The sequence below is a fragment of the Rhipicephalus sanguineus genome, chromosome 7, assembly GCF_013339695.2.
Source record: "Rhipicephalus sanguineus isolate Rsan-2018 chromosome 7, BIME_Rsan_1.4, whole genome shotgun sequence".
Lineage (NCBI taxonomy): Eukaryota > Metazoa > Arthropoda > Arachnida > Ixodida > Ixodidae > Rhipicephalus > Rhipicephalus sanguineus.
This window is the reverse complement of record NC_051182.1, coordinates 101244429-101316517: the sequence shown is the minus strand read 5'-3', so window position 1 is coordinate 101316517 and position 72089 is coordinate 101244429. Positions and strand designations below refer to the sequence as shown.

Below are 72089 nucleotides of genomic sequence, written 5' to 3'. Positions count from 1 at the left end.
TGTGCTTGGTCGCGCATTCATGTTTTTCTGTCCGCTCGTGGTGCGCAGTGCGTTTTGAATGCACGCAGCCTGCATGATCCAGAGCATAAGGGATGACTTCCACCCACAACATATCTGTGACTTCGTTTTATTGCTCCGTTTCCAAAACTCAAGGTTCGCACATAATGGGGCACGATACAAGTTCCGGAGAAGGAGAGAAGGATAGAATGCACAGTGTGTCCATGATTAAACAGCACCAAAGATCATTGTAAAGTTCAGAAACTGGAAATTAAAAATCGAACACACTGAAAATGTAGGCCCTTTGACGTATACACATATAAGAAACACGATGTTTGTTTAGTACAATACTGATCAAAGTGCACAAAAGCTTCTGATGTGACAGTCATGAAATTTAAAGAAATGTAGGCGAAATGTCAGTGCATGGAAAAAACAATAAAGATGCACAAAATACCTAAATGTGGAATAATAATGCAATGAACTACTTATTAACCACTGTACTAATACGAAACACAAAAGAACTATATATATATATATATATATATATATATATATATATATATATATATATATATATATATATAATATATATATATATATATATATATATAGTTCTGATGAAGGCCGGACCCGCGGCCGAAACGTCAATAAATCGCTTCGTACGCGCGTCTGTTTCACTGCGTATATATATATATATATATATGTATATATATATATATATATATATATATATATATATATATATATATATATATATATATATATATATATATATATATATATATATATATATATATATATGCTCAGATGGTGCACTAATATACATAGATTGCTCGATACCTTCACTACTGATAAACAAGATGAAAAAGCAGATTTCGCAGAGTAAGCAGTACATCGCGCTAAAAAGGGAAATACACATTATTTGGCACTTGCCCACTACTTGACAGTTAGAAGGCGGAAACGGCATGACGGCGATGGTCCGTTTATGCAGCAGCACATATAACATTCGAAGAAACGCGTATTACCCAATGGCCAGGTGAAATAAGTCTACTACACAGCTTTTTCTTTCACCGCGAATACAATGCATAGCTGTAAGATAACGTCACTGAAGTGTAAATGACATGCCGTGTACACTGAGCACTTCATTGAGATAAACGCAAACAATAAAATTCTGCATATAGGACACTTGCAATACTCAAGGTTCACCAGAAAAAAAAACAACTCTCATGTCTACACATGAAGGTTCTTCGAACGGTTTTTCTATAGGTAATTACAGAGGTAATACATAAACACAAAGAGTACTTTTCAGCTGTAAGTACATATAATGAGCATTCACGTACCGAAAGAAAGCACTGGGGGCAGAGTAGAAAGCTGGTGCACTTGATGTTGCGGATCGAGACTTCGCAGAGGGCAGATTCTATAGTTATTAACCTTTCCTTGGGCAAACGCGTCACTTGTGGCCTTCTCCATAATTCAGAAAACGTTTACGTCCTGCAGAAAAGCAGTTGCAAACTGAATTCCAACGAGAAAAATTACGCAGTCGCATCACGTTGTGATGCGACTGCGTAATGCAAGTTGCATAGTGCAAGTTGAGATACACAGAGACTCAGAAACGCGTATTTAAACGAAGGCGAGTGATAAACAGGCCAAAAAATGCAAAAAGCACTTCCAAGGACGCAGTCATGTCAGCGACGCAAAAGTTAAACTATGAGTCTAAAGTGCTTTATTTTCGTTGCTTCTTGGTACAACGATGCAAAATCGTGCTCTTCACAATTCAGCCACGTTTAAAAACAACTGTTGTCCAACTACAATGAAGCTCTATATGTGTGGCTGCGAACGCAAACCGCATACTCACCTATAGTTTTTTGGATCATGGAAGAATCTTGCGGAACTCGGTCTTTAAGTATCCGTGCACCGCTGCATGATGTACGAATGGTGTGTGCCGTTAACCATCACGGCGGCAAGAGAGCACAGCACGCAAACATCGCAAAAACTGCACACGCCGGCCAACGGTCGCTTCATGTAACGGAACATCACGAAACTTCACATCAAGGCCGGCGATAGGAGGGGCTCCGATGTGGCGGCGGCGGAGCACGGCTGACCATATCGACCACTCCAATAAGTCTCAAAAGCGAACAATGATCCGCCAACCTCAACGGGAGACTTGCAGGTGTCCCCAAGCATAGCCTGCCTGCACGGACAGCCTGGTGCCCGCGCTCAACGCTCGCTTCATGCTACAATCCTACAACGGAAATTTCGAGGAATTCAAAACTAGCGTTGCGGCGCGCGCGCGGCAGCCGCGGGGCGCACGGCTTTGCCAGTGGAGTGACATACCCATAGGGCCAATGGGGACGTTTTTCCGCTTCCGGCGACGGTGGCGGTTCCTGGGAGCGGCGGGGATTGACTGGATTTTGGATTTCTGCTGGAGGCGAGCCAATCCGAAAGGAAAAAATCCAATATGGCCGCGCCCGTTCGCGGTCGCTTCCTCGCTCGTGGTGCCGCCGGCCCCGCGGCCGCGACGTCGGTTCGAGCGTTTGCGCACTAATTGCTACTGCACTGTCTTCTCTCTTTATTGCCGATGTACGTACGTAATGTGTGTAGTTGTTTTTCTGCTTCGTTGTAGCCCCTGTGGTAGCATGGCGAATGGTGGCGAGCGGCGCCGTCGCAGCTGCATAGCAGCCGCTTTCGGCGCTCGCTCGAGAAGCAAAAAGCGCATATAACTTTCTTCACATGACATTTTATTGAAGGAAACGTAAATTGCTGCACGTTTAGGCAATATTTGGGCTATAATATCGGTAACAATAACAAAAGAAAACGAAAAAGATTCGAAATACTGCTGTGGTAAAACCTGAATACAGGAATGCGTACATCGAGCACGCGTACAATATAAATAGGATACGAAAACGCATAATACAGCATAATACAATCACATAAGCAGGGTAAGCATATAAAGTGCTACATCAGCGTAAATAAGTGTACACATACGAGTTGTACAGATTATGACTAGCAGCATGAAGCGAAACAATCCCGCGCATTGAAATATATCATAACAAAACAAGTTTTTCGAATGGTTGGTGCATACTGTGCAAAAGATAATGACGCAACGCAAGCCGAAGAAAACAAGGGGTATAGGAAAAACACCCTTTCCTGTACTTTTTTTTTATTGCCCTGCGTTGTGTCACTCCCTTTTGCACATACACACACACACATACTTTTGCATATATGTACACAGAAAGTGCACCTAAGTCATAGCCTTTGGCTCATGTAGACGAACCCATGGAGCATAAGTAGATCAATGTCATAATATGCTGCAGTGCTACAGCATATTATTTTGTAAAAGCAGTGAGACAAATCTACCGTTTGGCTCAGCTATCCCTGATCATGTTTTCCTCCAGGTAAATGTGTTGCAGGCAAGCTCACGTGATGTGAACAAGACACGCGATGCTTTAATTTTCAAGTAATAAAGGGAGAAAAACGCAACGAAGAATGGTCTAGACTCAGTTGCAGAGGTGACCTTTGAAATTTGTGGAAACATTGTGGTTGCGACTGGTGAACAACAGGAATGATCACAGGTCATTAGTCAAGTTGGAAGTGGTGCGAAATACTCAAGGTAACATGAAATATACACGAAGATAAGCATCTTATCAAAGAAATAAGTAGAGTAAAGTGCAAAGTTGAACGCAGCTTCCCTATTATTTTTCTACCAGGTATCATGTTGGATCCATCACAATGTCAGAAGATTTTCTGAGCAGTACTTAAATTGCAGATGGGGAACGCTGCACAGTTTCATCATAATGTGTCATTAACTAGAACTGCATCGCTTGTCATTCGTTGGTTCAGGAAGTGGAATTCGGAGTTTGCAGAGTTTAGTTAAACAAGAAACACAGTTGCTCTACACAAACAGTACGTTGTGAATAGTTTCAGTGAGTATGGATGCATGCTTCTATTTCAAACTAACATGCATGTCAACCGAGTCGCAGCTTCTGCACAAACCCCTCTGGAATCCTCACAGAGCTGAGCACTTCATCAATGTATCTTTTATGCCTGTGAATAGCTGACACCATCAGTTCTTTGCAGTGGCACAACAGTCATGACCAGAGGTTTGTAATTGAAAAGTGACAGAGCCCCTGGGTGCTGAAAATCTTTTGGACTTGGCGAGCACCTGAATTCATGCATGCTTCAACCTTCGTGGCCCGTCACAGTGGTCTAGTGGTTACGGTGCTCAACTGCTGGCCCGAACGTAGTGGGATTGAATCCCGGCTGCATATCAATGGATGCAATACGCTTGAGGCCCATCTGCCTAGATTTAGGTGCACGTTAAAAAAACGCCAGGTGCTCAAAATATCTGAAGTGCTCCACTACTGCATGCCTCATATTCGTATCATGGTTTTTGGACATAAAACCTCCACATTTTTTATTAATCAACCTATTTTTGCAACGTTCATTGTGAATTAATCACACTGTTACTGTTTGTAAAGACTGCTTCAGTGTAAAACGAGTCGTCAGTATTATATAAATTTTGGCATTTTTCGGGAGGCTGGATGTTTGATTGCCTTCCAAACCATGTCAAGCAAACAGAAAGAAAGCAGAACGAGCAGGGTTTTCCAGTGCATTTTGGGAAGTGTTGGCATTTCCCAATACTAAAGCAATCCAGAACCTCTGGTTGTAATACTCATGCTGATAGGGGCACACAAGGCTTCAAAAAAAAAAGTTAGTCGGTTAAACTTGTATAATACAAAAGTAACGCAGCAGGAGCAAAAGTAGTCAACGCATTACATACAACCACAGCAGAATTATAAATACACATATATAAATATATACCTACATAAAATATACATATATACATAAAAATACGTACATATACACATAAAAAAAGAAATAGTGCAACACATCTAAAAAATGGATAGGAAATGGGTGCAGAAGGCTGCACTGGAAATCCAATTTACATAATCATGTTCTAGAAAGGCACAGGATAAATTTAGCCTGCTACTTTACGTTATTGCTGGCAGAAGCACTGTGCCTTGACTTTGTTTCTCGTGTGTTTTTGTTTACAAATGTAATGTGCCAATGTAGCCTTGTGCGGCAGAATATTAAGAAATTTCTCAGTGCAGCCAACTGAACAGAAAATAGCTTGCCGGATTGGCATCCTTTCCACCAGATTTTTGCACACATTGGAAAAATGTGCACAATAGTTGATTTCATGTCTGAAGGCCGAATCTAATTCCTTTATGTAATTCAGACATGATTCAGAGGTTACTGCAATGGAACCGAGGAGTTTCTCGGGTACACCACTTTCCTTGAGTAGTGCAAAGAATTGGTGTCGTCCATGGAGAGAGCCTCCATCCACTTCAAGGAGTGTTCTCTCACATATGCACTCACTAGTCCTCAGTTCAAGAAAGCTGTTCACAAGAGTACCAGCGACATGGTACACAACATTTTCATACACCATGTCGGTCGCATCTTGTGAAGATGCCTGCACATCAGATGAATCAGAGGCCTGCTGCGTGCTGTGGCTTGTGGTTGGTGTGCTGCTATAGTTGACAACAATGCAGATGCACTCTCCAAGTTGTTGAGGAAAGCAATTGTTGTCACCTCACAGTTTCCTTGAGAAAGCTTGAAGAGCTTGCCAATCCAAATATGTTTTAGAGCCGCCACGAATTGGTACACATTTGGTGTCTCATTGCAGCCATGTTTTTGACAAATGATTCCAAAAAAGTTTTCTAGGGGATCTTGCTGCAATCAACGTGTGAAAAGATGAGTGAAATCAAAGTCCTCTTTTAAACCAGTCCACAGCAACAACAAGGCTTTGATTCTAATCTGCCAACCTTTAACAGTGCGCGGCTGCTTGTCCCGAGGACTACCAAAGTGCCATTGGGCAATCCAACTGATGCATGACTCAAGAGAAGCACGGTGTTCCGACCCATCAATCATTGCATACCGCAACTTATCATCCTGATTTTTTGGGGTCGAACTGTTCTGGCTGCCAAAAATCTTATCCATTCTTTCTGTGAACAGAGCTGTAAATTTAGCATCAAGAGGAAGCTCTTGAATGGCAATGAGAGTGCGGAGTGCCACAGAGACAGATTCACTGAATACTTGTGTGGCATACTTCACTCTTATGTCAGCCACGGCCGCTGGATGAAAAAGCGCACTTTTTATCCAGCGGCCGTGTGTCAGCAAAGGGCATCTTGTAGATATGTTGCTCTTTGAGCTTCCTTAGCAATCTTTCTTTTTTAGATGTTCAGTTGGTGTGTTAGAGGCGTGATTTGCGAGTATTTTTGTAAAAGGTTTCAATGTATGCCCAGTCAACAACCTCGGAGCCAATCGTGAGCTTGTGTTTTCTCAAATTATTCCGCGTGCATTTTATCAGGGTGGGATGTCAAACATGAAGTATAGTTTGCAGTTGTTGACAGTAAAACATGGTTCATGAAGAGAATGGATCAGCATTCTTGACAGGCTGACATTGTTTGACCCTTGATCATAGATGACCACTTTTACCAAAAGACCTTTTTTTTTCAAGCTGCATAATTACATCTAATAGCAGCTTGTGCATTGCAAGAGCTGACGTTGCATTGCGGGACACTGCAAAGGCTACTGGCTGCATCCAAATTCTCGATATGCCAGACACAGCCATTAGAATGGCTGCATTTGCCACACGAGAAGTCCTTGTGTTTCCATCATATGTGTAGCCAATCACTATATCTTTTGATTGATCGTACATCAAATGTCTTTTCAAGGCTATTTAATCGAATAAAAGACAGCATGCTTTGTCTTGCAGAGGCCAAGCTTTAATGATTGATTCTATTGCATCCATGGCACCTGGAATGACACCAGGTGTCATTGGGATGTCTGCCAGCCAGCACCTGGGTGTCCGCACATGTGGCAAGTGAAGCATTTCTCTGAGGAAGCGTGAATTGAGAGTGAATTGTTTCATCCATTTGGACCAATGTTTTTTTTTTTTTTGGGAATGTACCAAGCCTGATTCGTGCTTTAAGCAGTTCAAAAAAGGGCCTTTGACAAATCCGGTTCAAGCTTGTTTAAAACCTCCTGCTGCGTTACTCGCCTCGCCTCGTCCCTTTTTTCATCTGACCGACTGCCTTGCGGTACCTTTCACTTCGTGAGTGAAGTGTTAGCAGCTTCTTTTTGGTGCGAAGGGTGTGCACAGAGCTGCGTTTTCTTCGCCCACTTTCTTGGCGTTTCTTGCATCTGCTCCGCGCTGCTGCCGTCCTTGGAAAATTGGAGGCCGCTCGGACTAGGCTCAGCTGAAAAAAAAAAGACATGGAAGAATGCGAAGGTATAGGCTTTCATCAGTCTTGTAGAGAAAAAAAATCACGATTAAGCTATCAGGGCGCAATCGCAGGGCTACTAATATACGGACCACTATGTGCTGCCATGCCATTTTTCATTGGAAGCAATGTGTATTCTGCGACTGAGACAGGAATCATAATTGATTTATACATTCCAAGCATTTTATCTTCAAAGAATCATCCATGATTAAGGAAATATCACAAAGCATTGCAAAAATGAACATTTCATGAAATGCTGAACAGAGGCAATGACATTTACAAAGTGGAGGATTTTGAATTATTCATCTCATAAATAGCTATCTGGGCTGCATAAGCCACATTTACATGAATGCACACCTTGATTGTGCATCATATTCCGCTGGCCTATCTCGCAGAGCTACGCTCATCACAACAAATCGGACAGCACAATTTTCAGTGTGGACTATGTAGGTCCAACTGCACCCACCTTATATTTGAAATATAAATAATTGCGTGAACTAAATCACGGGTTGCAGGCCCTGAACTATATGTATGGTTTTGTCAACATTATAGGTTGTGACAATATTACACAGGCTTAGGTGTCCATATCTACTAGGAAACATCAAGACTACTGGTCCATGCTTCCTTATGCAGATGCAGGATGTGTACTTTGCAATAATTCTCTCTCTCACTTTTTGCACTTACCATCACTTGGTGAAACCTGTGACGGTGGTGTGGGCCTTCTTGTGGTTGTGCTTGGCGAAGCGGCTGTTGAAAAAGAAATAAATATGCTATAAAAGGCTGGCAAGCAGGTATTTTAATACCCTCACTTTGCATTGCACATGTGAATACTGAGCAACAGACTTATGGAGCAATTTTCACATGTGCCTGAGGAAAACTACTCAGTGTTTTCATCTCTATGGAATGAGCTCAACAAAGAAAGCACTGAGTCTATGCACTGATGTAGAAAAAGAAAAGATATCTATACCACGCAACAAAGTTTTCTTGCAGGGAGGTTGGTTTGTTGTGAACTCATACCGAGCTCCACAAACACTAGAGGAGTAAGGACGGAAACAGGACAGAGTACAAACTATTCATACTGTGAGATGCCAAAAGCCATTTTCGCTGCTCTATCTCCCTGTTTCTTCATTTTGTGTTTGTGCAGCATGCTATCAGTTCATCCATACCATGCAAACAGTGCACTCAGACATTCTTACTGGAAAGCATGCAAAATGATACTCTATGAGTGCAAGCAAACAACATTTTTTTTTCCCTAGAGTACATTTCCTGCATTTAAGGTTTACGTACAGCAATTGTTCTCATAGCACTGGTAATTGAAAAACAGCTGTGGCATTTCTACCTACTGTTCTAATTTCAGAGAACAATCTGCTCGAGTGTGCAGGTGTAGAATACAAAATAGTACCGCTCTTTGTTTTTATTTTTTGCAAGCTATTCGTGCAGTATTACAGTGGCACCACCAACCAAATATTCTGTACCCTTTCATTCCAAGCAGAAAGGTGAAACAGATCCTTGTTCGGTACACCTACCTTCCACACTAGGGGGGGCAGTCTCAGCAGGAGGGACAGCAGCTCGCTTGCAGTAAACTGGTTGTCTGCAATTAAAGTACTCGAACTTAGTCACGCTACGGTGAAAAAACAGCTGGTAGAGTAAATACACTTGCAAGCTTTTAAAGGCATGGCACTAAGCTTAATAAATGTGCTTGCTTTTAATCTCCACTAAATTATAATTACAGATAATTACATATATCCCGACAATATTCTCTGAATTAAAACTTGATATATGAAACACAACTCGATCGAGTTCTTGTTTTTCCACTGCTTTTGCGAGTCGAAACGATATTGAAAGCTTATAAGGAATTATGGTGTGTAAACGCTAAGCGCAAACAGCGCATTGAAAAAAAAATACAGAAAAGTGAAAGGGTGGCGGTGGGGATGGGTCCAGATTAGAGAGGGAAAAAAAAAGTGGCCCCGCGCGATAAGCGCGGCCTGTTTCATGAACATCCAAAACCGAGCTTGGCCATGCCTTCGCCCGTTGGAAGCATCACGAGGGAGTAATGAAGAGATAAGCGAAACTGCTTCCGGTAGCTTCCCGAGAGCGAAAAGGGGCAGGTGGGTATCACGCTTGGTTCAAGGTCCCCCGTCGAGCAGCGCGGCAAGGTACGCCGAAGGGAAGGAATGCGGACAATTTACGGCGACAAAAATCCGAGCAGGCGGTCGGTGTGTAAACAGACACACAGATGAGGAACGCGGTGGTTTTCACTTGTGCAACACCGCAGCACACATTCGAATCTGAGGGCAGTGTCCCGAGTTCGCTACTGGGGCCTCCGCAATAACTTTGCGAGCGATACTTTCGTCGGCTGCGAGCACCACCCATAAACTACACGGACATGATGTATACGCACGCATTAAAGCGCTTAAAAAACAGCTGCAGCGAGCACAACAACTATCCCACTCCGTTAATGTTACTAGCACGCATAAGTTAAAGTAACACGTAACAAAACACCCTGAAGACACGGTTGCATGACACGGTAATCCGAATTGGTTAGATTTCATGAGATAGTAGAGGTAACGTCAGGCAGTGAGGCACGCACATATATACTAACGTGAGCAACCATAACTAGCGAACAGCTCCGCTTTTGAGAGGTGACACGCGTCGAGCCACAAACTGCAGCCCGCCCACTAATTTTAACTTATTATCGTAACCATTTCTCAAACAGATAGCTGCAGCAACGAATGGCAGCAAGAAAACTCGCTGTTCATTCAGCAGTTTCAAATCATAACGGTCAACGACAGTCAAATCAAAACTTTGCGAACATCTTGGGAAATATATAATAGTGAAAGTATAAATACCTGTGGTCAGCAGGGATTCTGAAGAAGTGTTCGCCTTCATTCCCCGAGGAATCGCACCACTTCACGCCGCAATAAAGGTGCGACATCGCTGCTCCTCGCTGCGGTGGTAAAGTTTGCGTTTCTATGCGCTCTCGTGCTTGCTTGCGCGACGTCTGCTTGTGCGCTGCGCAGGCGTGATGGCGGCGGTACCTAGCGGAGCCACGCACAGTCATGTTTACAAAACTTCTTTAAAACTTTGCCTTGTAATACTCGTGGCTGGTTATAGTTTAATGCAGAAGCACGTTTTTATTTACTACTGTGTACTACCGTGGCCGCGTTATTTTATTTTAATTAGGCTTACTGAGGCCTTCAATCCCCGCCCGTACCAGGTTCGCTGCAATCGTTTCGACGGTAGCGACGCCCCATGGCTCGGACGCCAAACTGCCATCATGCCTCGGGCCTGGCTTTGCCGGCACGGCGGCAGGCTGCCATTGGCTGCTTTCACTTTGACTCGCCATCGACTCGAGCGCCAATTTCGCCTTCGGTTATCGCACTTCTGGTTGGAGGCTCAGTTAGGCTCAGATTCAAGATGGTGGCGATGACGTAACGATGACGTATTTCTTTGGGACGCCTGAGCGGCAGTGTTTCCGACCGTTGTGCTAACGGCGAGCCATTTATATACACCTTTTAGCGTTGGTGGCCCGCACATCTCGAAGGTTCTTCAGCGGTTTGATTATCGGCCGCGAGATGGCGCAAAGGGCCCCCGTACGCTAGGGTGCCTTGATGCGCGTTTTGTCCGCAGCCATCGAGGCACACTACCGTACGCGCTTATAAACACCATCGCCCCGTCGTGTGGCAGTGTTTCATCGCGCCGCACAATATGGATATAAGACCCGGAAAGCATCCGCACTTTCACTTTCCTTTGCGGCACGGTTTAGGTGCCCACGGTGAAGCAAAGCCAGGCTAACGAATGGGAAGGCGATACGAACACGGTCCAATTACGCTATCGCGTTCCCACATGCACCAACGGTGTTCCTCCGCCGATGACTGCTTCCAGTACGATAGCACCAACTGATAAAACTGCTCCAATAAGCGCCGCAGAAAGGCAACGATGTCGACGGCGAATGTCATGCCTTGGTAGAGCGATAGAGGCCAGCGGGACGTGGAACGCCTGCGCGCGTTCGCGGCTCGTGCTTGTGCTACGAACCTCTGCCTCCCATGTTGCTGAAGCGCAGTGTGGTAGCGTATGCATGAGCACAGGCGTAGGTTACCCTATTACTCAGGAGCGCACACCGTGCTGTTTCTCTCCTTAATTGACGACGCTTTGAAAAAGTGCGTATCGAGTACCAGTGTTTATTACGTGCTCGTTGATGTCATCTTTTCGTGGGATTGACGATACGCTGTGTCCAGGTACATATTGAAAACTTCCGCTACCACAACGGTTGTATTGCGATCATGAACGTTAGTAGTCGCGATAGAGTTGTTTCACCAGACGTCAACGTAGGTGCTTTTACGTCAAACGATGTTATGGTGGCCAAACACCAATAGACATTGTACAAGCTCTCATATATGACTACACATTACGCACTACGCCTGTGAAGACACGTTGCACTTTCGCGTTCTACCGTTTCCTATAACGGAGGGATGAGCCATGTTTTTTTTAGCTTCGTCTCTCCCGCTTTTGCGTGGTCAACTGCGTACTTCCGCTTCACATTTCAACCGCCTTTCCTGTGCATACATTTCTCACGTGTTCTGTTGTCATGGTGGCTTTTCCTGTCTGCCTCTGTTTTTTGTTGCTGGTCAGGTTGTGTGCTCATGCGCACATTGTCTAGCTATGGCGATGCTTTCCAACAAATGTTCACCGTAGTTATGGGCGCTTCGCCCATCTGTCTCGCTTTTCTGTCCCGTGTATTGCGCTTCGCTTTACGAAGTACGCATCCCCAACTGGCCCAACCTCCTACTCTTCTAAATTAGACAATCATGTTTGCTTACTGCGCGCGCTTTCGGGGATCAAAATAACGTTGCTGCTTTTTGTACTTTTTGTACCATTCTTTAATGCGGAAGCCTATACCACCACGTGCCTGAAGTAGTTTTTACCAGTCATCTGACAAAGCACGACGTCGGCAAGCAGCACGAGATTGTTGCTACCCGACAGCCACGTCCATCAGGCAGTGAAATCCTGCGCTTAATTAAATCGCGCTCTCTTTAAGCGTGTCCTCTATCACATGTAAGTACTGAGCAATGTATACATTTAAACAGATCCAGATAGACTGGAATATTTTTGTATAAGTATGGCGCATCGCTTTCTGGCATCTCGACAGTGTCAGACGTAAAGGTTAGAACAGAAGGTTTTAGCACGGTCAAACAAGCACCGCAGTTCAAATACAAGAAAAACTTATTGCTGCTTATCCCTGCTATATAACATAATCGCAAACATTTTCTTATCGTGGTCTAAAACGAAATGCGGTTCACTGTAAGGCTACTGCAGATAGTCTAACAGAGTTGATGCGAAGAAACGTGGAGACAGAGAAGCCGTGATCGCTGAATGTAAAGGATGTTTTATGTTGATTCGTTTCGATAGGTTTCGGAGAACATGTTAGTCAAGTATTGACGCGCCGCCTATGCCAAGACGAGATCATGCGTGCGGGCCTGAGATAGCGGACGCATACAAGGGCATTCCATAGATGAGGTGGGCTGCAGAACCGAAGAGATCTTCCTTGACAGGTGTGCGTGACAGAACGAGCGCTATCACGAATAGAGTACGATATTTACCAGGAACGCTGCGAGCTATGGCGCTGGACGCGCTCTACCAAGCGCCTAATTTGTAGTTGGTACGCCGCGGTAATGACATGGTTAATTCCGAAATGCCTGGTGAGGTGCCGAAATAGATCAGACTCAGTGACAACCCCAACTCGGTCACTACTACGGCGGGAATGTCTGACGCTATGAAGAGGATAGCATGCACGAACGCTTATTCACTGCATTCAAAACTGCCGCAGCAGCTATAGGTGAAACGATGCCGGTGATTTCCTAAAAAGAACTTGCATGTTACGCAGAAGTTGCATAGGCAGACACTCCCTCAGTTCTTCCGTTGGAATGAGCTGTGGCAGGCACTCACGTATGAACAGCATGGCGTGCAAGTGGACCTTTGTCTTGAGAGTTTCGGCTTCCTTTGTCGCGTGTTGATTGAGAGAAGGTTGTACCCTTACAGCGCGACGTTACAAGGAAGGGAGCACTAATGGGCAACGCGTGCATATTGAGAGGTGACACGGTGTTGGTGGAACCATCCTTCCTCTTCCTTGTCATTCGGGTTGTGCAAGCAGACTGCGGGACTTCGTGTCCAGAAAGAGATGACGCATGCCCATGTCCTGAGCGCGAGGTGCAGTTGAAGCGACGGACATGGGTTCTTCATTGGAAGCATTGTATTTGACCGATGCAGTTAACCACTGCAGACTTGAGGTCCATAAAGCGTAAGGTCCATAAGGTCCTTGTCGTCGCTGATCCTCTTGGGAGCGAAGTATCTGGCTGGTCAGGGTAGTAGTTGTAGATGCCGTTTTTTTTGCTAACAAGGGGCTCACCTCCAGTTTGGGGGTTATGCGCAAAGTTGGTTAGATAAAGGTGAATAACCACACAAATTAAGTTTCTCTTATACATTTTCGAGAGGCCGCGGATTGTGGTGTATCATGTGCACACAGAATGGTTCCATTACATCAAGCTGACGTGTTTACAATAAAAGTAGCATTGCTACAGGCACAGTAGCTTTAGCTTGTCAACCGCTTTGAATGGATATGAGATTATATAACAGCAGTACAGTTATTTCCGCGGCAATATCCATGGGTCACAGTGTAAGCGACAGTAGAACAGCGTCACTACATGTGCTGGGCGTGATGGCAGATTTGTTTTGCAAAGCATCACTTGTATCCGTATTTGTAACATGCGTGCACTTCCTTAATTTCGGTAACGTAACAGTGGATTGCAAGTTCAAATTTTAGAACACGTTCCCATTCATTCCGACACAATGTTTCGGTGAGAAACTCGGCGCACTATTCAAAGCACCTTCCATTGAAAAGTTTAAATGAAAGAGGACACTGTAATTATTTACAAGCATGCAGAAAATGTACGCTGAACACAGCCGTGCGGGGGTGACAGACTTCCGGTTATGTGTAAGCGACGTCTGCCAGTTACACCACGTGAAGACTTAGTGAAATTTATAAGGTGTGCAAGTAATTGATTTCCCATCGTGTGAGCTCAAGCTCGCCCATTCATCTCATGGATTCGGGCAACCACGGCTCGCACGTCTGACATGTGAGCAATGTTCTGACTACAGTGGCAATTCGGTCGGTTCAGTGTACCCTGTGAAACACGATACAGGGTGCGACTGAAGAGTGCATCTAAAAGCAGCTGTAACGCGACTGCAGAGACACGAGATTGACGCAAACGCTTTGCTCCCTGATACAAACTTCATTCCGATACGACAACAATTTTTGCTTAACTCGCTCTCTCCCACAACAGGGTCCCTCACATTCGCAGAGTGGACACAGACCCCGTAGCGACCGCTTGATGGACAGTTCCATATTTCGAGTCCACTTCAGTCTGCAGCAATGACCCGCGCGAGCGCTTGCATGTACGATTTATTTTTTACTTAACGAGAGCTCCACCGCGCCGCAATATAAGGTAGCGTGCCTCCTCGCAACAACTCCGAGCGAGTTCGCGCAGCCGTCGCTACTAGAAACACGAACGCTGGTTTTTTTACTTTGGTGGAGACATTCGTTCGTGCAACTGGTCTCCTTTTGTCAGTGACAGCCGACATCCGGTGTGGAACTTAGCTGCATCGGCGCAATTGGCAAAACACGACTGGGCATTATCGTACCATGGCGACGGTCACCTGTTATAAACGGTGAGTGGCGTGGCAAGAAAGACGAGCAGTATGAGATAGCAGCTGTTAAAGTACGTCGGAAGTGAACTGACGTATTTATGTCTTCCTCAGTCCCTTTCATCGTTTTGCATGTGGATTTTGAATCAATTTCGCCATTTATCTCGGAATTTATTGTAGCAAATACTAATTGTAAATGTGTAGGCCGGTGCTTGAAGATTTGTCCGGCATGAGCCCGACGCAGTTTCGCGACCAATATATCCGAAAGAAAGCTTCTGTTCAAATCTCGCGCGCCGCAATTGCCTATAGAGCGACGAAAAAGGGGTTGTCTCATGGGAAACCAAGCCTTGTGGTGTCAGTGTACGGGTCAACTTATGTGAACCTCTTCAGTTGCTACAAGGTAAACTTTAAAATGAAATTTTTCATTTTGCTCACCTATCGATCCATATTCATTTTCTTAACTCAGTTGCACCCATACTGAATAAAAAATCCGGCAGATACCACGCGTTGCGGGAATCGGTTTCGTGCGAAGCCGTCGGCGAGTCTTCAATGTTGCATTTTATGGTTTTGAGTCAAGCATTACGAGGTGGATCGACGTGGTTTGTAAGTGCAATAGCTGTGTGCACATCATGCGATTACCGGGCACGTCGAGAACACTGGCGTTTAAAGGGTAACTTATGGTGCGACGTAACGTCAGCCCTCACGTTAGAGTGCATACGTCAGTATTATCGAAACTCTATTAGGTTATCGAAAACTAAGTGCACTTTGTGATGCATTCAGTGAATATCATACGTAACTATCGTTAATCCTCCGGGGTTGAGCAATGCTTCAATATAGCTTGCTCAATCATCATCATCAGCCTGTCTACGCTCACTGCAGGGCAAAGGCCTCTTCCATGTTCCGCCAATCAACCCGGTACTGCGCTTTCTGCTGCCACGTTATACTTACAAACTTCTTAATCTCATCTAGCCACCTAATTTTTTGTCTCCCCCTCACGCGGCACGCATAATTGGGTAGGACAAGTAACCGAAGTTAAGTGAGGGCGACGGAGCGGACCTCAAAGGATTGGAAATACAGCCGAGGGCGGCAGAGAGTCAAGTATAATTAATACCAATTGTTTGCGGTTTATCGTCCCAAAACCACGATATGATTATTATGGATGTCGTAGCAGAGGGCTCCCGAAATTTCTACCACCTGGGGTTCTTTCACGTGCACCTAAATCTAAGTACACGGGCCTCAGGCATTTCCGCCTCGACCGAAATTGCGGCCGCCGCGGCTGGGATTGGATCCAGCGACGTTCGGGTCAGCAGTCGAACACCATAACCACTAGACCGCCGCGGCGGGTTAGAGGGTCAAGTAATGTGCTGAAATTAAGACATTGACAGGCATAAAATGGTGCGCGCTCGCACAGGACAGGGTAAACTGTAGATCATTTGCAGAGGTAGCCTCCTGCTGTTGACCTAAATAGAGCAATAAAGATGATGATGATAGCTGTGTGAAGCTGAAGCCTTTGCGCGAGCTGCTTCACTTCATCTACGGCTGCTGACAGTCCCTTGATCATAAACGTTACTGCGCGTCTTCTCAAAATAGTGCCAATGGTTGTTTTAACCAACGAGCAACGAGACACGGTATTAATACCGTGTTTATTCGAATCTAAGCCGATGTATTTTTTTTTCGAAAAAACGATGTGCGATAGTGGAGGGGTCGGCTTAGGTTCGAGTACAATGATTAAGTATTTTTTTCTTTTTTCTAGCCTTGCCAATTTCGGGGGTTGGCTTAGAATCGGGGCCGGCCTAGATTCGAGTAAATACGGTAAATGTTGTCGCTAATTGAAAGAGATAATTAAAGGAATACTTAGTTGTTGCCAACGGCGCGCTGTACATGACATGTTTATTGTTGTTTGCCATCCCTATTCCACGGGAGGCCTTTCAAACGTAATTGCACACACACGCTCGCTCCTCTTTATCACACAAACCCAAATTCTTTATGTTCAAACAAGTGACAGCCTTACAATTGGGTGCATGGGCCTTCAAATCCTTGGGTTTTTTGCGAGCGCGCTGCAGATGTCTTAAAAATAATATCGCAGCTTGGCACTTAAAACTCCATATAATATTGTTATTGAACTAAGATTTGTTCTCCTTAAACGGAAGCACAAGTGAAACGTGCTCGGGACTTCACGAGATCAACTAAAAGGAATTTTAAGGACGGCTTCCGTACGCATGCATGATAGCTTCGGAAAAAAAAAGGTGAAATTGGCGCCGGAATGCTAACTCAAAGAGTAGTTAGTTTGTGACGAACGCGCAGTTGCCACAACACAAGGCGACTGCGTACGCGAAGCTTTGGATAGCCTACTCTGAAACTGTTTAATTTTATTTTCAAATTAGCCTAACACCGCGCAGAACACGTACCAAACGTCGCAAAGCAACAGGTGTCACTGCACCGCGCGACATCGATGATGAAATTACTTCAATTCCGCTGGCAGAAAAGAAATAACTTGGTGTATGGTTGTTACGAGATGAAATGGGCTTAAAAAGAAAAGGAGCCTCAAGCGTTGTAGCATATGCATGCGTCGTTCTCAGTTTATTGTTAATTGTTTCGTAGAAAAGTGCACTGCACCGACAGGCACGTCGATCACTTTATATCAAATGTTCCTCTACAATATGAGAGAAAAAAAAAGAACTCAAAAGTTATTAACCTAAATTTCAGTTTGCAGAGTAACCACCTGCCATCCGACTGCTGCTGAAACGCTTACTGAATGAAGGTAGTGCTAGTTAAAACGTAAAAAAGCAAAGTTGGCCCATACGCAAATTGAAAATAGCGTAATTAACTAGAACGACGCCTGTTCTCGGAAGTTCATTTTATTTGACGTATGGAGTTTAATAAGACCTCATTTCGTATGCCTGCTGGCTCACAAAGAGGGTTCAACATAAATTCATGACAACACAGCGACCAATGGAGAGGAAAATGATAGGCTTAACCTTACGGGACAAGAAGAGAGCGGAGTAGGTCAGGGAACAAATGGGTGTGTCCAAATAAACAATTGAACATGAGCAGGGCGTGTAGCACGTAGGCCAGATAAACCGCTGGTCATTAAGGGTATCCGACTGGATTCTAAGAGAAGGCAAACGCGCGAGGGGGAGACAGAAAGTTAGCGGGGCAGATGAGGTTAAGAAGCATGCGGGTATACCGTGGCCGCAGCAAGCACAAGGACCGGGCTGATTGGAGGAACATGGAAAAGGCCTTTGCCCTGCAGTGGGCGTAGTCAGGTTGACGATGATGATGACTGCAATGGCAATGATGAAGGCCTAAAAATACGCTTACACAACGACCACGTCGGCTTTGAACTCAGTGCACTGAAACTGAAGAAGCGAGAGAAAGCAAGTTGGCAAGTGCCGGTGAAATAAAAAATTACACCATCTCCCGCTAAAGGGGACCATGAGGCGATGCGAAGCCGGAGCACTTGCACGATCGCGTTCCGTTGGCGTTCGCTGGGCATGCTACCGATCTCGCGTCGTGGAACGCGAAGAGGAACACTACGCGCGTCGTTTCTTCCCTCTAGCCCGGCCGTTAATTCTCACAGGGCGTGCGAGAGGCAGCGTATGAGAGGAGAGGGAGCGGGAGGGGACGCGCATGCGCTGGCCCTCATCGCGGCGCTGCGCAGGAGAGAATTTCGGCATATCGAGCCCGCATTTCAGAGGAGCCAACCGAGGCAAGCGCTGGACTGAACGCGCGCAGCGCTCTACCACTTGAAGGAGAGGAGACTAGAGGAGGAGAGTAGCGTATGTGCCGTGAGATCCAGAAGCACACGCTGTTGGGCTAGTCGGTTCATGTTCTTTCAGAAGCCACGGAAGTGGCTATTTCGCGCAAAGAAAACACAAGGGGAGGCGCTCCCCTTATCCCTCCCCTTGTGTTTTCTTTGCGCGAAATGGCCACTTCCGTGGCTTCTGAAAGAACATGTGCCGTGAGAGCCGAAGCGAGAACGCAGGAGAAGCACAAGCAGGTGGTAGCAGAGAAGTGCAGAGTGTGACGCGCAGCTGTTGGAGAGAGGGAAGGAGGAGAGTTGCGCATGCGTAGTGTGAGCGCGGACTACTGCGCTGAATGCGGATTACCACGCCGCGTTACATACCCCGAGCAAGAGATACTTCGCATCTAAAGTTCGGCAAATCCCACGCGTTGTGAGAATCGGTTTCATGCGAAGCAGTCAGCGAGTACTTTTATGGTCTAATTTATGGCTTTGAGCCAAGCGTTACGAGGTGCATCGACGTTTTTTTTTGTAAGTGCAGTAGCTGTGTGCCCATCGTGGGCTTACCAGCCACGTCGACAACACTGGCGTTTAAACGGTAACTTATGGTGCGACGTAATGTCACCCTCAGTTTAGAGTACATATGTCAGTATTGTCGAAACTAAGTGAACTTTATGGTGCGATTACGTTAATACTATTGTAACTTTCGTTAATGTATTCCTCCGGGGTCGAGCAATGCTTCAATATAGTGCCACGCCCAATTCTTGTCTTCTTTTGATGTATTCGGGTTTGACCGGCAGGGACGGTTATCAACGCTCGACGCTGTCCACGAAGCTGTGTTCGAGAAGCTTCGCGATTGTAGTAGATCTTTGTTTTAAAATTGCGCCCCGCACGCGAACATTCCAGCTTTGTCTAGAGATAACGCCGCCACCAGCGATATTGCTGGAATGTTCCCTAGCGCCTGTATAAAAGCCGACGCGCTTGACCGCTTGTCAGTTGCTCGACGGTCGACGCTCCTTTAGCCGCTATCAGTTCATTGCTGTAGTTTGACTTTCGGTTTCTCGGACACAGGTGCGGCCAAATAAACAGTTTCATCTCGGACGTGCTGACTGTTGTCTTCGTCGCCGCCGCGACCACGTGACAACAGCTTGCTGAAACATAGCAACACAAATGTAATGTTTATTAGACTGCTATAAAAGCGGAGCGAACGCTGCAACCACAGACGTTACCATGACATGACATCTGTATCGTAAGAGTACACATCTATTGTTTATTGTTTTGTTATCAAATCAGATAGCCAACACTGCACCTACAAGTGAGGTTGCACCGACATTACGCCTACATATATAGGGTGTTTTTCCAAAGCAGTGTCTAGACTTGGCATGGCTCTGTAATAGAATACCTGATTGCCACGCAGAATGCTTGGGTTCGATTCCTGCCTGGATCCTGATATTCACTCTTTCCATTATTCGGGTCAACGCTGCCGATGTAGATTTTTCTCACCCCTCTCGCATTTAAATTACCAATGTCTGTTCTTGCCGCTCCTGGGTAGGTATAAACTGTCAATCACCTGTGGCGCATAACCGTATGGGTAGCCAGCGCTGCCCAGGTGGCGCGCCTGAAATTTACAAGATGCGCCGCCCTGGCGAGCTCGCTGAGAAACATCTAGTAATACAGAGCCGCCGCGAGGCGTACGACGGCACGTTTAAACGTGCTCTCACGTACCTCGTGGCACGTTCAAACGTATGCTGAACGTCATTCGACACTATCGCGGCTTTTGCTCCATGGGCGTCGTTTTGTAGGTACTTTGGAACGCGCAAGACTAGCGAAGATCGGGACACTTCGCTGCACTGTGGCGCAACGAGCGAGCAGCGATGCCACCGATTGTTCTCCGCTGCGGTTTCAGTGATGTGATATGTGCGGACGAGTACCTTCGCGATAGTGTGCTGTTGAAAGTACGGAAGCTGTCCAATGCGAATTATGTCTATGTGTCTATGACGTGGAAGAAGCTGTTTTTCGCAGAGAGCGATTGTGACCTTTCGGCGAAGTGTCAAGCACCGTACGACGTAAACTTACAGGTAAGTGCGTTCAAATTGCGCTAGCGAAGCTCGACGGCAGGGGCGTAGCCAGAAATTTTTTTCGGGGGGAGGTTCAACCATACATTATGTATGTTCGTGCGTGTGCTTGTATGTGTGCATGTATATATATGCAAGCAAAATTGAAAAATTTCGGGGGGGGGTTTGAACCCCCCCAACCCCCCCCCCTTGGCTACGCCCCTGCTCGACGGTGTATGCAGTATGCTCGTTGTGCGCCCGCTTTCAAATAAAATTAGTGCCTCAGTCAGCACAGAGAACATCCAGCCCAGTGAGTGACAGCTGTTTTGAGCGAGCATATATATCACATTTACGTAATCTGTAGTTACACCTCTCGTACTATATTACAGAAGCTGTTTCGCTACACGCTTTCCTTTGCGGTGTTTTTAACGGCTTGCATGTTGCCACTAAATGCTCGTATCGCAGTCTTTAAAAATAAAACGTTTTCGAAGCTGACGGTGAAGCGTGAAATAAATGTAAAAAAGCCGGTGTAAAGTAGAGATCAGTGGTGTTAGCGGAAATACAAACATGTCGCAGGTCTCGTGCTTTAAGGACGTCGACTCGCCATCGTCTGCAGACCGTTTGCAAACTTGCGATCAGCCGTCGTCTAAGCCTGATACTTAAAAAAATGTCTTTGAGAAACCTAGTAGTAATTAGCTTCGTGGTGGTTCCGAGTTTGACATGCAGTGTGTGATCAGCAATGGAACATGCGTAGACGACACGGTTTTTCTAGCGGTCATGGATTTGTAACCGGTCTAGAGCTGTGCACGTGACAGTGAGGTAAATACCGTTTTACTCGAATGTAACGCGAGTTTTTTTTTCTAGATTTTTGCGACCTAAATTCCACCCTCACGTTACAATCGAATACCGAAATTCAATTTCTTCTTCCTGGACGTAATGAAATCTCACCCCTGGCGTTACAATCGTGGTCATGTTACGATCGAGTAAATACGGTATGTGTAATGTACGGCGCGATGCTTACGCAACCTAAGCCGTCATGTGTTTTCTTTAACTTTTTCAAGGCCAGTTTCAAATAAAAGATTTGTGATGTTTTCCAGAGCGCCAACCCATGTGCATCGGTGGAAAGCAAGGCCCAAGGGAGTCAACTATGCTCTGGACTATTTTTTTTTTCAGTTATTAAAGACAATTTTTGGTTGTGGCATTTGTGAATACAACAATACCGCCGGTCTCGACGCTTCTTTTTCCTTGTTTGATGATCGCGCACGGCGGCATGGTTCATGTTAGCACTCACTCGTATTTGTTTGTATGCCCGAGTGTTTCCGGCCGTGCCCGGCAGGGCGGCGCACCCTGTCCGCGGAAACTCCAGCGCTGGTTCCCCATACCGCGGCCCGTGGTAAACGGGGGTATGTGCCACACGTGTCTGGTGGAAAGGATTTGACGACGTACGCGACAGGATTTTCACGTTATTAATGTCATGACCCGACATTCACATTCGTCAAATTCTCTTACCCTCCCATGCCACTTTTGTTCTACACCGAGTTAAGGAGGTGATCATGACAGCACCTAGACGTAGGCGGCTAGATAGATAGATAGATAGATAGATAGATAGATAGATAGATAGATAGATAGATAGATAGATAGATAGATAGATAGATAGATAGATAGATAGATAGATAGATAGATAGATAGATAGATAGATAGATAGATAGATAGATAGAAACTCTTAAAGTGCCAAAGGTTCGCTAAGAAATGCTTCGCATTTAAAATGAGCTTACAACCTTATTTGTCAGGTGCAACGCTGCTTCGCCATTTCTGAAAAAAGGCGTTTTCTTACTAACACTATTCAGCCAGAACGTCGATATAGGGTCACGTGTCGTCTCTGTAACAGGGTGAAACGCCCTTCGTTTTCTGCTAAAACCTCAGTTCGCGCGATATTAAATGTAGCCCTCACCGAAGTATCTCTCTCACGGTCGTCGTCAAAAGTTACTTAAAGAAAAAAAAACTGCTTACTTCCTTTGTGGGGGATTTCCAGCTCGTGACATTATTTTCATGCATTAGGTGCTCTCTGGAATAAATTTTGCATAAACAAGGCTCGTGTAAATCAGAGAAGTTCGCCCACGTTTCTATAGGTATGGCTATCTTCGTCAAAATCGGACAAATTCGCTTTTGACAAAGATGGCAACGCATTGATTCCTCTGAAACGACAATATAGCGCGAGCAGCCTTTTGAAGCTTTGCACACATTTACCGGGGAGAAAATAGGACGCCACGTGGCCAGTGCTTCGCGAATGACAAGAGCGCAAATTCGACGCTTGAGGCAGTTCCGTGGTCGAGAAAATAGCGATGAATACTGTGGCTCTGCACGTGCGAGATGTAACGCAGGGTGAACGCACGAACTGTACACTCTAAGCCAAAATCGAGTATTTTGGGAGTGTTTCTGCCACACAACAACAATCGTCATCCACCTCCCGTGCTTTCCTCGCGTTATCACCGCGGTCGCGGCACTTTCCGGTCACTAACGGCGCGCGCGTTATCAGCGTGACATAGCATTCTTGACAGGAAAGTGACGAGAGCCGGGTTTTCAAGAAAGGAAACGCGAGCAAGCCAGATGACAATTATTGTTGTGTGGCAGAAATACTCCCCAGATGCTCGATTTTGGCTTAGAGTGTAGCTAACAATAACCATTGCTGCTGCGTTGCACTCGTTCCCGAGATTTCCGATTATGACGATGATGATGCGTTCCCCAGCTCTAATGGGGGCCCTCCCACTAGAAATGGGAGGAAACAAGCAGTGTTCTGGCCTTCAGAAATAAAATTAAAGGCAGCTTTAAAAAAATCTAGCCCGGTTATACCCGAAGCGAAAGCTGCATAACTACTGAGCATTGGTTCGCCTGTGTTTCCCTTGTGTTTATATTGTGTTTATCATCTCTTTTTTGTTCTTTCGTGTTCTTTTCTTGGGTTTATAAGCCATCTTGTGTTTTTTTCTGTTCTTTTCGAGTCATTATGCGATACTTTCTACCCTTTTCTGTTATTTCCTAGCCGCTATACGCTTTGTTTTGCGAGTATCTATTTGGTGTTCAATGTCCCCTTTCTATACTGTTTTTCTACTGTCTGCTGCTCCTAGCGCGGTGCGTCTGACTCCCAATGCTGGCGTTTCGCCTCCGCTTCCCTCTTCCTCGTGCATCTTCCCTAGATCTGTGTCTAACTCCCGACGCTGGCGTTTCGCCTCCGCTTCCCTCTTCCCCGTGCATCTTCCCTAGATCTGCGTCTAACTCCCGACGCTGGCGTTTCGCCTCCGCTTCCCTCTTACCCGTGCATCTTTCCTAGATCTGTGTCTAGCTCCCGACGCTGGCGTTTCGCCTCCGCTTCCCTCTTCCCCGTGCATCATCCCTAGATCTGTGTCTAACTCCCGACGCTGGCGTTTCGCCTCCGCTTCCCTCTTCCCCATGCATCTTCCCTAGATCTGTGTCTAACTCCCGACGCTGGCGTTTCGCCTCCGTTTCCCTCTTCACCGTGCATCTTCCCTAGATCTGTGTCTAGCTCCCGACGCTGGCGTTTCGCCTCCGCTTCCCTCTTCCCCGTGCATCTTCCCTAGATCTGCGTCTAACTCCCGACGCTGGCGTTTCGCCTCCGCTTCCCTCTTACCCGTGCATCTTTCCTAGATCTGTGTCTAGCTCCCGACGCTGGCGTTTCGCCTCCGCTTCCCTCTTCCTCGTGCATCTTTCCTAGATCTGTGTCTAGCTCCCGACGCTGGCGTTTCGCCTCCGCTTCCCTCTTCCTCGTGCATCTTTCCTAGATCTGTGTCTAGCTCCCGACGCTGGCGTTTCGCCTCCGCTTCCCTCTTCCTCGTGCATCTTCCCTACATCTGTGTCTAACTCCCGACGCTGGCGTTTCGCCTCCGCTTCCCTCTTACCCGTGCATCTTTCCTAGATCTGTGTCTAGCTCCCGACGCTGGCGTTTCGCCTCCGCTTCCCTCTTCCCCATGCATCTTCCCTAGATCTGTGTCTAACTCCCGACGCTGGCGTTTCGCCTCCGTTTCCCTCTTCACCGTGCATCTTCCCTAGATCTGTGTCTAGCTCCCGACGCTGGCGTTTCGCCTCCGCTTCCCTCTTCCCCGTGCATCTTCCCTAGATCTGCGTCTAACTCCCGACGCTGGCGTTTCGCCTCCGCTTCCCTCTTCCCCGTGCATCTTTCCTAGATCTGTGTCTAGCTCCCGACGCTGGCGTTTCGCCTCCGCTTCCCTCTTCCTCGTGCATCTTTCCTAGATCTGTGTCTAGCTCCCGACGCTGGCGTTTCGCCTCCGCTTCCCTCTTCCTCGTGCATCTTTCCTAGATCTGTGTCTAGCTCCCGACGCTGGCGTTTCGCCTCCGCTTCCCTCTTCCTCGTGCATCTTCCCTACATCTGTGTCTAACTCCCGACGCTGGCGTTTCGCCTCCGCTTCCCTCTTACCCGTGCATCTTTCCTAGATCTGTGTCTAGCTCCCGACGCTGGCGTTTCGCCTCCGCTTCCCTCTTACCCGTGCATCTTTCCTAGATCTGTGTCTAGCTCCCGACGCTGGCGTTTCGCCTCCGCTTCCCTCTTCCTCGTGCATCTTTCCTAGATCTGTGTCTAGCTCCCGACGCTGGCGTTTCGCCTCCGCTTCCCTCTTCCTCGTGCATCTTTCCTAGATCTGTGTCTAGCTCCCGACGCTGGCGTTTCGCCTCCGCTTCCCTCTTCCTCGTGCATCTTCCCTAGATCTGTGTCTAACTCCCGACGCTGGCGTTTCGCCTCCGCTTCCCTCTTACCCGTGCATCTTTCCTAGATCTGTGTCTAACTCCCGACGCTGGCGTTTCGCCTCCGCTTCCCTCTTACCCGTGCATCTTTCCTAGATCTGTGTCTAGCTCCCGACGCTGGCGTTTCGCCTCCGCTTCCCTCTTACCCGTGCATCTTTCCTAGATCTGTGTCTAGCTCCCGACGCTGGCGTTTCGCCTCCGCTTCCCTCTTCCTCGTGCATCTTTCCTAGATCTGTGTCTAGCTCCCGACGCTGGCGTTTCGCCTCCGCTTCCCTCTTACCCGTGCATCTTTCCTAGATCTGTGTCTAGCTCCCGACGCTGGCGTTTCGCCTCCGCTTCCCTCTTACCCGTGCATCTTTCCTAGATCTGTGTCTAACTCCCGACGCTGGCGTTTCGCCTCCGCTTCCCTCTTACCCGTGCATCTTTCCTAGATCTGTGTCTAGCTCCCGACGCTGGCGTTTCGCCTCCGCTTCCCTCTTCCTCGTGCATCTTCCCTACATCTGTGTCTAACTCCCGACGCTGGCGTTTCGCCTCCGCTTCCCTCTTACCCGTGCATCTTTCCTAGATCTGTGTCTAGCTCCCGACGCTGGCGTTTCGCCTCCGCTTCCCTCTTACCCGTGCATCTTTCCTAGATCTGTGTCTAGCTCCCGACGCTGGCGTTTCGCCTCCGCTTCCCTCTTCCTCGTGCATCTTTCCTAGATCTGTGTCTAGCTCCCGACGCTGGCGTTTCGCCTCCGCTTCCCTCTTCCTCGTGCATCTTTCCTAGATCTGTGTCTAGCTCCCGACGCTGGCGTTTCGCCTCCGCTTCCCTCTTCCTCGTGCATCTTCCCTAGATCTGTGTCTAACTCCCGACGCTGGCGTTTCGCCTCCGCTTCCCTCTTACCCGTGCATCTTTCCTAGATCTGTGTCTAACTCCCGACGCTGGCGTTTCGCCTCCGCTTCCCTCTTCCCCGTGCATCTTTCCTAGATCTGTGTCTAGCTCCCGACGCTGGCGTTTCGCCTCCGCTTCCCTCTTCCTCGTGCATCTTCCCTAGATCTGTGTCTAACTCCCGACGCTGGCGTTTCGCCTCCGCTTCCCTCTTACCCGTGCATCTTTCCTAGATCTGTGTCTAGCTCCCGACGCTGGCGTTTCGCCTCCGCTTCCCTCTTCCTCGTGCATCTTCCCTACATCTGTGTCTAACTCCCGACGCTGGCGTTTCGCCTCCGCTTCCCTCTTACCCGTGCATCTTCCCTAGATCTGTGTCTAACTCCCGACGCTGGCGTTTCGCCTCCGCTTCCCTCTTCCCCATGCATCTTCCCTAGATCTGTGTCTAACTCCCGACGCTGGCGTTTCGCCTCCGTTTCCCTCTTCACCGTGCATCTTTCCTAGATCTGTACCTAACTCTAGACGCTGGCGTTTCGCTGTCACTTTGCTAGCTCGGACAGACGAATTAGCCCTTCGGCGACGCTGGCGTTCGCAGGCAAACAAGCGCTAGCCATCCAAACTTGAAGCCTGCTCGGCCTATGTGTATAAAACGTGGAACCTGCGTGGCACCAATGCGAGACATGACACGACGACAGGGTGGTCCCGTAAACTGCTCCGCAGTTCAAATGGTCTAAAAAATTGTAGCGTGGCTTGCACTGGAGGCGCAATGCTAAAGAGACAGCGGAGCTGATGCGTAGCTAGGTAGTACTAGCTGTTGATGTTTTGCTAAATTTTGCAATTTTTCTGTTTCATACATTCCTATATTTCTTTGTTTTTCTCTCTTCTCTCCGTTTTTGTGTAGGTCTTTTTTGTCTCTGTCTATTTCTGTTTCCTTCTTTCTCTCGCTCTCTCTATCCATTGCTTTTTTTCCTCGGTCTGTCTATCTATCTTTCCTTCTTTTTCTTCCCTTTCTCTCTGTCTATATATATATACTTCTCGCTTCCTCTTTCTATCTCTTTCCCTCGTTTTGCGTTTCTCTCTCCCTTTCTTTGATTATCCCTCTTTTCTCCCTATTTCTCCTTCTGGCTTCCATTCTCTTTATTGCTCTCTTTCTCCCTCTATGCTACGTTTTACTCTCTCCCTTTCAACTTTCCCTCCTCCTCACCCTCACTTCCCTTTCCCACCCCCTTGCTATATTATACTATACAAGGCTATGTTATGCTCTCCTAGCGTGACTAGATAGCAGAGCGTTAATACGCTTGCCTTGGTATAATCGGTACGCGGGGTCGAATTTCGCCTCCCGAAGACATTTCTTCCCCTTATAAATTTTCTCTTTCTCTATCTTTATTTCTCTGTCTTTCTGTATCTTGATTTCTTTTTCTCTACCCCCCTCTCTCTCTCTGTTCTTATTGTCTCGACCATCAGAGTAATTGCATCCCGCGCTGGAGAAATCGGCGTGTTTTGGGAGCGAAGCAGAAAATGAAGACGACGATGGTGTAGAAGAGGACAAAGATACCGCGTGCCAGTTCATGTGCCCGTGTTCTGGGAGCGACTTCATCGCTCGGTGAGGTTTTTCCAGTCCACGGATTATACCTTACGCTGCTGCACGCCCCGCCTTTAGGCGGGTAATATGCGAGATAAAAATCATATCATATATATGCCCTGGGCTACAAAGAGGCTCTTCGACGCCATCTGCGGCGTGCGGGACTTCAGCACACCAGGCCGCCTGATCTGCATCGACGGACATACGGTCCGCATCATAGGTCCCTCTTAGACTTTATGGATGAAACACAGCTGCGCAATTTTATGTAATGTGTATTATTGCCGTACGGCAAACTAACGAAAAAAATCATACGTGATGAATAAGAAAGCTAGCTAGCTTTCAAAGTTAGATAATATCTGGGATTTTACGTGTCTGAACCACGATATGATTATGTAGCACGCTGTAGCGGAGGGAGGGCTCCAGACACTCGCGCAGTACACGGGCCACTAGCTTCTTGTCTCCGTCTAAAGGCGACCGCCGCAGCCGGAATCGAACCCGCGAATTTCCGCTCAGCAGCCGAGCACCGTAACCGCATGTTTCAAGTTTCACTCACGGTTATATATACTAGAGATCGACTGGAACATTCTGGTGAAATTCCTGTGGTGCGCCACGTGAAACGTAAGTTTCGAGGACATTTGAATGTTTTATAATACCACCAATGAGACACTCGCGGGCGGGGTTCGAACGCGCTTTGTGACGCAATATTAGTAGTTCAGTGCTTTACCAGCTTATTTCAGTGAGCCTCGTGCACACAGAACCTTGAGTTAGTCTTGACAACTGCTTTTGTTCTTCAGTCAGGCATATTTTTTGCCCGCATTCTATTGTATTACTGTCGGGTGCGCGGCCGCCGCCGAGAGATAGGGCAACATTCACATTGCCCATAATCATGCGCATGGCTAGTCAATATGGATTATGAAATGGATAGATGTTGCACGAGGAATTAATTTCCGGGTACATCAGTGGTTTGAGGCCATTAGGGTTCGGTGTCTATTATCTGTACGGGTGTCAGAATCTTATGGGTTCAGCTCTACAGAACGTTTCGTATTCGAGTTTTCGCACACTCTGGCATCTCGCCCCATCTCGTTCCATGCGAATGTCAATTTAGACTGAACCCCTTGACACGCATGTGGAGATGAAAATAAAAAAAAAAAACGTCGCAGCCATCGTATACTGCGGCGTATGCGTTTACAAGAGCAGACCACGGGGCCAGCTGCGTCGTTTACGAATTAACTGCATTTGTGGGTTGTTAGTCTGCGACGCTTCACCGTGATTTATGCGGGGCATCGTTGTGAGGGCTCCTAAAGGATTTGATTGCCTCTCTGTGGCGTGTGGGACTCGGTATTAGTGAACCAGCTGCTGTTCTTAATGGACCAACCTAAAACGGGGTATCAAAAAAAAATTGGCCGCGTATCTGCGTGCTTCACTGCAAATGTCGTGTAAAGACGATAGAAGAGGCGCTGTGTGAGATATGGACGCCATCTGGCAATACGTCGGGAAACATGAGTGCGGTGTTGCGTGCTGATAGTCCCGGCGCAGCAGCAGGCGAAGACCGGCGGTGGCCAACGCGACCGGCGGGGACGCCAGCCAGCCCGAAAACGCGGTTTGGCGCGAAGCGCTGAAGCAGAAAAACGTCCGCACTCAACGAGTACTCTCCACACACTCTTTTATTTACACGTCGCCTGGGTAAAACAGAAACGCCAGAGCGGCGCCCACAACCGGCAGCCTGAAGGCCGCCCACAACGCTGCTTTTTCATTTTTTAAATATTTTTTTTCACCTTCTTGGCCTTCTCAAAACTAAAGTTTTTCAACACCAACCCATGGCATTCGTACAGTGAAATACAGAACCGAAACCGAAACACAACAACGAGCTCGTGCGAAGGGCACGGAGGAAGGCAAATTTCAGCGCAGTCGCATTTTCAGCTTTGTTGAAACAGCGCTCACTAGACGACGACGAACTAAAAGAAGGCACAGGACAGGCAGCGCCTGTCCTATGCCTTCTTTTACTTCGTCGTCGTCTAGTGAGCGCTGTTTCAACAAAGATGAACGCATACCAACTCGATCAAGCTTCCATTCTTATGCATTTTACGCGCAGCTTAAGAAACTAGGTCCTTAAAATTACGTTTGTATGCATTTTCTATTAAAGGAACACGCCACCTAATACTTACCTAGTGATGTTGCACCTCAGATATGCATGATATTTACTTTTTGATCGACAACGTTCACAAGTATGAACAGCCGTACCAGTTCAAGACGGCTGGCCCTTGGGCAAGTGGTTCAACTTTGGCCGAGTGGCTGAATCGAGGGACGTGCCGACAAACAGAAAGACAGACAGAAAGACAGACAGACCAAAATTTCTGCGTTTAAGTTCCCCAAGAAAGACTATCGTCTTTAAAAGCGTAGCTTGCGCTGGAGGCGCAGGGTTAAACATAGACTGGAGCTGATGGGCGCCTATGTAGTTCTGGCTTTTGCTGTTTTGCTTTGCAAATTTTGTCGTTTTTTCCCTTCTTCCTTTCTCCGGTTTTTTTTTTCTCTGTTTATTTCTATTTATTTATTTATCTCTATATTTTTTCTCTTTCTTGCTTTTTCTATATTTCTTCCTCTTTCAAACCCTTCCGCTCTCTCTCTCTCTCGCTTGCTTCCTCCTTTCTATCCTTTACCCTCTCTATCTCTCACTCTACTCCTTTCTCTCTTTCCTTGATTCTCTCTCTTTCTGCACTTCTTTCTCTCTATTTCTCTCTTTCGCATTCTTTACATGCTACGCTTTACTCTCTCCCCTCCTCCTTTCTCTCCTCTTCATCATCACATCTCTCCTCTTCACGCTCACTTCCCTTTCCCACCCCCTTGCAACACTGTACCATACAAGGCATTGTACAGCTCTGATAGCGTGCCTGGATAGCCGAGTGGTTAGGACGCTCGCCTTGGGATCGAGGGTACGCGGTTTCAAATCCCGCCTCGTTAAGATTACTCTTTCGCCAAGAATTTCTCTCTTTATATATGGGTCATTCCACGCCAACTCTCCCAGCCTTGGCGCTCGACTATCTGCGATGTGAATGCAAAAAAAAAAAAAAATCGAGGACTATCTATCCAAAGCCTTCCGCCCAAATATTTTTGGCGAAAAAAAAATTATCAGTGCCGCAAACCGTATGTGAAGTTTTTCGGAAAGCTCGAAACTATTGCTTGTAAACTGCGTTTTCAAAAAAAAAAAACCTCTTCTTAATTAATTAGGCAAGGACGAATTTTCTCTACATTTTATCAAATTACTTTTTGTTTTAAGAACGAAAAATTTTTTGAAGTTGTGTTCTGCCGGTGTCTGCGTGTGGTTTGCCTTCGCAGGAACGCGTCCACAGCGGTGAGTACAACCTACGTAGGCGCGAGGTTCGCCACGGAAGAGCTAGACAACATATTCATCTTTGCCCGTGCTTATTTGAATACTTTACTAGCGAGTACTGGCCTGAGTCAACGAGAAATGCGAACTGCGCTAGAATGAATTTAAACACATGCAGCTGTCATTGAATGCCGGCACAGTGTGCTTACGCGACAGCGGGAAGTGACACCGATGCGTGCAACACCTCGTTGCCTACGCAAAGATTTAAAAGTGGGAAAAGAAACAGATTAGCTGCTTTCACAAAACAGATAAGTTGCATTTATGAACCAGCACAATCGTATATAAGTTATCAGTATAAGTGAATTTTATGTAAGTGATGATGTTTGACCAGTGACCGCCAATTGGTGCAAAAGTACTACATGTATTTCGTATTACACCAACAGAATTTTTCCTTAATCGGGGTGTTCTTCCCACTTTTATACCTGTTGCGCAGGCAACGGAGTGTTGCACGCATCGAAGCAGGCACGACACTGTCCTGTGTCAGACTAGTTCCCACGGGAAAGAATCCTGAGGAATTCCATCTGCGTGGGCGGGGTATTGACAGTCCGTCCTGGCTGGTGCAGCACCGTCCAAGACGGAACTGTTTTCTCGGGACCGCAGCGTAATGACGTTGGTGGGGAGACAAGGGTTCGCCGAAACACTGACGACTGACCGATCTTCCCGTGGGGACAGGGGCGTAGCCAGAAATTTGTTGCGGGGGGGGGGGGGGGGTTCAACCATGCTTTTTATGTACGTTCGTGCATGCGTTTGTATGTGCGCGTGTATATAAACTAAAGCAAACTTGAAAATTGCGGGGGGAGGGAAGTCGAACCCCCCCCCCCCCGCCCCCTTGGCTACTCCCCTGCGTGGGGAAAAGGGTTGAACGAGAGCAGGAGCTGTGGCACAACACCGTGCAGCTCTACTCCAGAAATTGTGTAATCACAGGCACCCACATACTATCACAAAACATCACAGAAAATCGCGGAAAATCGCAAGGGAAATACAGGAGAACCGCCGCTCCGCTGTTTCTGCAGATTTGACACTGGGTGGAAGTGGGATAAGGTTTTTTTTACCCTTGGAAAGCCGGGTACAAGAGGCCGACCATTTTGAGGAAAACGTCATCGGTTCATTTTCATTTTTGCATGTATTGCGAAGCTTACTTGTTTTGGGACTCGACCTACGGGGAAAGGGAGGGGGGCGCTTCTCGAAACCTTGCTCATTACCCTCCTGCCTCGATCGAGAATCATGCGCGCACCTATGGTCATTATAATTTTCTTTTCGTGCGTTTAGTGCGTAAGAACCGTCTTCTCGTGACATGAATGGTGCTTCTGCGCTTCTGACAAATGCGAGACAAAGGTTGCTTTCTGTTGAATGTCTAGGTCGCTAGTGTTCATGGACACGATTGGAAGTCGGTGTTCCAAGTGTGTGTTTACGGCACACCTCTCCTACCTTTCTGCGTTGTTGCTTTGATTCCCTCTGAGAACCTGATGAAGTGGTATCTATATTTTGCTACGATCTTTTGTTTCAAATGCCAAGGCCTTTTTTCTTTATCTCTGTCTTCAGGAATGCAGCAGCGGGTGCCTCCTTGCTCCTCGCGATGCTGCTTCGTCATTTCCGGTAGTGTTCTGCGACAAAGCACCCCCTGACATAGTGTTCTTCTTTGCAGATGACATGGTAAGCGACTGAAATTTATATAATTTTATTAATTGATATTCGGGTGATGCCAAACACAACCTGCGGGTAATCAGACAGGAAAGCGATTGATGTACTGATTATCGACTTCTTATATTGCCGCTGGACGAAGGGAATCAGTGCTTACTTTAGATAATAGGCAGATTCGTAGAAATTAAAAAAAATTGCAGTGGCTTAGCTCGGCTATATACGTAGCGTAGCGTTAGCAAAGGTTCAGCTGATTATTCTTAGCTTTCCAGATTGTGTAGGATAATTAGCCTTCTGTTCATTCTTCGTACGCTGAACCGCTAATTGCCAGGCAGCTACTTCGGGATCCGACGAGATAAGCTTCTCGCCTCTTCTGCGCCGTTGAGCAGCATTAGTGCTCTCCTTCTCCATGGCGTTACCCGCCTGCAAACGCCAGTCAGAGGCGCTATCACGCGGCTCCAGCACAGTGTCAGACGGCGACTGCACAGCGACGGCGAACAGCTGCACGTGCGCCGGCGCCAATACGTCTGCCAAGGCTACGACATCACTCCTCTGGAAAGCGCAGACCGGCGGCGGCGAGTCGCGCGCGGCGGTGGCGGAGCGCGCGGAGAGCGGCGAGATCGCGGTGGCGGAGAGCGGTGAGCCAGCTGTGTGACATCACTAATCCTTGCGCATGCGCAGCACGGCTCATGACGATCCACGCGAAATCGGCTCCGGCTAGACAAGTGTAGCTAACGCTACAAAATAGAAGCCAACCACATATGTCGCAGCATTCGGAAACTGGTATGTGCAGTTCCTCAGAATAACCAGGTACTCTCACCACGACTGTGGCCACATAAGGGAATGATCGTTGTGACGCAAGCGTACCACTCAATATTACGCCAATATGACATGGACTGAAGGACACGGAAATTTCAGTACGTGCGTTATCTGACCCTTAATTGGTACGTGTCATTTCGTGATCCATGCAAGCACTAAGTATGACGCATTTGAGCCCAGGAGGTGTAAGTGTAGCTTTTATTTGTTGATCGTCACGAGCTCCATTCTACCGAATGTTAACCGGAGCTTAATGATAAAGCATGGTTTGACGCTCATGCTTGGCACAGCCGTTTCTGCCTCATCGTACAGCTGGACACAACGGCCCTTCTTGCAGGGTTGGGATGATCCGAGCTTCCACGGGTCTTCCCAAATACCTACGCCAAACCTGGACGCCTTGGCGGCGGATGGCGTCATACTCAACAACTTCTACGTCCTGCCAGCCTGCACGCCTTCGAGGTCGGCTTTCATGACCGGTCGCTACCCAATACGCATGGGTAAGTGACTTGTGCGATGCCTGAAGCGTGTCTATAAGAGCTGAAATCCCACTTCGAAAAGTTCAAGAAAATGCTTCAGCTGCCACGGATTTCTTTTAAAAAAATAAACTACCATTCCTTAAGCCTTTAGTTCTGATTTGAAATAAAGCATACAGACTATTGGCGAATAAGTTCAGCGGAATCCCGCAAGGTATTTGAAAGGTTATGTAAAGGTAGAATTTCCACCCACACGTGTATTGCGCAAAGCTACGAGGAAATCTTTTCTTGCAGGTCGGTTTCTGACTCAATGTCTTTGTGCTGCGAGTTGTCGATTAATTCGCCCCTCACATTGCCAACTACTAGTCTCCTAGTTAGCTCAATAAAAAGATAACGCCACGGAAAGGCGTTGGTCCCGGCACTAGAACCCGTACCAGAAAGAAATTTTTTGTCAACTAATGAGCTTTTCTTCCCGAGATTTCTATCTGGATCACCTAGAAGCTTCGCCCTTCAAGTATGGCAATTTTTTCCTCTGATTTAGTTTTTATTGTCTACACACCTATTGTGCTCTCGTGTTTTTCAGCTTGTGTGGTTGTTCAACCACCCACTTTTCAATATACACACGCATATATTACGCGCAAAATTAAACCAGCAAATTGTTCAAGAAATAAATGTAAAAAACACTGCATAAGAAGGGATGACCAATAAGAGCTGAGTCATTGGAGTTCAAGCAATATCTTTAATAAAAACACTGCTATTTGCATAATGTCAATTTTCAAGCAGCCTTACCGTAAAACACACAATCCACGTAAAAGTAGTAAAATCTACACATCAAACACAACTATTTAGATGGTTATCTAAAAGAAAAATTCCACAGAGCCGAGGAACATATACGTCTAGCGGGGAAGGACTACGCAGCAAGCGCACTCCTGATAAAAAAAATATAAGATGTACTCGCGTGTGTTATGTGATCTTAGTCTGTATTCTATGTTTTCTTCTAGGTACTCAAGGCTACCCTGTCGACATCGGCCAGCCCTGGGGACTGCCCTTGGACATACGAATTCTGCCCGAGTATCTCAGAGACCTGGGTTATGAACTCATTAGTAGGAAAGGTGCGCGTTCGTTAGACCTTAACACTAGCTAAACAAATAACTTCCATAATGTTAATTTCGTCGTCCTGACCTGCACATATCATTATACTGCAAGCCGACAACACTCCCAAGTTTTTTAAATGCACATATATACCCCATAAATGGACGGAGGATGACCGCCGCTGCAGCTCAGTTGTGTAGAGCATCGGACGCGTTATTCGAAGGTCGCAGGTTTGGTCCCTGCCAGCGCCGAGTTATCTTTTCGTCCACTTACTTTCTTCACATTTACATAGTAATTAATACAAATAACATCCCCTATACATTCCTTGGCTTTCTTGTCTGTTCGTTCTAATTAAGCCACGGGAGAGTCGCATTGCCAATCCGCACAATTAAACGCGCAAATAAATTTGAAGCACATACTTGGCCACAAAATAAGACACGCAGGAAAAGAAAATCACGTAGGCGATGGTAAGCATGTCTTCGCTTTGTACGTGTTTTAAGTTGCGCGAAATATATCCTTCAAGAAGTACTAACATAGCCAAGAGAGGTTTTCGTGAAGCTCAGTTTAGGCTCGCGTCATCGTTCACAACGTAAATGGCAACCCTGCACAAATCATTACGAATCATCGTTGCTACAAGTATTCATTGGACCTGCACACGGAAACGCATGTTAATGTCGCTGAATGATGAATGAATGAATGAATGAATGAATGAATGAATGAATGAATGAATGAATGAATGAACGAAACGAACGAACGAAATGAATGAATGAATGAATGAATGAGTGAGTGAATGAATGAATGAATGAATGAATGAATGAATGAATGAATGAACTTTATGAAAGTCCGGGCGAGGCGGGGGGAAGAGGTGATTAAACCCTGTCCCCGTCCCACTCTCCGTCGATGATGACGGCGTCAGGTGACGCTTGAAGCCCTTGGACCCGGACGGCATCCTCGTCTTGCCGGACGGCCCAAAGTTGGTCGGTCAGCTTGTCACTGGTGAGTGCCGCCTCCCACCGGCAGCGACGCCGACGCAGCCGATCCGCAGCAGTGACCACAGCCGTGGCCGGCCCCTGCCCTCGCGACAACAGTTTTATGCACGGCTTCTGAATTACTGCGTATCTGCGCCTGATGACTATGACAGTATTACTCGCTTATCTCTGCATCAAACACGCGTAGTTAGCAGTTACAAAATCTCTCTTTCTTATCGCCATACCCTGGTTCTAGTAGGACGTCTAGCAACGCAAAATAACCAAATGTATTGCTTCGGCAATCACGAGGCTCGCGTTTTGATCGTTTTTAGTATAACTACAAGACAGCGAGGCAGGCTAGCGTTTTAATCTATTTCTTTCTGACCGCAGTGGCACCTTGGCTCTTACATGAAGAGTCTTACGCCACCACAGCGGGGATTCGGACAGTTTCTACGGGTTTTACTACGGAGAAGAGGACTACTACAGCCACAACGCAACTTTCGTGAGTGTTCAAAAACAAGGTCGCCATGGGGTGACTTCACGGATGCTGAGTTGAATTATGCACGTTTGCCTCTTTTTGTCACCACAGTGATATGTTATACGTAAAAGCTCGAGAATTAAAAAAAGGCCCTTCGCACTAGCAACGTATTTGTACAATGTCATAGAGGTAATATTTTCGTAGCATTATATTCAAGCAGCCATCTCTGTTTTAAACAAGGTCACAATCTCGCACGCACGCTTCCACGGTTTGTATTTTTTACGTCTGATTGCGGCATCAAAGCTATGTAAAAAATGCCGCCAGATCCCCGCATTGTGAGACTCTATTTTATGAGAAGCAGTTAGCTTGGTTATGCTGTACTTTGAGCCACGTTTACGGAGTGGATCGACGACTTTGCGTGGTTTGAGTACTTGCGTGCATATCTTACGCTTACCAGGCACGTTCACTACACTGACGTCTCAAGGGTAGCTCATTATCTGACGTAATGCCCACTTTCGTTGGTGGTCATCGCTTCTCAAATTTCGCGCGTATATGCAATCATGCATCAGTCCACCATCCATACCACTAACTGAAAAAAGAAAAAGAAGATTCATGCGCACAAATGAAAAAAATGTGGTACTCAATGAGCAATGCATCCGCTAACAACAGCTATAGATATGAAAGAAAACTCTCGAGAAACGTCCATTTGCTAGTCCAGCGGTGCGTCGTCTGTCATAGTCCGAGAAGTTGGCTGGAACCCTCCTCGTTATGTGCAACCAACGAGCTCAGGCAAGCCCAATTCGTAGGGTTTTCCATTGGGGGGGGGGGGGGGGTCAGGGCAAGTTCACCCCAGCGCCGCTCCGCCCCTCCCCCGCTGGTCGAGTCCGAAAGAACACAAGCTCCGATTTGGATGCAAAAATGAAAAGGAAGCGATGACGTGTCTTACAACGGCCTGTTATTGGTCCCCGCCTTTACGGAGGTAGAGATGGGAAGTAAAACAGTTCTTTGAATGCAGCATGAGGGTTCCTCGTCCACCATTGTCGTCAAAAAAACATGCGTGACCATGGTATGGTATGAATAACTTTATTGATGTCCTGAGGATTCACTCCGGGACTGATACGGGCAGCTCTCACGTCGGGACAGAGAGGCCAAGCCCCTCTGCCGCCACACGGGCCCTCTGGAGAGCCCTGAGTTGGTCCGCCAGTGCGTCACTGTGCAGCATTAGCTGCCACCACTGTTCACCTTGAGAACCACCACCAGCCAACGCCGAGCAGCGCCAAAGCACGTGATCTAAATCGAGCGAACCCCCACACTTACTACAATAGACTGAAATCTCACAGTCTGTATTATTTATTCATGACGACCGGGTTAGGGCACATCCATGTCTGCAGAAGCCTTAACGTAACCGCCTGTGGCATGTTTAATCTAGAAAGTGGCAAGGGGAATACCCTGCGCCCTAGGTAAGAGTGCTTGGTGATCTCGTTATAAGTAACCCTGCATATTAAATAATTACACACGTCCAACTGGGTTAAGGTATGGGGCGGAATTGGCGCCCCCTTTAAATGATTACGGGGACGGCACGTGACAGAGAAGTGAAGAAATTCGAATGAAGGCGCGCACAAGCACAATCTGGACAGAAGAATAGGTAGCATTCTGAAATACACAAATAGACAGCTTAATCTTTGTGCGCGATGGGTAGTGATGTGTTTCTTTCTTAAACTATAAAGGGGCGCGAACAACTTTTTCGCGTGTCTGCAAGAAGAATCGCCGAAGTGGCAGCCCTGAATTTTATACTTACCAGACAGAGAAAAGGTTGATATCGCGGTTTTCTTCAGCACAGTTTGAAAGAAACGGAGAAGAGCCAAACACTACGCGCGAAAATAAGGCAATGCACAGGCACAAGTGAGGTGGCTTTGCAGCTTTTCACGAAAACATACCACCGCGGCGCGTCTTCATTCAAATTTCGTCGCTCCATTGTGACTCGTAGCTCCGGTCCGACGCAGCAGAACGGCCACGCTTCGTGCGCGCTTTGCGACCAGTTTCGATTTCGCCCTTGATATTCGATGAAGAATAGCTCGAACTAGGTGCAACTTTTATGATTTGTAAAAAATAGGTATGCCATAAATTGGTACACACTGCAACTTTCTAATATAAACACTTGCCCCAAGTAAATAATGAAAAGTTAATTAACGCGTTTTTGTTAAATAGTGGTAACAGTGTCATTTTAACTGCGGGAAAGCTTTTCCGCCTCGACGCGGAGTGCGTGCGCGAAAAGAGAAAGAGGCTTACTGTCATAGGATTCTTATAAAAAATCTGTATTATCCAAAAAAAACACCCTGTATATCGATGTAAGCGTTTTTTATTGTGCCAACAAATTATTATTCGTGATGCTTACCTTTATATTTATATGCTGTTTTGTTTTTACTCTTTTTGTATTCAGGAAACCCTACTAGTTGAAGCACAGTTTACGCAAATTGTATTGGCGCTCTATATACGATCCGAGCTTTTTCAGCCAGATAATGTCCCTTCTGCACAGTGTGTCTCTCTGATGCCTGTGTTTGGCACCGCGCGCTGTTTACGTTCTCAGACCTTCGCATCATTAAGCCTAATACTTCTCCGGAAAACTGCAAAAATACAGACGTACCGCTTCAACAACCGCAGTATATGGTGTGGTTCAGTGGTGTACAGAAGGATCGCACCTTTATAGTGGTTTCGCAGGAGAACCACACGGGTCTTGACTTCTGGTTCAACGATGAGCCCAGATGGAGAGACAGCGGAAAGTATTCCACAACGTTGTTCACTGAAAGGGCCCGGAAATCATACGGAACCGGCGGAAGGTGAGGACGATCGACGACAGATTTAAGGGCAGTCTAGGCACTCGCCTCGCGATAATCATGGTGATCTTTAAAGCCTCGCCACTTCAGATTGGGTGGTTACAAGCAGTCAGCTAGTAATTTGGACGTAACTAGGAAGAGAGAGAGAGAAAAAGAAGGCATAGGAAAGGCAGGTCGACCGTGTAGCTCCTGGATACTCCTCTCCTACACTGGCAAAAAGAGCTTTCTTTGGCAAAGCTGGCCTACACTGGCAAAGAGAGCTTTCTTTGGCAAAGCTGCCCTACACTGGCAAAGAGAGCTTTCTCAAAGCTCCCCTACACTGGAAAAGAGAGCTTTCTTTGACAAAGCTCCCCTACATTGGCAAAGAGAGCTTTCTTTGGCAATGCTCCCCCTACACTGCCAAGGAGAGCTTTCTTTGGCAAAGCTCCCCTACTCTGGCAAAGAGAGCTTTCTTGGCAATGCTCCCCTACACTGGCAAAGAGAGCTTTCTTTGGCAATGCTCCCCTACACTGGCAAAGAGAGCTTTCTTTGGCAAAGCTGCCCTACACTGGCAAAGAGAGCTTTCTCAAAGCTCCCCTACACTGGCAAAGAGAGCTTTCTTTGACAAAGCTCCCCTACACTGGCAAAGAGAGCTTTCTTTGGCAAAGCTCCCCTACACTGGCAAAGAGAGCTTTCTTTGGCCAAAGCTCCCCTACTCTGGCAAAGAGAGCTTTCTTTGGCAAGCTCCCCTACACTGGCAAAGAGAGCTTTCTTTGCAATGCTCCCCTACACTGGCAAAGAGAGCTTTCTTGGCAAGCTGCCCTACACTGGCAAAGAGAGCTTTCTCAAAGCTCCCCTACCCTGGCAAAGAGAGCTTTCTTTGACAAAGCTCCCCTACACTGGCAAAGAGAGCTTTCTTTGGCAATGCTCCCCTACACTGGCAAGAGAGCTTTCTTTGGCAAAGCTCCCCTACTCTGGCAAAGAGAGCTTTCTTTGGCAAAGCTCCCCTACACTGGCAAAGAGAGCTTTCTTTGGCAATGCTCCCCTACACTGGCAAAGAGAGCTTTCTTTGGCAAAGCTGCCCTACACTGGCAAAGAGAGCTTTCTCAAAGCTCCCCTACACTGGCAAAGAGAGCTTCTTGACAAAGCTCCCCTACACTGGCAAAGAGAACTTTCTTTGGCAATGCTCCCCTACACTGGCAAAGAGAGCTTTCTTTGGCAAAGCTCCCCTACTCTGGCAAAGAGATGTTGGAGCATTGAATAACGGCCTCTCACACTTTGTTATTCCTTCGCAAATGTCTTTTTAATAAAATTTACGGGTACTTCCTTGTTATATTTTTCCTGTTTATTAGACGTTATCGAATAAATTGCACGCTGCCAGTTCTAACATATGAGGCTGAAACATGGAGGATAACAAAGCTACTAGAGGAAAAGTTAAGGACCTGCAGAGCGCAATGGAATGGATAGTGATAGCACTAACATTATTGAGATCGGAGGACGGGAAAATGGTCAGGGAAAGAACCGGGATAGTAGATATTCTAGTAGATATCAAGCGAAAGAAGTGGACCTTGGCTGAACACGTATTGCGTAGGAGAGACAACAGCTGGATAGCAACAGCATGGTTACCAAGGGATGCGAAATGTAGTCGAGGAATGAAGAGAGTGACGAACTAAAGAAGCACGCGGGGCTAAAATGGAATCGGCTCGCACAGGGTAGAGAAACTAACAATAATTGATGGGGTTTAACGTCCCAAAACCATGACATGATTATGAGAGACGCCGTAGTGGAGGGCTCCGGAAATTTTGACCACCTGGGGTTCTTTAACATGCACCTAAATCTAAGTACACGGGCCTCAAGCATTTTCGCCTCTATCGAAAACGTGGCCGCCACGGCCGGGATTCGATCGCGCGACCTGCGTGTCGATAGGGTAAAGTGGAGATCAATGGGAGAGGTCTTCGTCCTGCAAGTGGACTAAATATGCCGAAAATGACATTATGCATATGTTGATTATTTTGACTGATCACCAGTTATTGCTTCTGAACCCCAGCGCTTTTGCAAGGTGAACACCACCTTCTCTCCGAAAACTCCTTTCCCCTTGAAGCTGTGACGGTCCGCAGACTGTCTTTCACATGAATGTTTAATCCAGTAACAAATGTTGTTCCGAGATTGGTAGGGTAATGAACCGCTTGAATCTCAGAAAAATTTTCCAGCAAGGGGCGCGGGGATCCAGCACCACTTCTCCGGGAGGTCCAAGATTTTTCTAAGTGCTGTAATGCGCTCTGAATGATCCAAAGACTGAACTCCGCAAGTTCCAGTGACATTTCTGTTGGTATGCGATGGCTGAAGTATGAAAACTAGGAAACACTGAGTGAAATTCATGGTGTAACAGTGACGTAAACGACGCTGGGGTGTCAGCGCCCGATCTCTCAAAAACATACTTTTGCTCTTATTTTTCAATTATTTTCCTGTTTAGTGTGACCAATATATTACTGGAAAATCAGCAAGGAAAATTAGTATTAGAATAATACTGTATTAGAATAACACTGTCATATTAACGAATAGAATAATTCTATTGAATGCCCCTTCACGAGCCCATTGAGACAAGGCACTTAGGAAACTTTTGTGGAATGTCAAAACAAATATCTCCCTTTCACAGCCATTATTTCTTTACGTGGCTTACCAAGCGCCGCATGTTCTGGAGGCGTTGACCCTCTGCAAGCACCGGCACGAAATGTAATGAAGTTTCCATACATTGGAGAAGAAAAGAGGACTCTCTTTGCAGGTAAGACTCAACAAAAAAAAATTCCCATTTTGGTGCGCAAACCAGCAAACGGCCTCACGCGAAACATACAACTAAAAGAACTACATCTGACGTTCTGAGCAATGTGACAGTATCTTCGGGTAGTCATTTTGCAACGAAAGCTGTTACGAGATCTTCTCAACGGCCGTTTTTGGCGCCGTAGTTGTCCGCCGCCGGTGTCCGTAACCGCTATCGCGTGAAATAAGAAAAAAATAAACGAAATAAGAAAAATATCCGAGATGGAACGGAGTTCGGACCTGGGCCCTCTGCGTGGTAGTCCGGTATTCTACCTCAGGGCCATGCCGGTGCTTGAAACTGCTTTGCAAAAGACCCTACACAGGCTTCATGTCGGGAAGGAAACCACATTGACATATGTAATATAGCGTTAGAAGTAGTAGTATCTGGGATTTAACGTCCCAAAACCCACGATATGATTATGAGAGACGCCGTAGTGGAGGGCTCCGGAAATTTCGACCACATGGGGTTCTCTAACGTGCACTTACGTACACGGGACTCAAACATTTTCGCCTCCATTGAAAATGCAGCCACCGCGGCCGGGATTCGATCCCGCGACCGTCGGGTCAGCAGTCGAGCGCCATAACCACTAGACCACCGTGGCGGGGCGTAATATAGCGTGGTAGAAGAGTAAAATAACTACCAGGCGTCACACAACGCGAATGCTGTAACCAGGCGTCACACAATGCGAATTGCGCAACGAGTGGGTTGTTGAATGCTTCCAACCTATTACAAAGCGCTCTGCCATAATTCTTCATCGTCATCAGTCACAGCATCAACCAAGTGCACATAACGCATTACAGGTGTTTACCGCATACCACGGTTCTCCGCAGAATGACGAAAAATGTCATAGTTGCTGCTCCCATACTTCACAAAATTATCATGATTTATAGCGTAGTGGTTTCCTCGCAAGTGCATTTCTATTGGTTGCCAAGGAAGTCCATAAGGCCCCCATGATCAATTTACTCAAGGTCTCAATAAAGTTCCTTCTTCGGAAACAGCGCGAGCACACGGGACAAGAAAGACAGACAGGACTTTGCGCTGTCCTGTCTGTCTGTCTGACAGCGCAAAGTCCTGTCTGTCTTTCTTGTCCCGTGTGCTCGCGCTGTTTCCGAAGATGAAGCCATGCCAACAAGCTCAAGTTGATACCCTCAATAAAGTTCTTTGCCTCTTTCGCTCTCTTTCTCACGTTAACGCATGTTATAGAGCGTGGTGGGAGAGTGAAACAGTGACCGCAGGCGTCACACAATGCGAATTACGTAAATAGTGGGTCGTGTAAAGCTTCCAACCCATTACAAAGGGCTCAGCCATAATTCTTCATCGTCATCAGTCGCCGCATCAACAAAGTGCACATAATGACTTACAGACGTGCAGCGGGTACCTCGCTTCTCCGCAAAATGATGAATAGTGGCGTAGTCAGTGCTTCCCAACCTCACAGAAATTATAATTCATGGCGTAGTGGGTACCTTGCTAGTGTACTTGTATTAGTAGCCGCAAGAGAGTTTACAACGGGCTCTAGAAATGCCGCTCTTCCCGCTTTCGCTGTGACTGTGTTGCGCTTTCCGCGCAGGCCTGGCGCTTTTTTTTTATTGTTATAGCAGCTATATGGGCACTGTTGGCGGCATTACGCCGTCGCCGTCGGCGCCGCCGTGATGTTCCGCACAAAGTCCACATCGATAACGTCGCCCTGCGCGTCGTAAGTCCTATGTGCGAGTGAAAGCGGGTGAGGGCTGATGTCGATCGCTGCTCAGGCAGAGAGGAAACGTCCCGCCTGCCTTTCTTCGCGCGAAAGGTGCATGGAGATAGGAGCCGGAGGGGGGCTGTGTCCCTCCGGGAGGAAATGCGTAGTTTGACTTAGAAGGCGTGGTTACCCGTGGTAACGAGCGTATCTTTAGAGGAGATCAGCAAATGGCTCACCCTCTTTCACGCGTTGCGCTCTCAACGCAAAGTGAGCGTTGAAGCCATAGGCTCCACGAAGGTCACTTCGCTCGCTACAACGGCCGCGATTCCTACAGGAGTGAGCCGCTAGCCTTACTTCGTATAACATTCTAATGTGTTGCTATCGCATTCATTGCTTCGTTCTTAAGGCGAGACTGTGACTTTTTTATGTGATGTTTTGGAGATGTTCACGCTTTAATATATCAGAGACTACTCTTTTTCACGTATAATAGAATTAGTGAAGATCACTGCGGCGTAAAAATATATAAACTCACATCTAAAGAGAGTTTCTGATAGTCAGTCACTCCATAAAAATCGCAAAAGCACGGAGTCTAATAAATAGCGACACGAAAGACAGCACAATATACAGTCCAGTCACATAACACTGCGTTTCAGATCAAATGCAGGCATGCGCGTACACCAAATATGATGCAGATAAGAAGCAGATATCATGCCACACAAATGGTCCAGTCACATAAAACTAAAATTGACGTGAAGTGCAGCCATAGGGACACGGAAAAAGGATATATATTAATTTTCTGGTTGTCCAGCATTTATATGGACCAGAGGCGAGTGAAAGGTGCCAAAACTGAATTTTTTCGAAGAAGAAATGCTTCACCAGAAACTGCTGATGACGGCTATCACAGTCAACGTGAATAACATTACATTTAGTGAATTGTTCCTTAACGTGCCTATATGCAATCGCACCTGATTGAACGACGACTTGACATCACGTTGGCTCATGATGTCAACATCATGTTGACATCAGCGTTGTGAAAACGCACCAAGCGCCTCAGCGCGTTGGCTTGCACGAAGAAAATTCTCAACGCAATTATCGCCGTTGTGGAAAACTCGGCAAGCATCTGAATGCGAGATGTTCGAGGTGTTCTATAATACCTTATGAGGCAGGCCCGTAGCCAGGATTTTTTTTTTTTCGGGGAAGGGGTAACTTGCTGAAGACCTTCGCTATTTTAGAAAAACGCCTATTTTCATTATTTATTTTCGGCAAAGCACCCCCCTCCACCAGAATTTTGGGGCAGGGGCGCCAAGTACCCCCCCCCCTCCGGCTACGGGCCTGTTATGAGGCATGTGCCAATGGCCTATTGGTTAAAGCATCAGCCTTGGACACTAAATGGGAGTTCAAATGCTGCTCTCAAAACACGTCTTTCACATTTTAGTAGCTTATTAAATGCACATAGGAGCTGCGCTGACATCACTCATGTGTGTGTTCTGTGGCTTCACTCGCGGTACAAAAATGCTAAAGGAATTTAGGTATGCACAAACAACAAAATGAATGAGTCCATGTTGATGAAGTAAAAGGGCGATCGTACGCACGCCTTTAAGACACCCAAAACGCGGCCGCTAAGAATCATCCTACGTATTCGAAAGTACTCGAACATGCATTCTCTTTTCCATTGAAGATATACGCGCACAATACGAAACGTTTTGTTGGGCAGGGATTAAATCTAAACACAAAAAATCGGAAGATCCCACGCAGTGTGGGAATCGAGGTAATGCGAAGCAGCCAGCAAAGAGTTGCATACATCGTCTTGTTTGTCATTGAGGCTTATGAAGTCATTCATGTCGTGACATCTAGTTCGCTATATATCGCGAGATTGTCATACATGCATGCGTGTATAATCTGGTATATGTCATGCTAATGAAACATATATTCTGCTACATATATACGATGCGTGACCTGCTATTTATATTCGTCACGCACTCTTGTCATGCCATACCAATTTAGGTATATATCAAGTAAACAAAGTGGCCGGGAGTGCACCATGAGCGTGGCATCTAAATCATACCCTACATGACATGCATGTCATGATTTTCGTGTTACCACCTGTTATTTATGTTCGTCACACAGTCACGTCGCGAGATACCAATTTTGGTGTATATCAAGCTAGCGAAACGGCCGCCAGCACCACGAGCGTGGGAGTAAGTCATACTGCACATGACATGCGTGTCATTATTTTCATGTTAACTCCTGTTATTTATGTTGGTCACACAGTTACGTCGCGATGTACCAATATCAAGCTAGCGAAACGGCCACCAGCGCGCCATGAGCGTGGCACGTAAGTCATGCTGTGCATGACATGCGTGTCATGATTTTCATGGTACTACCTGTTATTTGTTTTCGTCACACAGTCACGTCATGCGATACGAATTTTGGTGTATATCAAGCTAGCGAAACGGCCGCCAGCGCGCCATGATCGTGGAATGTAAATCATGCTGTACATGATATGCGTGGTATGATTTTCATGTTAATTCCTGTTATTTATGTTCGTCACACAGTTACGTCGCGAGATAACAATTTTTGTGTATATCAAGCTAACGAAATGGCCACCAGCGCGCCATGAGCGTGGCACGTAAGTCATACTGTGCATGACATGCGTGTCATGATTTTCATGTTACCACCTGTTATTTGTGTTGGTCACAGATAAACGTGGCGAGATAACAATTTTGGTGTATATCAAGCTAGCGAAACGGCCGCCAGTGCGCCATGAGCGTGGCACGTAAGTCATACTGTGCATGACATGCGTGTCATGATTTCCATGGTACCACCTGTTATTTGTTTTCGTCACACAGTCACGTCATGCGATACCAATTTTGGTGTATATCAAGCTAGCGAAACGGCCGCCAGCGCGCCATGAGCGTGGCACGTAAGTCATACTGTGCATGACATGCGTGTCATGATTTTCATGTTACCACCTGTTGTTTGTATTCGTCACACAGTCACGTCGCGCGATACCAATTTTGGTGTATATCAAGCAAGCGAAACGGCCGCGAGCGCACCATGATCGTGGAATGTAAATCATGCTGTACATGATACGCGTGTCATGATTTTCATGTTAATTCGTGTTATTTATGTTCGTCACAGATAAACGTGGCGAGATAACAATTTTGGTGTATATCAAGCTAGCGAAACGGCTGCCAGTGCGCCATGAGCATGGCACGTAAGTCATACTGTGCATGACATGCGTGTCATGATTTCCATGGTACCACCTGTTATTTGTTTTCGTCACACAGTCACGTCATGCGATACCAATTTTGGTGTATATCAAGCTAGCGAAACGGCCGCCAGCGCGCCATGAGCGTGGCACGTAAGTCATACTGTGCATGACATGCGTGTCATGATTTTCATGTTACCACCTGTTGTTTGTGTTCGTCACACAGTCACGTCGTGCGATACCAATTTTGGCGTATATCAAGTTAGCGAAACTGCCGCGAGCGCACCATGAGCGTCGAATGTAAATCATGCTGTTTATGACATGCGTGTCATGATATGCACGTTAGGACCTGTCACTTGTGTTCGTCATACACTATCGTCACGCCATACCAATTTTGGTATATATCAAACTAACGAAACTGCCGCAAGAGCACCAAAACAGTGGCATGTAAATCATGTCGTTCATGACATGGAATTCATGAATTTCGTGTTATGACCTGTCATTTATGTTCGTCATAAAGTCACTTTACGCCATACCAATTTTGGTGTATATCCTATTAACGAAACGGCAAGGAGAGCCCAAATTCGTAGACGGCTAGATAGATAGATAGATAGATAGATAGATAGATAGATAGATAGATAGATAGATAGATAGATAGATAGATAGATAGATAGATAGATAGATAGATAGATAGATAGATAGATAGATAGATAGATAGATAGATAGATAGATAGATAGATAGATAGATAGATAGATAGATAGATAGATAGATAGATAGATACGCTCAAACTCGCAGATGTTCGCTAAGAAATGCTTCGCATTTAATACTGGTTGGCACCACAGGCCACGTACTGGTGTTAGGTGTAAAACGTCTGTGCAACGACGGGGAAACTTGGGAAAATATAAAATTATACTGAGCAACTGAATCTAGAAAACAGTACACGAAGCCTCTCGCACATAAAAAGTGAATGAACTGCGCTGATGCTCACATACTTTTTAAGAACTCTGCGCCGGCTTTTTAAATGCGAAGCATTTTTAGCGAACTTCAGCTACTTTGAGCGTATCTATCTATCTATCTATCTATCTATCTATCTATCTATCTATCTATCTATCTATCTATCTATCTATCTATCTATCTATCTATCTATCTATCTATCTAGCCGCCTACGACTTTGTGCTCTCTGGCCATTTCGTTAATGGGTGTACACCAAATTTTTATGGCACAACACGACCGTACAACGAACATAAATGACAGGTCATAACATGAAATCATGGCATGCATGTCATCAACAGCATGATTTACATTCCATGACCTTGAGGCTCTTGCAGCCGTTCCGTTAATTTCATATGTACGAAAATTGGTATCGCGTGACAAGAGTTCATGATGAACATAATGACAGGTCCTAACGTGCAAATAATGACACGCATGTCATGTGCAGCATGATTTACATAACATGGTCTAGGAGCGCCCGCGGCCGTTTAAATGAATAAATATATACGAAAACTGGTATGACGAGACATTTCTGTATGACGAACGTAACTGACACGTGGTAACATGAAGATCATGACATGCATGTCAGGTACGACATGATTTACATGCCACGCTCATGGCGCACTCGCGGCCGTTTCGCTGGATTTATATACACAAAAAGTAGCATTGCGCGATGTGAGTGTATGAAGAACATGAAATACAGGTGGTAACATGAAAACCATGACATGCATGTCATGTATGTCATGATTTACATGTCACGTTCATGGTGCATTCGCGGTCTTTTCACTAGTTGGATATGCACCAAAATTGGTATTGCGCGACGCGACTGTATGACGAACGTGAATGAGAGGTTGTAACATGAAAATCATGACATGCATGACATGTACGACATGATTTACATGCCACGCTCATGACGCACTTGTGGCCGTTTCGCTCGTTTGATATAAACCAAAATTGGTATTGCGCCATGTGACTGTATGACGAACATAAATGACAGGTTCTAACGTGGGAATCATGATAGGCATATCATTTACGACATGATTTACATGCCACACTCATTGTCCAATAGCGGCCGTTTCGCTATCTTGATATGCACCAAAATTGGTATTGCGCGACGCGACTGTATGATGAACCTAAGTGACAGATGATAACATAAAAACCATGACATGAATGTCATGTATGGCATGATTTACATGCCACGCTCATGGTGCACTCGCGGCCGTTTCGCTCGCTTGATGCACACCAAAATTGGTATTGCGCGATGTGACTGTATGAAGAACATAAAGGACAGGTGGTAACATGAAAACCATGATATACATGTCATGTATGACATGATATACATGCCATACTCATGGTGCACTCGCGGCCATTTCGCTCGTTTAATATGCACCAAAACTGGTATTGCGCCATGTGACTGTATGACGAAGATAAACGACAGCTCCTAACATGTGAATGATGTCAACCATGTCATGTACGGTATCATTTACATGACAATGTTATGGTGTGCTTCCGGACGTTTTGTTAACTGGATATACACCAAAATTGGTATTGCATGACACGAGTGCGTGATCAACATAGATGACAGGTCCTGCATTGTATATGGCAGAATATACGTTTCATTAGCATCGTATATGCCAGATTGTGCATGCATGCGTGTACGGTAAACATGCGATATATGGTGAACTAAATGCCATGGCGTGAATGATTTTATTTGGCTCGAAGACCAACAAGGCGATGTATGCAGCTCTTTGCTGGCTGCTTCGCATTACATCGATTCCCACAGTGCGTGGGATCTGCCGGATTTTTTTTACTTCTGCGACAACCCACTCGAAACAATTTAAGAAAAAAAAAAGAGTCATTTGACTCTTTTTTTGAGCCCTGACTTGCCACGTATATGACTCCCTTTAAGGAGACACGTGAACTCTCTTTAGAGATCATTATACTCTCGTCGGAGAGTCGTGGAAACCAAAAGAGAGATAGCGTGTCTCTTTAGAGAGAGTCATATACGCGGAAAATCAGGACACCCGGAATAGCGTAACATATACTCCTTTTTTTTCTTAGATTGGCTGCGAGATTTCACATGAAAGTGCAGAAAATATAGACATTTCGCCCTGGGTATGACAGGCAGTGCACTCTCTGTCACCATTGCAGGCATGATCGACACCGTGGACGAATCCGTCGGAAAGCTGTTCGAGACGCTCCAAGAAGCAGGCATGCTGGACAACTCCGTCGTTCTGTTCAGCAGCGACAACGGCGGTACGCCGTTCGGTGACCACTCGAGCCGCAGCTTCAACTGGCCACTGCGCGGTCTGAAGATGTCGGTGTGGGAAGGCTCGACCAAGGTTCCTGCCTTTGTCTGGAGTCCCCTGCTCAAGGAGAAGCAGAGGGTGTCCAACCAGCTGATGCACCTCACCGACTGGTTTACTACGTTCTACAGACTCGCCGGTCAGTGATCACACAATTCAAATTGTTGTTGCTGTGGGGTTTTATGTGTTAAGGCAACAATACGATTATGAGGCGTGTCATAGTGGGGGACACCAGATTACACCGGACCGCTTGGGGATAATCGGCACGCACTTAAAGCGAAGTAGGCTGGCATATTTCGTTTTCGCACCCATTAAGATGCGGCCGCCATGACCATAAATTGAACCCTATTCATGACCTATGAATAGTGCGTTATATAGGAATAGCATACATTATTTATGAGCCCCATTTACTGATAATTAACTAATTCAACTACACTAATATTTACGATGTTAGAGCGAGGAGCAGACTACATGGTCAATATGGCAGGCTTGACGTACATATGATCCGGATCGCTGACGATTAAAGCAGGGGGATGATTCAATTCCTATGATGTCGCCGGCATGAACGAGTGAAAGTACATGTTGCTTTGGTACAATGGCACTTAAACTTCGAGGCTATGGTTGATGAAAGGTAGCAAGGGGAAGGGAACAATGTTCGGTTCAGCTCAAGATTCGTAAAGAAGATTCTGTGAAAATGACGTCACCGGTTCTACTTCCTTCTGTCAGAAAGGAAAGGGAGGCCAAGGGAAGCTTCTATTGCCGTACATACTAAGATCGATGCCGACACACACGCACCATAGTGCAGGTTCTGCGACGATAAAACAACCACCCTGTACAACATGGTTTGGAATGTACACACAATCCACCCATGCAACCCAGGACAGAACCAAACATAAACGTGTGGGAGGCAGTTCTGTCCAGCTCGGATCCGAGGAGCCAAGAGGCCCTCGTGAAACGTGCGAGGACAGCGGCCCGCGCCAATGGGATCCCGAACTAAGGATCCCATTCACCGATCTTCTCACGCAACATCAAATGAAAAATTTTATTCTCTCTCTCTCTCTGTTGCCGTAATACGGTTTCTACGAGAATAGTTAGCAACAATCAACCAAGCTGAATGGTTTCGCTAGGAATCTTGAGTGTAGAAGAGTGGAAGTCACAGATTGAAGTAACACACTCCATTTTCGACATGACTAATGTCTCAGTGAGAAAGGCGCTGGTCTCACAAATAAGACGATTTAGTGAACACGAGCTAAAGAGAAACTGATTATGGGTTGGAATAGATAACGTGTTCGACCATATACGAATCTATGGGATGAATTTCTAGTTTAATGGATTAGTTGCGTCACCTAGCTGGCTTAAGCGCAATGTACACGTTTTGGCACGCAAAACCGTAGATATTATTATGAGACCCCTTGGCAAGGTCTCCCTGTCCAGACGTTGGCTCCGGCGACATTGCTCATTGTTCCACTACTTCTAATCGCTTGAATCCTCCATACTACCTTGAACTTCTCTCTCTACTCTTATTCTCTCTCTTCTCAGGCGGCGACGTATCGAGCTTAGAGAACGTGGACGGACTCGATATGTGGGACTACCTGTCGAACGGAACGGGTTCCCCTCGCACCGAACTTCTCTACAACATAGACCCCCTGGATCCGGAGGAGTCCTCCGTGGCGGCCATCCGCAACTCGCAATACAAGCTGGTGCTCGACGCCTCGGCTGCCGACAACGAACGCTACCGAACGACGGGTGGACGTCGTCCCTTCAACGACGTCGACGAGCTGCTCGCTCGCTCCAGGGCCGCCGAGGCGCTGAGGAAATTCTACAACACGGATCGCTTGGAGTTCCCCAGTGACTGGAGGCAGAGGGCGAGGCTCACCTGCGGGGAAGACGCTACTGAGCACTTTTCCCCAGATGACAAGGTGTTCCTGTTCGACATCGAGAAGGATCCGTGCGAGTTAAACAATCTCGCAGCTGACCACCCGGAGGTGTGTATCGCAAACGGACCACTATGGCGTGATTAGGAACTAGCCTGTGACCTCTTATCAAATGTGTGAGGCATTGCAGTGTATCGGGAGAGAGAGAGAGAGAAAGAGACAGAGAGATGGAGCGAATGAAAAAAGAAAAATAGGCACGTAGCCGTTTCAGAAACATTCTTGTTATCGCAAAGTATGTGTATCTTAAGATAAGCTTATTTCCACTTGCATGCACGAGATAAGTATAGGGACTGAATTTTATTTTTAGCTATAGCTCGAAGAACGCAAGCGTGCCTCGGACGTCTGCATGATTGCGATCTCATTAAAACTTGACATGCACTCGGCGAAGCGAAGATACGGATAGAGTCGAGTTTCTCAGCAAGAGATCTGGCTGAACAGGAATTCGTCCCGCTACATATATCACAACTTCATTTATTTGTCCCGTTTTGAATACGCCTATGCGGCCTGTTCCATACACACAGTGCGAAAGGCGTTCCTTTGAGCACGTATGTGCAAAGAAAACACATACAGTCACAGCTCTTTGCCGACAAAGCACTGCATTCATTGAACCTCTAACCATACTTCCGCGTTATCGGAATGAAGCAGGAAAGTTTCTGCACATGATCACTAATTCCTTGTGTTGCTTTCGTAACTTCGTATATATATATATATATATATATATATATATATATATATATATATATATATATATATATATATATATATATATATATATATATATATATATATATATATAGAGAGAGAGAGAGAGAGAGAGAGAGAGAGAGAGAGAGAGAGTCCTGAATTTGGTAAGTTCTCGTTTTAACAGAACCCATATAAAAGCACAGTACGCACCTGTGTTCAATGTTCAATAACCTATCCCAAACTGCATTAAAATAATTTTTCTGTTTGTTTTATTTACGCTACTTCACTGATCCCACTCACGCGATAGCCCTGACACAGCGTGTATAAATAAGCAAATAAAGTAAGTAAGGCCTACATCAAGGCCTTTTTCATACATGGTCAGACCACCGTCTAATCTGACCGGAAAGCTGACGAACCGAGGCTGGATAGTTCGACAGTTCGAATCATAGCTCGCAACTCGGCTGTCGGGGATAATTTCTCTAAAAATTTCTTTTTTATTTATTTTCTTCCTCTAATAAAAAGGCACGAGAGCTATTTTTATGACACAATATAGTACCATCTGAAAGAGTGCCGTATTCTTTTTTTGACGGCTGGAAATGTGTCCGACATAAATGCCGCATATTGCTATTATATTACAACAGAATCATGACAATATGTTGCTTACTAACTGCTTGTCGCGATGACACTGTAATTTTCTGTTTGATCAGTGTACTCTGTGTTTTCTTCCCTGCACTGCCACGCGCTCAAGGGATATGGGAGCTTTGTCAAACTGCTTTCTGCAGCGGATTTTTACTCCCACATGCCTCAAACACGTATGCAAAAGATGCTTGTTTGACAGAAATAAACCAAACTAAACATTTCATACAAATTCTCCGCGACATCCCGCAGAACTGAGCGTCCGTCGTCTTTCTCCCGCATCTTTCAGATCGTGTCGGCCTTGAAGAAACGTCTGGATTACTACCGATCTGTCGCAACTCCTGCGTTGAGCAAACCTCGTGACCCCTTAAGCTATCCCGAGAACCACAACGGAACGTGGGCACCGTGGATGCCAGATCCTTAAAACATTGTTTATACACATTAACGTTATACACATGTCAAGCTCATTATTCAACAAATATACAGCCATGGGAAATGATCTCGAGTTGTTCAACAGCGTCTGAAGTTCAATAAAAATTCCTGCAAGTAGAACATCATTCTTCACTAGTACTTGAGAATAAAGAGAGCAGCTCCTTGTTCACATGGATGCTAGTGTCGCTTCCCGTCAGCTCTCTCATCTAGTTTTAGATGTCCTTGCGCAAAACAGTGTTCATCATACGTTTACTGCTTCGTTGCCCATGTCGAATGTGATGTACCGTGCTTTCGAAGAAACTGCATATCGTGTTGATTGGTAAGAGATGCGGTGGAAAGGGTAATCCTCATGATAGAGGTTTTGGTCCAGCGAGGCTAGTGCTTCAGAGACAGAGAGGGCGAATTTATTAGAAGAAGGCAGAGGGGTCGACCTGAACTTGTGCGCTCTGTCCTGCTACTCTGCACAGGGGAAAATGGAAAGGGGGAAAGAGTGATAAAGATGATGGGGAGGACAGAAAGAGGTGATGCGTATGTACAATAACCACAAGTAACGCAGTGGTTTTCTTAGAGTCTAGTGTCTAGTCCACTACTGTTCATAAAGTCTATAAATGCCCTGGTAGCAGTTGCTGATGCTATCTGGTCGGACATTGCGGACAATAGGCTAGCTTGACTTAGAGTTTTCAAACCAAAGCCTGCCAACGTTGAAGCCAGCGTCTTCAGTTGGTACACGTATAGAGTGCAGTCGCGCAATAGATTTGTTGAAGTCTCATCCACTTGGCGGCGCTCACAGTTGCGGCTGTCCACACGGCCGATAAGGTGCGAGCCGCGTCGAAGTTCTTCAGAGATATGGCTAGATGTGCACATCGAGATATATCTACATATATCAGCCGAAATGTACATAGCAAGGAAAGGACCCGTCAATACCAGAAAGATACACGCATTAGGTAAATGACCTCAACTTTCCTATTTCAAGTTTACCGTTTTGAGCATAAAAACTACGATATGACCGAGAGGCATGTTGTAGCGGAGTATTCCAGGTAAATTTCGACTACACCAGGCTCCTTACCGTGAACTGAAGCCTAAGCACAAGCGGGCTTGCATTTCCAGCAAGAGGCCCCGCCACGGTGGTCTAATGGTTATGGCGCTCTACTGCTGACCAGCAGATGATGATGATGATCAAAACTGTGTTTCTCCCAAAGGGGACCGACCCGCAGGTCGCGGGATTGGATCGCAGCCGCGTCGGCTGCATTCTCGACGGAGGTGAAAATGTTTGAGGCCCATGTACTTAGATTTAGGTGCACGTTAAAGAACACCAAGTGGTCGAAATTTCCGGAGCCCTCCACTACGGCGTCTCTCATAATCATATCGTGGTTTTGGGATGTTAAACCCCCACATAATAATATTATTATTTCCAGTAGGAGAAATAAGTCCGCCATGACCTTAATTAAGACCCGTTAGGTCCGAGCGTGTAGTACGGCTCGACGCATTAAATCATCATAAAACATCTCAATTTTGATTTCAGCATTTGATTCTTGATGTAGATGACATCCTCTCAATCGCGGCTATCCGGTACGATCTTTCATCTCTGACTAATGATTTCTTATCTGTGATACCGGGCACTGTCTCTTACTTTTCTGTCGTTTTCCTGTTGGTCCATTGTGAAAACTGTATTGTGTCTCACCTGTTATGCAAGAACGACAAGCCCAAATTTACGTTTTTAATGAACGCACAACTACTTAAGACTACGAGCACACTGAACCATTAATGTAAACGCAATACACCACTGTAATCATCCTGATGATATTAGGATGCCCTATGTGTCACGCTGGTGGCGTATGTGTCGGGCATTTTGTACTCTATCTCATTCATGTAATACATACCACGAGCTACATTGAGTGCCCGTTTACTAATACCTAGAAATGAAAAGTAACCAGTGCTCTGGTTACCTTTGAGTCCTATTTTATTCAAAATATGCAACCTATTCAGCATTTATTACAAGGGCACGAAGCTATACGCGGACGCCCAATAAAAAAACGCCAGGCCTGCGCTGAAACCGCAGCACAGTCACAGCGAAAGCTGGAAGAGCGGCGTTTCTAGAGCCCGTTAAGCTCTCTTGGGGCTACAATACAAGTACACTAGAAAGGTACCCACTACGCCACAAATCAAAATTTTTGTGAAGTTCGGAAGCACCCACTAAGCCATTATTCGTCATTCTATGGAGAAGCGAGGCACCAGCTACACGTCTGTAAGGCATTATGTGCACTTTGTTGACGTGACGACTGATGACGATGAAGAATTATGGCTCAGCCCTTTGTAATGGGTTGGAATCTTTAAACGGCCCACCAGTTATGTAATTTGCATTGGGTGACGCCCGGTCGCTATTTCCCTCTCCCGTCATGCTGTATACGTTGACGTGGAAGAGAGACGGGGGGGGGGGGCGAAGAACCTTATTGAGACCCCGAGGTAATGGATCATGCGCTTATGGGCTTCCTTGGCAACCAATACAAGTGCACTTGCGAGGAACCCACTACGCTATAAATCATTGTAATCTTACTGAGACCCCGAGGAAGTGGATCATGCGCTTATGGGCTTCCTTGGCAACCAATGCAAGTGCACTTGCGAGGAACCCACTACGCTATAAATAATTGTAATTTTTTAGAAGTAGGGCAGCAGGCACTGTGCCATTTTTCGTCATTCTACAGAGAGCGTTGGTACCTGCTAAACGCATGTAAGGGATTATGCGCACTTGCTTGCTTGATCCTCTTCTAGTGGCTCTCACCCACAAAGGGGGATTGGCCATGAAACCGGTAATTCTGCGCCTGATGACGATGAAGAATTATGGCAGAGCCCTTTTGTAATGGGTTGGAAGCATTCAACAACCTACTCGTTGCGCAATTCGTAATTGTTTGACGCCTGGTTACAGAATTCGCGTTGTGCGACGCTTGGTGCTTATTTTAATCTTCTACCACGCTATATTGCATATGCTAATGTGGTTCCTTCCCGACATGAAGCCTGTATAGGACCTTTTTGCAAAGCAGTTTTGCAAAGCAAAGTCGTGTTTTTGATGTTCTCCGCACCAATGGAATCATCGGCTTCTAGTCGAGGTACTGCTCAGGCTGCTGCCAGTAGTAATGAATACCGCACCGTACTTCCACGTCTGCCAACCGGTAAGCTCGTCACCGACTCTGTATTTCTTCACGCTGACCTAGCCGGCCGCCCCTATCGAGTTCAAGACTTCAGAGATGCCCTACGGAATGCTAACGACCTGAAGGAGATAAGTTCAATTGGACAGTTCCAGATGTCGCATGTCTGGATTGTTACCTGCAAGTCAGCGTTAGCAAAGGCCAAACTCGTTGCACTCAGTGAAGTGATGGTTAAAAACCGCCGCTGCATCTTCATAGACCCGGAGCCAGCAGAGGTCAAGATGAAGCTCTTGTGGCTTCCAGAACGATTGGAGGACATCTATATACGTGAAGCACTTCAACCTTTCGGAAAAGTGACTTCAGTAAGCAGAGAAAGTTGGCGTGTGGCGGACATGGAGGACATGAAGACCCTTAACCGTGACGTTGTGCTCTCCTTAGCCGGTGGAGTCACTGTTGCGGAAATTCCACATGTGCTTACTGTCTGCGGCGTACAGAGTCTTCTATTGATTCCTGGGAGGCCACCTCTGTGCCTCCGTTGCAACAGAGTTGGTCACATACGTCGGCATTGCCGGACGCCTCGTTGTGAAAACTGTCGCCGTTTTGGACATTCTGCGGATGAGTGTGCGGTGTCTTATGCCGATAAGCTAAGGCACCGAACCCGGCCTCAAGAGGATGCCGTTAAAGAGCACATAATGGATGCTACGGAGGTCATTGATGCGAAAGGTGACCTTCCAACAGTTAACGCTATGGACATAAGCACAATGAATACGTCGGTACCAACAGACACGTCAACAACCAGTGTTACGTTATCCGAGAGCACCTCCGTGTCCGAGAGATGTGAGGTAACTGCGTGTCGGAGTGAGAAGCAGCCACTATGTGCTGATGTGTCGTCTCTGAACGTCAAGTCAGCCAACAACAAGGACATCACGGCAGATGCTGTCGTCGCTACGAACAGTGCTCCTGACCAGCGACAGAGCCAAGGTAATGCTCCCGTATCTGCTCTTGAGGTGTCCACTAAAATGGACACAGCAGTTCCCAAACGCCGCGCCTCCTACGCATCTGTGTCCTCTGAGGAAAATGACATCAGCGTGCCAAAGCAATCACGTGGTCGGCGACCGTCTCAACACAAAGAAAAGCATCGACGATCAAGGTCCAGACGGCCTGGTGGCAGTGCAAGGGAGGTTTCTCCCTCACCTTCCACGCCTGACAGCTAGGAATAGAAACGCGGTGTGTAGTCACCATGGCGTCCATGCAGCTCACCTTCGCGACCTTAAATCTACGAGGGCTTAGGTCTCGGCAGAAACAAATGCAACTTCGTCGGCTGCTTACAGGCAAGCGTTTCGACTTTGTCGCAGTTCAGGAGACAAAGCTTGAGAGTGATGACGAGACTGAAAGGGCCCTAAGGCTCTTTCAGCATGATTATAACATATGTGTGTCACATTCTGTGGGTTTGTCGGCAGGTTGTCTTTTGTTACTTAAGAATAATCTCCCTTATTCCGCCTTCAGCTATGAGGTTGACACTGAAGGACGGTTTATATGTTGTGATTTTGTGCTGCATGGTGTTGCATGGCGTTTGGTGAATATTTATGCATTTAATGACATAGGTAGACGAGCTGCTTTCTTTGAAAGTATGGCTCCCCTGCTAGATTGTGATAGAGAGACAGTGCTTATGGGCGACTTTAACTGTGTTCGTGATGATAATGACCGTGTAGGGCAAAGTTCTCGCAGGGATAAGAGTGGTGAGGTGTTGGCTGAGATTACTGAAATTGCGGGACTTGTGGATATTGGAGCCTCACACAGAGGGAGTTGTTCGTACACGCACATTCAAGGACTTTCTCATGCACGTCTCGATAGAATTTACACCTCTTTAACCATTCTTTCGCGTGGGTGGTCATGTGTTACTGGACCGGTATCGTTTTCAGACCATTGCATCGTCATTGCTCAACTAGGAAAAAATTCCAATGTAAAGTTCCGTCCTCGTTGGGCTCTTTGGAAATTTAATTCCACCCTTTTAAGCGACAAAGCATTTACTACTGAGGTGTGTAAAACTATGACCACTTGTTTTAACGATGATTTACCTTTACTTGCTGCATGGGAGTTGTTCAACCAAGAGGTGCGCGCACTCGCTATAGAACAAAGTTCTGTAAAATCGTTCTATAAGAAAAACGAAGAAAAGATGCTAGAGAATAGCCTCAGAAGCCTTTATGAGATAGAGTGTGAAGCACCTGGTTCATGTGTTGAAGAAATTGCTAGTATCAAATGTGAAATTCAACGTTTTAATGCAGAACGCTACAGAGGTGCGCCTATTCGCTCGCGCAATAATCGAGCACTAAATTCCGAGAAACCAACTCGTCAGGCTCTGCTTGACGAGCATCGAAACGCAATGTCAAAAATGATATGGGAAGTATACTCTAATGGTACTTTGGTGACCAATCCAGATGATATCATGGCAGAATTTGAGAACAACTACCGAACATTGCTTAGTGCTAGTACTTCTGCTCAGAATGTTCAACTTCTCGATCAATTCGTGTCCCTCATTAAGCCATTAACAGATGAAGATTGTTCACTTGTAAGCGTCCCTGTTACTAAGAAAGAGCTAGAACTTGCCATCGATCAATTGCCTTTATCGAAAACACCAGGTCCTGATGGAATATCAGGTGAATTTTATAAGGCATTTAAGGGACGTCTATGTCCCATTCTAATGAGAATTTTCTCAGAGGCGTTAGAGATCGAGGCTTTTCCACAGTCTTTCACAAAAAGTCCCACAATTTTGATTCCAAAGAGTGCTGATAAAGAAAAATTACGTCATGCTGATGGTTACAGGCCCATAACGTTATGTAACGTAGTCTATAAGATTTTTGCCAAGATTTTAGCTAATAGGTTGCAGTTTGTAATGTCGATTGTTGTTGGACCCCATCAAACATGTGGACTGAAAGGCCGTTCTATACAGACTAACATCCACATCGCTCGTACTATTCTAGATTTTTGCTCAAATTCTTTTGACCAACTTGCATTACTGCAAGTTGACCTCGCAAAGGCATTTGATCGTGTTTCTCACTCGTTTCTGTTTTCCCTTTTACAGCAAGCTAATGTGGGCTCAACACTGTTAAAAGGAGTGAAACTTTGTTATAATAATTGCTCTACCCGCCTAATAGTGAACGGTCATCTCTCGCAGCCTATATCTATCAGCTCTCTGTTAAGCAGGGATGTCCTATGTCGCCGCTCCTTTTTTCTCTATACTTAGAACCGATGTGCTTGCATATTATTCAGTCTCACAATATTCATGGCTTCAGACTGCTAGAGAATGAAGTTAAAGTTTTAGCATATGCAGATGACATTGCCTTTTTTTGTACTGACAAACCCAGTATTGAAAGGATTGTTGATGCAGTAGAGCAATTTGGTAGCGTCTCAGGCGCACAGGTAAACTATTCTAAGAGTTCAGGTTTGTGGTTTGGGTCATGGGGATCTACACCTGATCAGTTTGCCGGTATTGAGTGGTCTGTGGTGCCACCAAAATATCTTGGTGTTCCACTAAGTGCACACAAGTCAAGCGCACAGTACTGGAAAGATAGGGTGGCAGGCCTTGAGCGTTATGTTAAATCTTTTATACCACATAGCCTTTCAATTTTCGGTAAAGCGGAAACGTGCAACAAGTTTTTGGCTACAAAACTTTTCTATGTACTACAAGTGCTGCATTGTGCTAGAGCGCATATTCAGAGCTTTCATCGTAAATTTGCAACATTTATATGGTCATCAACATATGAATCCATGAGACGAGACAATCTATTCAGACCAGTTAGTGCAGGTGGGCTAGGTCTAGTACATCTGTACGTGTGGCAAATTGTATCTCGCTACTTCTTTTTCCGCGACGCTTCCCATCCTATTATTCGAGCATTCTTGCAGGTAAACCTGGTAAATGTGCTACCTAATCTAGTAGTTTCATCCGATTCTTCTCCACGACCATGTTTATGGGGATTTATGCGAGAAGTTTATTTCTCTGTTCGTTTTTTAACAGTTAGGTTTTCAAATGAATATTTGTACTGTGCATCACGCAAGAATCTTTACAGAGATTTAATAGCGATGCTGTTTCCGCCACCACTTTATCGTGCAAAATACTTGGGACTGCCAGGACATGATGTCTTAGATCGAGTACGTAAAATGCCGCTGACACCATCGACAAAAACGTTCTTTTTTAAATTACATTCAGAGACTTTGCCTGTGAAGACTTGGCTTCGTTCAAGAGACATTTTTGTGTCGTCCGTTGATTGTCCTCTGTGTGATGTACCAGAAACAATTGAACATTGTTTTATAGGCTGCAGAGATGCAATCTTATTTTGGGATGTGCTCCAACGAACTCTTCAAAAAGACTTTGTGCTAAATTCCCATTCCGTGCGATATCTCTTGCCAGCGAGTTGTAATGACATACCATTCGACATGTTTCTTCTCATTGGAATGCATAGCCTGTGGAAGACGCGCATGTTGCAGAGAAACGCAGAGCCGATAGTTTCCTCAACAGCCCACTCCATTAGGTTGGTCACTCAGCTAAGAGATGTCTACGAGCAAATGGAATATCAACCAGAATGGTATACGGCATTGGTGAGGTGCTTATCCTTACCGCTGTTCTAGCACACAATTGGAAAATCGGTTATGTGATGTATCCGCTATAAAGGTGATTGCGAATTCTGTAGTGCCTTCTGTTCGTCATTGTGTTGCGATAAGAGCATAATTAACATATTAGTTCTTTGTCTGTATTCAATTGCTTTCAAGTGCTATCCTATGTTGAATAAATACCATGAAAGAAAAAAAAACCGGCATGGCTCAGAGGTTGAATACTGGGCTCCCACGCAGAGGGCCCAGGTTCGAACCTCGTTCCATCCTGGAATTTTTTTTCTTATTTAGTTTTTTTTATTTCGAGCGATACTGGTTACGGACACCGGCGGCGGCGGCGGCGGCGGACAACTACGGCGTCAAAAACGGCCGGAGAAATGATCTCATAACAGCTTTCGCTGTAAAAAACACAATTTGTGACCGGAATCTAGTAAGAGTGCATCGTGCCGAATGGCCTAGCCAGATTTTTTTGTTTTTTGAACGTTAGCTACACTAGCCTAGCCAAGCCAGTTTAGCGTGGCTCCTCAACAGTCGTGCTGCGCATGCACGAGGATCAGTGATGCCACACAGCTGGCGCATCGAAGCCGGCACCTCCCGCACACTCCGCCGCTGCCAGCGCGACTCGCTGCCGCCGGTCTGCGCTTTCCAGAGGAGTGACGTCGTGGCCTTGGCAGACTTATTGGCGCCGGCGCGCGCTTCGCTATGCAGTCGCCGTCTGACACTGCGCTGGAGCCGCTTGATAGCGCCTCTGACTGGCGTTTGCCAGAGTGGTGTAGCCATGGAGAAGGTGAGCGCAAATGCTGCTCAACGGCGCAGAAGAGCGGAGAAGCTTAACTCATCGGATCCCGATGTGGTTTCCTGGCAAAATAAATATACATGTGCCACATAATATGTATACCCTGTGTGTGTCATTGGAGCAGCAGTGAGCATGATAATCAAGCTAATCCTAGACAATCAGGAAAGCTAAACACAATCATCTGAACCTTTGCTAACGCTACGTTATCCTGGCATAGCCGAGCTAAGCCACTGGAACGTTTTTTTAGAATGGGGGGCAGGGGGGGTCAATTACCCTTTACGCGTGCACATGCATGAGTTTCTAGATGTGCGTATATATATATATATATATATATATATATATATATATATATATATATATATATATATATATATATATATATATATATATATATATAAATGGAACATTTTCGAGCTGTGGTTTAATAACGCAAGCCTCCCACCCACCCCCACCCCCCCCCCCCACGCTACACCAGGGATTGTGCCATTTGTAGACACTGCAGGCTAATATTGCGGATTGCACAACCAGTCTGTGCTGATCTTAAACGGGCCCTGCAACACCTTTCTTAGTTATATTGAAATAGTCTCATTATTGACGTACGACTCTTCACGAGTCATATGCCGCAAAAATTTTTCGAATCCGTCAAGTCTAAGTGGTGTCACCAAATTATAGAGATCACGTCTTTCTCCCTCCACTCAACGACGCGAGCGCGCGGGAAGCTGCGCGGGGCGTGAAGGGAGGGAGGACGGAGGTGCGAGGGGGCGCCGAAGAGTTACGTCAGCGCCGGCGGCATTTTTTTTCTTCATTTTTTTTTCTCTCTGGCGTCTCGGCGCAACCACGTAGTCTGTGGCGCCACTTCCGGTCAGCTTGTGTGGTCGTCGTCGAGCGGAGCCTATCGCACCGTGTATCGCGCGTGCCTGAAAACTGCGAGTCGGTTTGGTAATACTGGGTGTGCACCTCGAACTGCCGTAGTGTTTTCAACGCTCTGCCAACCATGGACGCAAACCTGCGTGCGTGTTTGGAACGAATGACAGCTGAGATGGGTTTCGACCCACACTACGATACACCGCCTCGTCGCACTGCTCACGCTCGAATCGTATTCAACACGGCAAAGCTGCGTGCACCCTTCTCCCAGTGGCGGTACTTCGATGCTGTTTGCTCTTCGAATGCGGGCGCACAGCGAGTGCGGGCTGACAAGAAAGAACTAAAGACTAGAAGAAAGGATCGTGGGGCATCGGGCCGGCGCGGACCCATCCCCCGGCTGTCTGCAGCTACCGTGAAAATGCAAGTCTTCTTGGTTGCTGTGTCGCGGTTTCTCGGGAACGTCAGACTACGGGGAGGATACGCCGAGGTACGGCTCGATGACATACTGAACAGACGGCGAACGGGACTCTCGCCATACAGCGAACACAGGTATCCTAAACTAGCCGGCGCCAGCATTGTTATCGGAGAAATGCTGCACCGCTGCCTCGGTCGGTTGTGAGAACGTGCCGACGATGCAGTTTCCAGCTGACGAGGCAACACTCGAACGGCTACCACTCTCAACGGCAACGGGCGATGGTCAAAAGCACAGAAATATTCACGATTTCGCCACTGCACAAGGTGAAGAAAACGCAACCACGCAACTACGAGCAGACGAGCTGTCGGTGAGACCGGAAGTGCTAATATTAATGTTTGTTCGGTGTTTTAACGGCATAACACAATATAAACATACATATTATCTACTTATTGAACTCAAAATTAACAACGAAGGTAATAATGAGGGTGTTATCGTGATTATAACATCAGCCAATGGTGGAACTGCCGACAATCGCGTCATATATTACGGACTAATACATCATTTGTCGAGAGAAGAGGGAGCGATTTTCAGCTGACTTTGAGAATGTATTGTAAATTCCAGGCCACTCGCTTCGCTATAATATTTGGCTCGCGTGTTCTCGGGAGCCTCGACTACCGACTGGCAGCGCTTTTTGACCCTGCTCAAAAAGTGTTGCAGGGCCCCTTTAAGAAATCCTCCCGGCCCCGTGGACGGTTGCACCAGAACAATGCATGTTATCTTGTTGGAAGCGAGAAAATATTCTTACATGTTAATAGAGGATATTCGAAATGAGGGAGGCCTATGGAAAAGGAGTTTAAAGGGGCCCTGCAACACTTTTCCACGTAGCCATGGAATGCCTTCATTAAAAGGGCCTATTGTCTCACGAATAGGCCACCGCAAAATTTTTTAGAATCCGTCCAGTATGAGCTGAGTTACAAAGATTTGCCGCACGCGGTAATTGCTTTCTCTCTTCTCTCGTCCCGACTAAAGCGCTGGAACCTAAGCAGGGAGGAATGGCACAGGGGAGGGACGTACGTCACGTGCGCCTCGTGACTTTGAGCACTTTTTTTTTCTTCAAACGCACGGCTTACAGTGGGATCACGCGCGGGCACGTGGCGGCCTCCCGCGGCGGCCACAGTAACTACCGAGCCCGCCATGCTCAAATGAGCCAATGGCGTGAAAATGGGTCAATGACGCAGTCATTTTCAGTAAATAGCATCATTTGTCGAGAGAAGAGGAAGCGATTTTTAGATGGTTGAGAATTTATTGTAAATCCCAGGCCGCGCGTGCTGCGCCATAATGTTTGGCTGGCGTTTTCTCGGGAGCCTCGACAACCGATCGGCAGCGTTTTCTGACCATGCTGAAAAAATGTTGCAGTGCCCCTTTAAGGTCGATATAAATCCGGTTACTTGGTGTCTGTTGATAGTTTCTTGTTGCACTAACGAAAGCAATGTGGACAGAACGACGAACGTAAATAATGGAATTGGTTGTCGTCGTTCCTCTCTCTGTACCCGTTCTAGTCTCTATTTTTTTGTGCCAAGAAGAAACTATGATTGTCGGAGCGACCACCAAACAGCTCCAAACGTGCAACAGCACCACCATCATAAATGTAATGAGAAATTAGCCAATGTATTGAAGTATCTTAAGATACAAATTTCCCGATAAATTTATGCCACTGATATATATGTATCCGAAGTACCTACACCGGAGGTATCTTGCAATGTATTTCGATACAATTGCAAACTATATTTGCCCAGCCATGGGATAGATAGATAGATAGATAGATAGATAGATAGATAGATAGATAGATAGATAGATAGATAGATAGATAGATAGATAGATAGATAGATAGATAGATAGATAGATAGATTCGCCGCAACATTATCACGCCACACGTGCCGGCCGCTGCTCCATCCCTTATTGGTCAATCTCCGGGATCGGTCTCCTTTAGGCGCAGAACACTTTAGTGACCTCGGCTGTCGTATGCGGTCGTCGCTTGGCGTAACGCAGCGAAAACAAGGTATAAATAGAGAAAAAAAACGCAAGCTAGAAATAGAAAGTGAGAGAAAGGAAAAATAGGAAGACAAATAGAGATAAGTAGAAATAAAGTGAGAAAAAACACAAAAGCTGAAAAGACAAAAAGAAAGAAAGCGAAAATCGCAGAGAAACAAAGAAGGCTGCCCAGCTCCGCACTATCTTCGGGCTTGGCACCACTAGTGCGAAGCTGCCTCATTTTTTTTTCTTTTTAACTAGAAAGTGTTTTATGCCGGGGTCCACCAAGATTTCCATGACGTACTTCCGTCACGGAAATACGTCACCAAAATGAACACCATCAAATGGCAAAGTAAAAGAACTATAAGAAGAGGTTCCCTTGACAGGACTCGAACCCATGACCTCTCGGTCCGCGACGATGGCTGGCGGGCGCTTAGCCCACTGAGCTACCGCGAAACACATAACGGACAGGGGCGTAGCCAGGGGGGGAGAGGGCTGGGGGTTGAACCCCCCCCAGAAATTCTTCGTTTTTGTATGTGTATATACGCACGCACACATACAAACGCACGCACGAACATGCAAAAACCAAGGTTGAACCCCCCCCCCCCCCGAAAAAAATTTTTGGCTAGCCTCTGATAACGGAGGCTACATGAACGCGCCTTTTATCTTTCACACTTTCCTCTCAGAGTGCTCTTGCATGGATGTATGGATGGGTGCTATGAGCGTACCCTTTATAACGGGGTGGTGACATGTGTGCCACCAGGGCCGAAAACCAAAACAAAGAAAACGCGCCGTTGCTGCGACCGTCCCATTCGGCGTGTTTCCAATAGAAGTGTAACTTAGTTTAACACACCGCGAAGTGGTGGTTTCAGCCGAATTCCTGGGTCATATCGTCCATCCATATCGAAAAATAGCTCTCCAACGCTCGCCTGGCTGTCGCACCGCGTTCCCCGCTCGCCCTGCGAGAATTAACTGCCAGGCTAGACAGAGACAAAACAGGCGTAGCGTTTCTCTTCGCGTTTCACGACGCTTTGCAGGAGTGCATACCGAGTATCAGTGTTCATTATGTGCTTGTAGATGCCATACTTGCGCGGGATTCACCACACGCGGTGTTCTCGTATTTGTTAAGAAATTCAGCTACCGCAAGGGTTAAATCATGACCATGGGCGTTAGTCGTCGGTACGGAGAAGTTCCACTATGCGTCAACGTGAGTGCGTCCACATCAGGCGGTGCTACATCTGCCAAGCAACAATAGACATTATACAAGCTTTGATACACCAATGCACTAAAGCAATCAACCGCTTCTGGACGACACGTTTCACTTTCGTGTTATGCCGATTCCTGACATAGGGATCAGCCATCTTTTTCATTTAGGCTTGTCTTGTCCGGGCGGATGGACGGACACACAAACGAAATTTTTGGATCGACTCATCAAACAACACTACGAGCTAAAACAAGAACAAAATTGGGGGACGCTTAAGCTTCGCCTTTAAGAGTTGAACGCGATAGCGTTATCCTGCCCCTAGTGCGCACTTCGAACACTACGAGTGTTTAACAGAATGCGCGCACTAAGGTGTGTGCCTTATGTAACGGGTAGCATGATTTAAACCAGAATTTTTTTCGAAGTTGCGATGCACCCACTACGTGGCCTTAAGCGAATACGCGTGGTAATGTGTGTGCCTTTTGTAATGGGTGGCTGTCTTTAAACCACCAAGTCATTAGGATATTGACTTGGTGTGACGCCCGATGGCAATGTACGCTTGTACCACGCAATATTACTGCGATATTACATCTCGTACTGTGACGCCTGTATACAGGACGCGTATTTTGGGGAAGCATGAAAGTTACTTTCAGTGCAGCTCCAAGCAGAGGCGTGGCTGTGTTTAGATTTACACTCTTCAATAAACTTCGTGATCATTTGGCGGAAATATTCACGAATGGGCAGTGTATTGATGTCGGCATGGCGGACTGCCATGTACTTTTTCCAAATACTGTGAAGGCCGAGCAACATAACAGTATCATAAGGTGCTCCATCGTCTTCTTCATTAACTGGTAAAAACCTGATCCCGTAGGCATCAATCGGTAAATCTACAGACCCAATTCCAGAGTGGCTCGAACATCTTGAGCCACTTATCTGTATAAAGAATTCTAGTCACTATGTAACCATTGCGGTCTTTACCTCTGTATGTACTGTTTATGCACTGTAATATTATTGTATGATATGCAAAAGTAAGTAATAAAGAAAAAAATAAGAGGCGTGGCTGTGTGGTAGAACGCACGCGTGCCACGCAGACGGCCAGGGTTCGATTCTCACTCGGACCCAACACTTTTATTATTTATTTTATTTGCAGCTTTTTCTATTTTTCGGTCACGGACAAGACGATGATTTCTCGCTCACAACCAACGGTTCCGACACCGACGGCGGAATTTCTGCGATACGAGCTCTTTAACGCTATCGCGTTAAAAATTCAGGCGGCTTCCCTGACTTCACATAGCGGAGACTGGTTAAACAGTAGAGCTGATGGTATCACATTGCTATTAAGGCGAAAGCCTTAGATGCCTCATCAAACGCGAAAATTGACAGTCGGCGTCCCGCGGCGTCGGCGTCAAAACGAACGACGCAAAAAGTCCTCATCACGTGATGACGTCACCATATGACATCATCATGGCGTCACAGATCGCCAAAATTTGTGACGTCATCATGACATCAAATACGTAATGTCACATGAAGACGTCCTCACGGAAAGTCGTCGCTTGGTCAAAGGTGGGACGACGCCGGAGGCAGTGAAAAGCCAGGTGCAGTGCAGAAAGCTTGCAATTATGCCAATCCTGGAGGCAGCGCAAAATCACCTTAGGTGCATACGGTTTTCAGAGGGGGGAGAGAGAGGATCAATACATCGACTGAGAAGAAAAAGAAGACGGCTTTCGCCTCCTACTCGGCTTACGCGAATGCATAAGAGACCCTGTGAGTTCTTTTTTTTTATTGCCCGACTCCAACTCCAAAAAAAAAAATTCAAGCAGCTGTATTGACTTCACATAGCGAAAACTCGTTAAACAGCGGACCTGTTGGCATCATATTGCTATTGCACTGCTTAACTTTGCTCTATAGTATTTTGCAAGCATCTGCCTACACGAAATCCCGGCCTTCCTATCCAAAGTCACCGAACCATTCTTGCAACACATGTGACGCACAGCTGCTCTGTGTTGTGATTGAGGAGCACACAGTTCACGTAGAGACCGCATGTAGTACATATTGCGCAAGTGGAGTCCTGGGAAACACTGTAGCAACCTGAATGGAATACCGAGTGTTTGCGCCTTTCTCTGCCTACCCTTTGCTTTGGACGCTATCTATCTATCTATCTATCTATCTATCTATCTATCTATCTATCTATCTATCTATCTATCTATCTATCTATCTATCTATCTATCTATCTATCTATCTATCTATCTATCTATCTATCTATCTATCTATCTATCTATCTATCTATCTATCTATCTATCTATCTATCTATCTATCTATCCATCTATCTATCTATCTATAGTATCTGCAAAGGGGATTATTTGTCACGGAAATGTCATGCATGTCCTCGAAACTTCTCGTTTTCCACGGGTTGTTGCCAAGCGCCATTTGTTGAACGGCCTGTATATATATATACATGTATATATATATATATATATATATATATATATATATATATATATATATATATATATATATATATATATATATATATATATATATATATATATATAAACTGTAATACAGCTAATGTCCTCATCTCTTGTGTGATTCGTTGCGATCTTGCTAGCCGCGGCGCATAACCAGAAGGTGCCAAAATACACCTACTGGTGCACGGCATGCCGACAATCAGCCGTCAGCGCTATTAATAATGGCTTAAAATTTCGCTCTCCAATTTGTGCGCCAATCTTCGGGTGCCATCAACACGACCGGCGAGCGTCCTTCTCTGGCCTTCGTGACAGCAGGCTGTACAAACTGCGAGTCGCGCAGCTACCTGGTATATTGAACAGGAAAAATAAATGAGAAACAACGTTTCGATAGGCTGCCGCTCGCACACGAATTTCCAGGTATGTACGGACACTGTTTGCTGTTGATGGATCACGCATATGTGCCAAGCGACTCGCAGAAGCTCGAGCCTAGCCTGATTCGAGTAGAGGCATGCGTCCTGATGCGCTCAAGGGGATTTTCATTCTCCTTTTAACGGTGACCGAGCACGCCATTTCGAGCAACAGAGACATGTGCGCCGGAAAATCGGGTAAGCCTCAGTTTCGGTTGTATGGACGTTGACTCTTTAACAAAAGCGAACGATGGACGCTGCTGCAACATCTCGGTGGTGGCTACGGCTATATACTCAAGAGAGTGCCACGGCGAAGGACAGTTTTTCCTTCGTTGCACGTTATGTCACGCTTCGTCACGGCAGTAATCTACACGAAGTCGTAATTATGGTTCTCGAGCATTACGGACAGCATTATACTCTTCCAGTTAAATGTCTTTTTTATTTCTTAAAGATAACCTTCACAGCACCAGCTATTACTCGCTATTAGGCCTTCTCATCTCAGTGTGAGAAGAACCGTGTCCAATATACTAAAATCGTTATCTTATTGTTACATAGAAAGCGTGAAAACTTATGTCTGCAAGGAAACCAGCAAGATTATTATGCTAATAACAGTGCACCTAACTCCTGAGGCAGTTCATACTCATTAGCAGAGTCAAACATAACTTCTCACTGTACATTTCATAAGTGCTACTGTAACAAGCGAAATTTCTTGCTCGAAAAAAAATAAAACTGTACCTTTTAACGAGAAGGACCTAATTAACTAATTTGTGGTGTTCTTAGATGGGTTAGTTGGCTCATGAACATTGTTGCGGAACAGCGGGACGAAGAGCACAGAGAACACAGCGCTGTGTCCTGTGTGGTCCTCGTCTCATTTTTCTGCGCTGTTGCGCCACAGTAATTTGTTAGGTTTTACGCGCCAAACAAACGATGTGATTAGCAGGCAAGCAGCTCAGTGGACGGGGACTCCTAAATGACTTTGACAAATTGTGGTTCTTTAACGTGCACCGAAAGCTAAACGGCCTGTGGTTTTGCCATTCTTGCATTTTGGAACCGAAAGATGCTCCCGGGTGACACAAGAGTACCACAAGAGTAGCTCCCGGGTGGGGCATGTCTCAGTGCCTTTGAGAAAGCGGAGAAGTGAGATGTAAAGAAGAGGTGGAGAAAGGAACGTAGCAAGACCCTGCTTCTCTCGTGGAGATGCTCGACTCCACGACTGTCGATGCGCAGCTCCACGCGGGCTGGCGTGCAGCCGCCGCGCGCCTGCAATCCTCAAAAAAAAGTACAGCAACCGTTCAAAAATGTGTGAAATTAATAACGTTTATCAGAACAGTCACGCCTTTCGAGTGGAATTCTAATGTTTTCGCAGTTCTTTCTTTGTATCTTTGCTTGGTGCGATAACTTCTCTAATACGATATACAGGCTATGTAAATCCTGTCAGCTGCGCCCCATTGAATACACAAGTGCACCGAAATCTATATGCTCCAGGTGTGATGACCAGTTCCAAGAGCGCAGCCACGGCAGCCAAACTCATGACCAAGTGCGGACACCGACTGGCCCTGAAGTTCAACATGTCTGCTGAAGCCACCTTCAAGGTATTGCCAACGGAGAAGACTACCGCTGGCTACGGATTCTTAGCAGTGGACGTTTTTGATAGCTCAACGTCGCATTTGTAAGGACAAACATCGCAAAAAGCATCAAAACAAAAAGGCATGGAGCCGTTTCATACCTTTGCATCTTTATTCTTTTGAGTCGGGGCTTTCGTTTAAGTGCGGAGTACTTTAGGTGCCCGGGCTGTCGTGTCATGTC

The 72089-nt window shown here is 46.3% G+C and overlaps 2 protein-coding genes across 2 annotated transcripts; both read left to right on the top strand.

Moving 5' to 3' along the window:
• Nucleotides 1-14982: 14982 nt before the first annotated feature.
• On the top strand, nt 14983-35453 carry LOC119398875 (arylsulfatase B). The gene is made up of 5 exons (XM_037665693.1): nt 14983-15008; nt 31331-31346; nt 32925-33035; nt 34174-34333; nt 35311-35453. The coding sequence occupies exons 1-5, from the start codon at nt 14983-14985 to the stop codon at nt 35451-35453; spliced, it is 456 nt and encodes a 151-aa protein (XP_037521621.1).
• A 15022-nt stretch (nt 35454-50475) lies between these two features.
• Nucleotides 50476-54342, top strand: LOC119400816 (arylsulfatase B). The gene is made up of 3 exons (XM_037667753.2): nt 50476-50803; nt 52204-52649; nt 54208-54342. Exons 1-3 carry the CDS (start codon nt 50476-50478, stop codon nt 54340-54342), a joined length of 909 nt encoding a protein of 302 aa, XP_037523681.1.
• Nucleotides 54343-72089: the final 17747 nt, after the last annotated feature.

Excerpts from the sequence above, each read along its gene's own strand:
- LOC119398875 (XM_037665693.1), top strand. The coding sequence starts at position 14,983 with ATGGCGACGGTCACCTGTTATAAACG. Across the intron at positions 33,036-34,173 it reads TCTTCTTTGCAGATGACATG|GGTTGGGATGATCCGAGCTT; the intron begins GTAAGCGACTGA and ends CCCTTCTTGCAG. Across the intron at positions 34,334-35,310 it reads TCGCTACCCAATACGCATGG|GTACTCAAGGCTACCCTGTC; the intron begins GTAAGTGACTTG and ends GTTTTCTTCTAG.
- LOC119400816 (XM_037667753.2), top strand. The coding sequence starts at position 50,476 with ATGACAGGCAGTGCACTCTCTGTCACCATTGCAGGCATGATCGACACC. Across the intron at positions 50,804-52,203 it reads TACGTTCTACAGACTCGCCG|GCGGCGACGTATCGAGCTTA; the intron begins GTCAGTGATCAC and ends CTCTCTTCTCAG. Across the intron at positions 52,650-54,207 it reads TCGCAGCTGACCACCCGGAG|ATCGTGTCGGCCTTGAAGAA; the intron begins GTGTGTATCGCA and ends CGCATCTTTCAG.